Genomic DNA, 60,948 nt, shown 5'->3' with positions numbered 1-60,948 from the left:
GGCTGTTCACGGACATCACATTGCATAACTACTGTAAAGTCTATGGTAACACTATTTTTACACTTTATTTTTGATTGTCATCACCGGAATTGTCACTGCGCCATTGTTTCTTCCTCGACGCTTGTGAGAGGTTTGGTCGTGTGTTTAATCATGAGCGTTTACTCCCCTCAGTGGTCTCAGGTGTGCGTAAGGACGTCAAAGTGTCGTGAAGTGGGCGGGGCCGCACGTACCGGAAATGATGATCCACTATTTAACAATATCCTCAACGCTACTCAACACAAAACACATACACATTATACTGCTATAACCAACAACGAATAGTAGCTAGAAAAGTGAACATTACTGTACCAATGCATGGTCACTTTTGACAACACTATTTGGGAAGGACCACGCAGGCTATTTTCACATAGTATTAATTAGTCTATTATTTGACGCTACGCTAATAAATAATATGTCAAACAGTTATTGGATAGAAGCTATTTCAAAACAAAATAGGTGGTAAAAATGGTATACATTTTTACGATGGCAAATCTACCTTCTTGACTTTTATTTTGATAGATATACTTTAACTTCCGTGTCACCTGTCTGTCGGTTTTCACGTTAAGCAAGGTGAAATGAACTTAGTTTTTTCTCATTTTTGATTCTGACAAAAAATAAATAAATTAAATAAAGACTATGTTTTATAGACACACACAAACACATGTATTTATTTAATTTTATTAATATTAATTTTGTCATGGTGGATGGGTCTAAAATTCTACAAAACCATTGCCATAGAGAAAAAGCCAGTCAAAGGAGCTAACCGACATAGAATTTAAAAGTGAACTACTCTAAGATGCAGATTGTGTTTTCAGCTTTCTTAATGCTGTAAACTTTAGCTGGCTCCTGCCATTAATGGTTCACAGAATTTTAGGCAAAAGGATTGGTTTATTGTCAAAATACACTTTGCAATTCTCTTTTAAAATCAACAGCCAGATCTTTCAAAACTAAAACTTAGCGCTTCTAACATAAAACTGTCTTCATCTGTAATAAAAGCTTTATAATAGTAAATAATAATAATAATAATAATAATAATATTGTGATTATAATCAGTTACATACAGTACTGGTCTGAGACTGAGACATGCTTTGCATCCTCATCTTATCAGTGATTTCAGCTTAGAAGTTGTAGGTTGGTTTCCAGTAGTATGGCTGAAGTTAAAATGATAAAAAGATATGAATCTGAATTGGCCTTTGTTGGACGATAGGTGGCGTAGATGATAGAGGACACGTACGGAAACCAAACACGTCCATGACGGAATCCCGGAAGTGTTACAGGAAGTTGCGCATGTCTACGAGCCAGGTATAATGGCGCCTCTAGATTTGGATAAATATGCGGAGATTGCCAAACAGTGTAAATACCTCCCAGAAAATGACCTCAAGGTAAATGTGACTTTGTAGAAATCTATTTGATTAAGATATGTGGTTAGCTTATAATGCTAACGTTAGCTCACCTCTGTTTTATGTTGCAACGGCGTCAGTTGCTAACGTTAGCTTCAGATAGCCGGCTGATTTCATCTCTTGGCCAGGAAGTCAAAACCGTTAGATAAACAGTTCAATTTACCGTAGTCCAATAAAAGATCAACTATCCTATCAAATGTTACTGAAGCAGAAATCCGGATGAACTGCTTTGGTATGTCATTATTTGCCGATGTTTGAATTACCTTATCCGTCCTCGTGACCTGATGTTGCGGGCAGGTCGTGATGTTTGGTTGACAGCTGACTGTTTACTATCAGTCCTGACTGGAAACTTCCTCTCTGAGGACACACCCGGTGGGCCACAGCAGGGATCATGGTCAAACTTTGTTCACATAACTTTATAACTTTTTCTGTATATAAACGTTTATTATCAAAGCCACATACTTCACACCTCAACGAAGTAGCTCAGACCGCTGTGGGAATAATTTCTCTAAATAGCTGGAAACTACACAGTTAAGATGTGTTTGCTTGTGTTAGGTTTGGCCAGATTTGGAAAAGAGTTTGGCGCCGCGTTTCCTCCATTCAAGAGACAGCATTCGATATTAGACAGTATTATAACAATGAAAGCAATATTAGTACAAATGCACTTCCTTATTTAATATAAGTAGCTTTTAATAAATTAATTACACATGCAGACACTCACAGTACATTCAGCTGGAAGGTTTCAGGCAGTCTTATTACTTATTACTCTGTTGTGAAAATTGCCATATGAAACCATTCAGTGCCTTTGTTAAATGATGGCTGAACCCTTATCACTTATGTCTGTTATATTTTCATCTGCGCAGAGGTTATGTGACTACGTGTGTGACCTCCTGCTGGAGGAGTCCAACGTTCAGCCTGTCTCTACTCCTGTAACAGTATGTGGGGACATACATGGACAGGTAAAAAAAAAACATGTCTCAAAGCAGTAGGCGTAAGGACACTACAAGAAACACCTTGTTTTCCTAAATATTTCTGAGGAACATCTTTTATGTGACAGTTTTTACAGCATGCAAGATCTGAATTTTCTCCCTTTCTGTCTTAGTTTTATGATCTCTGTGAACTCTTCCGAACCGGTGGCCAGGTTCCAGACACAAATTACATATTTATGGTTGGTATATTTAAATTAGTTTGATTTTGAGAAACATCTGTGGTAATGGATTTGTTGGAACTGATTTTTGGCACAGTGTTGGTTATACACCTCTGTCATCGGTAGGGTGACTTTGTTGACCGGGGTTACTACAGTCTGGAGACTTTCACCTACCTGCTGGTGCTGAAAGCCAAATGGCCCGACCGCATCACGCTTCTACGTGGAAACCACGAGAGCAGACAGATCACCCAAGTTTATGGCTTTTATGGTGAGGTGATTCATGGAAGAGCATGATCAATCCCTGGCCCTGTACAGACCTCATTACCATTGATACACACTTTGACTTGAAATAAGTGAGGACTTTTTTTTTTTTTTTGGTCTTACAGATGAATGCCAGACCAAATATGGGAATGCTAATGCTTGGCGTTACTGCACCAAAGTGTTTGATATGTTAACAGTTGCAGCGGTAAGTATTGATGTATTACTCTACTTTATGGTTGTTACTTGTCTCTGTTTGTCTCCCTGGTATTAAAGCTGGATTACATAATATGATTCTACTGTCTGAGCCTCTTTAGCTGTAACAAATGAATGGTCTCTACCTGCTGCTTGGCTATCATTTCTACTTTACTTCTCTCTGGGATGAATATCTTGTTTAGGTTAAATACAGTATGAAGTCACTAATTTTATGACTGTGCCTGTGTAGATAAACCTGTCATACATTTCTGAAAAAGACTCACTGTGGGAGATATTTTTCTTATCTAACATGGTGTCACTCCTCTGATTAACCTAGATCTTAATAATGTGCCACTGTTATCTTACAAACAGTAGCACAACCACCTGAAAGGACTTTTAAGTTATATATTTGTTGTACCTGAGAATATGGTGTCAGTCCAGAACCCATCAGGTCACACTTCCCCAACATTCATCACATTTATAATGGATGTGTGATGTCCTAGCTCTTATGTTATGTTATTTTCTGTCAGCTGATGGACGAGCAGATCCTGTGTGTCCATGGAGGCCTCTCCCCAGACATTAAAACCTTGGATCAAATTCGAACCATTGAGAGGAACCAGGAGATCCCCCACAAAGGAGCATTTTGTGATCTGGTGTGGTCAGACCCTGAAGACGTGGACACCTGGGCCATCAGTCCCAGAGGAGCTGGCTGGCTCTTTGGTGCAAAGGTCACAAATGAGGTCAGTTGCTTTTACTTTTATTCAGTTCAGCTCAGTTTTTTTGACCTCCTTTTGTCCTGCAGTAACATGGGTTCAGCCAATCTTAGGAAAGAGTGTTACTCATGGCAACAGCTAGATGGCAACATGACAACAATGTTGTCAACAATTGTCTTAAATTCAGTTCTTCCGAATAGACTGAAATCCTTGGTGGAGAGAATTCTTTCAATGAATTGTTCCCCTTCCTGCTGATACTTTGCATAAGGTGCAAATTGGAAAAGAACCTTTAATGAGAGCCCTGGGCTGCAGCAGTGGAGTTGTATATTTGACACTGTTAACCCAAAATAAATCCTGTTTCATCTTGGAAGCAGTCTCTTCCACACAGATGACAAGCAACACACTATCTATGTGTCTCAAGTCTGTCCCTGGTTTGCTGAACAGTAAATTGGATTACCGGCACTGATTAGGTTACTGATTAAATGATCAGTCACAGGCAAATGACTGTGTGACTCAAATGACTGAGTCACTAGCTGTGACATGATTCCAACGCAGCACATAACAGTGATAAAGGTGATTATAACACCACACGATATATACAGTGTTTCACCGTAGTTAGGCCATAGAGCCAAAAGGCATGAAAAATGAATAGCATTTATCACTACAGCAGGAAGCTTTGAAAAGGTGGGGCCAGTTCCAGGCACTGACACTTGCCACACCTATAGTACATCACTAATGTGTCACTGTGGGAAAAGCAATAATAAAATGAATGACGCCTGAATAACATTGAGCTGCTTCAGTTTCAGGCTCCTGGTGCTGGACATACTGAGCTGTTATTGTTTCCTGGGACACTTGGAGAAAGCAAAATCATTGTTCATGTTGCTTTTTCTACTATGACAAGTCAAAATGGCAGTATAAAAAAAGGGCCAGTTATCAAAAGTCAAAAGCGACAGTGATGTTCACAACTTTCTGCTGTGAATTCTGGTAATTTCGTTTTAAGGAACTGAACCTTCACTGACACAAATATGGCTTTGGGACAGAGGAAGCAGAGACTGCTTTGAGACAGACCTCAGGAAGTTACCTTTCACAAACTGTTTGTGGCTGCGAAGATAGAAATCTGAAAATATATATATCTGGAGGCCCTATAGTAGCAGTAATGAAAAAGTCTTTGAGGTTTTAAACACATTTTTCTCTCTTCCCTTCTTTCGTATCTCCATCTTCAAAAAACACTGCAGTTTGTTCACATCAACAACCTGAAGCTGATCTGCCGAGCACATCAACTTGTCCATGAAGGCTACAAGTTCATGTTTGACGAGAAGCTGGTCACAGTGTGGTCAGCTCCTAACTACTGCTATCGCTGCGGCAACATCGCCTCCATTATGGTCTTCAAAGATGCGAACACAAGAGAGCCAAAGCTCTTCAGAGCTGTGCCTGACTCTGAGAGAGTCATTCCACCCCGAACAACAACACCTTATTTCCTGTAAGCACATTAAAACGAAAACAACACTGCCATTTGTTCAGGGCTCAGATACTGACAGGGACAGTGGCATCAGCATTTGTGAACCCATTTAAATTCTGTACAGTGCATTTAGAGTATTTACAGTGCATTTCTTGGTGCCAACTGTCAATTGTTATTCCCACTCTGCGCATATAATGCCATTATTCTGCAGCTTAAATCACACTGAGATATTACAGTGAGGTAAGTTGGCTCAGTAGCATCGCTGTGCTGTTCAAATGTTTGAGAGGAAGAATTGACGTGACACAAAAGTCAACTGACACTTGTAAAATGTTTATATTTATAAAATCTCAAATTTACTTTGCATTGCAATAAAAATTTACTCTGCTGAGAAAATAGCAGGTGCAGTGTTATATACAAGGTTTCATTTTATTTTGTTATAGTAATGTATTAAAGCTGGGTGTAAGATAATGAAGCACTGCACAAAAGCAAAAATTGCATCTATTCTGACAAATTTCAGTGGTGTTATCACTGTTGTGTGTGATCATACAACGAAACATGTAAACCTGAGAGTTGATGTGTAAAAATGAACTATACCTGTTTGTTAGAAGATTCAGGATTGTCTAAACCTGTGGTACCTTAAGTTCTCTGTCATTTCCAGATTTTGAATCAGCGCTTGTAATTATTCTTTGTGTGTGTGTGTGTGTGTGTGTGTGTGTGTGTGTGTGTCACCATACTGTTTTTAAATAAAGAAATCCAAAAATTGTAAAAATGATTAACATTTTATGGTTCTGCAATCAGATCGTGTGGCTTGTCCTATGTTCTGAGGGTTTTATCTAAATTCTGCCAGAGATGACTTGACTATCAGGATGTTGTTATATTCAGCGGTCATTACTACACTATTACAATTCAATACTCATGTGACACTTTGTGTCTGTCTCTATAACATCTATCCACAGACAGACACATGGCAAAGTACTCAATACCAACCGATTGTTCCTGAGTGGGTGTTTTCAGCACCACATTTTCACACACCTTGCGAAGTGGACTCGCAAGGTGAAAACAATACCAACCACGCTGTTGCAGCTGGTAATTAGCAAGTAACCTTATAGCAGTAAAACAGGAGGAGACCAAAAAAAGAAAAAACAATCGCTACACTGTCCAGTGCTTCCTGGAGTATTATCAGGTTTATAAAAACTTAAATTTACTTAATTACCACATCAAAGTAGATTTGCATTGCAGTACTGAGTGAAGGTATTTCCCACACAGCATCATCAGAAAACTTTGATATATAGCTAATTGCATCAAAATATTTTTATAAAAATGTATTTGAATATAATAAATCTTGCAAGAGATGGCTGAACTAAAATAAGCTATGGAGTAAGATGAAAAAAAATAAAAGACCCCCTCCACCCCGCTGAAAACAGTCAGGCTATTCAGTCAGGACCCCCTGTCCTTTTTAGACCTGCCCCAATAAATGTCATAGTCCTGCATGAAGATATCTGCACGGTTGAAACTGCTGCTATTACTTTTCTCGCCTATAGGAGGCGCACTCTCACTCCTCTCGTTTGTTGCAACCAGCGGCTCCGCCTCTATTCAGTCTAGAGGTTCTGACCAATGAGCAGAGGCGCAGCCGTGACGTCTCAGTCATCTGTGTTGGGGTGATTACGTGTGTCTCACCAACTAGCCGCAGCTAGCTTGTCAGACAGGATATCACCAGCGAGTTCATATTGAATGTCACAACTATAGCTATTCTCTAAGCGTTTTCAGAGAAAATGGAGCGTACGGTTATTGAGCACCCGGAAACGCCACGGACTGATATATTTCAAAGTTAATATGGTAAGAGAAAGGCGACTTAAGAGAACGAGCGAGCTAACGACAGCTAACATTACCCAGCGGTGGTAACGTTAACTCTCATTGTTATGGCTAGTAGAGTTAGCAGGCTAGCTGCCTGTCAAAACATAATCCGACAGTGTAATTGTACGTTTACTAATGGGTTTAACACTGATAAGACACCATAGAGCCTTTACTTTGCAGCAATTTGTGACCTTAGTTGTCCACATAATTGCCGTGACACTGAGTTAATAGTTGGGATACACTGTTGTCCAGTCATGGAAGCAAATGTAGTTACAAACTCCAAAGAATCTTTTTCAAAATCTGGCTTTGCTTTCCACTGCAGTTATTTTAAATGAACTGCATAATCAGTGTAGTATTAGATTCTATGAGCTGTATGTCAAGCATATATCTTGCACTAATTCAGACATTGCATTACAAAAGGAGCACTCAGAAGGTTCTCATCTGCAATATTTAGCAATGTATTTGACAATCGTGAGATTGCCTAAAACGCAACCTGTCACTGATTTTTTTTCCATCAGTAGAAGACCTCCACATAAGTACTAGATTCTTTCCTAGAAGTGGCCAGTAGAGAAGACAAACTACTACAACCTCAGAATAGTTTGCTATCATGTTTCTGTCATTGATAAATTAAATTAGAGTGCTTATTATTCTGTGTGATGACATCAGTGCAGGGTTTTCCCAAGGTTTCTGGAGGGCTTGAGTGTGTTTTATTTGATGGGGGGCATTATCATTCTTATTCTAATATTAGTTGTGTATAATATATCATTATCATTACAATGTTTATCAAAACCCAACACAGATTGTTGTTTTTCACAGTACATTCAGACATCAGCAAGAAGAAAAGCAGTCTGTGATAGATGTAACTCTTGGCTGTTTGACAGATTTTCTTTCTGGTTCATTTCTTCAGTTAAGAAGTTGCACCAAGATCAAAAAGTGGCTGATGGTGAAACAACCAGTGGATATGGGGCATATTCCTAGTGGTATGCCACTTGTGTTCTTGTGACACCGTTTCCTAACGACAGGTGCAACTTGAAACTGTCACACCACTGCTGCCCCCTGATGACAGTGTTAGGTCAACATAGTACTGTAAATGTGAAGTTTCTCTCATCTGTTCTGTTGATGGGATATGGACAATGGTTTTGAAGTTACCGAAAAGTAATTCCATATATGCTTGCCAATGTGTCCAAAGCTAATATTAGAACTAGGCTTAGCTAACATGGCTGTTGTTAGCCTAGCTACCATAACCAGTTCGACAGAATTTTAGAGCCAAACAAGCAAATAATATGAGCATCATTTTTGGTGTGTTGAATGTAGTAGAACACGATCACGCCTTACATCACATAAAACTCCACGTCACAGAACAACAGCCAGGAATATGCATGGCATCTTAATTATTATTCGCTATAAACACTTTGATGAGTTACTATATGTTATGATCATAGCATGAGCTGTTTTCTACCGGCATAGATAGGATTGGCATACATGTTGTGTATGTTGTCACGGTGATGTTGAGTTAACATTGCTAATAAAGGGAAAAAAAAATCTACATTTATGACAGTGCATGTCGTACGACAGTGTCTGTCGTAAAAATATCCCTCTGGCAGAATTATTCATATTCATATCATATCAGATATTCATCAGGGGACAGTAGTGGTGTGCTGGTTTCTATATGCACCTGCCGTTAGGAAACAGTATGCACTGGTGAGTGGCATACCATTAGGGATCTGCATATGCTGCTGAACCACTAGAGGCATACCGTCCAGGTGCTACTGCATCTCCCGAACATCTTAACTGCAAAAATGAACCAGAAAGAAAGTGTCTCTTGGGAGACACTAAGATTTATTTTCTCCATGGCAGCAAAACCTGTCACACCAGCCTTTAGAATGTCCTGCAGGTTAAACTGGACTAACACAACAGTTGTAAGGCTGATTAACTCTGTTTAAGACTGATTAACTCATTAAAGACAGACTTGAAAACACTCATTAGCTTGGTAACATAATAAGTCTATAAATAACCCATGATGCAACACTTCATAAAAGACTATAGTTACACTGGTGCGCTCTCCATTCAAAAATAAAATATGTACATCTGTAATGACTGAACGTGTAATTGTCTGTTCCTGAAGTATAGGACAACCCCCACTTTTTTAAACCCAAGTTTCAGAAGACAATTGGTCTTGTATTAGAGCCAATACAGTATCCCGTCTCACAGAGAGGTAGAGAACTCTCAGCATAGTTTTGCTGGTCATGTAGTTTAGGTGCTGCACCAAAATGCTTAGGCACTGCAACTAAGTCTTATAGTGGTAGGGAATATTGTAATGCAAGCAAAAAAAAAAGAGTAGGTATTGATCTTGTTGTTGTTCACTGTACCAGTGTGATTGATGCAGACAAATAGCCACTGTTGTCAGTCTTGGCATTTTAAGTGTCTCTCTTCTTTTCCTAGATGTAGCAGAATGGAATTACCAGTACAAACGTCTTTTGAGTGGTACTGCATAAGGACGTGGCTCTGTTTCAGCCGTCAGCACAAGGAACCATAAACTCCATGCATCACGGGAACTCACTAACTCTCCAGAAACTGCAAATTGCACTCAAAAAAAGATACTGAAAGGGCAGACATGTTTGCCAAGTTGAAGAAGAAGATTGCTGAGGAGGCGGCCACAGCACCTCGGAGTGGTGTCCGTATACCCCGCACCATCAGTAAGGAATCCATCACCTCAATGGGGGCAGACTCAGGGGATGACTTTGTAAGTACTCTGCACCAGTCAGTAGCCTAACAGTGGGGGAAAAGGGCTTGGACAATAAACGAAGCAAGTGTGCTTAAGTAGCAGGGGACAAATATTTATTGGTTATTTGAAAACAGCTGAGTAACTAACTGATAACTATTACTCTAGAAGCTTGTAATACTTAGACATGTTTCTGACGAGAGAAGAAACTAGACAACCTTTTTCTTGCTGGCAGAATGTCTTTGTAGTTCACAGCACCACTAACCTCTAAGTGTAGATTTAAACTAGTTACTGAAATATTTTTATACATAGAAAAAAAGTCATTTTATGATGACTCACATGATATTGAGTAAGAATATCCATTTAGAAAGGCCTTTGTGGAGAAGCTGACAGAGCTTGTCTGTGCTCGTTTCCTGTTGTGTTCAAATCAGTAAACAATTGGCAACTATTAGATCATTCTGCATAGACCCACAAGTCTGCACTTATTGGTGTATTTTTTTGTAGTTTTTTTAGAGCAATAATGAAAACATTAGACTCCCTGAGCCTTTAGAAAACAGATGGACATGTAGCAGTGTTTTCTGTCGTTTTTATAGAGCCAGCACACAAAACAGAGAGGGGACTTTTTTGCTCTGACTGGATTCTCACAGGCAAGAACAGGAATTTCTATTAATAGCAAAAGCTGTAGCCAGTCAATGCAACATACCTCTTCTTCTATGAAAATTAAACTGGTCAGAACATGGCAGCAAACACAGCAGCCTCTGTGTCAAACTGTCCTCTGTTATGCTGCTGAAAACAGCTCACTTTTTCAAGGAGGGAATTTCATTACATCAGGCACAAACGTCCACTTGGATTCAAGTATGAACTGATGCCGTAGCTCAAGAATTCATACTCCAATTATGATAATATACACTTAATACCTTTTATTAAATTCCTTCAAAGTCTTTGTTTAAAAAATATATATATATATATATATATAGTATAGTATATAGAGTCTGGACAGACATGGGTGTTAACTGTAACATAACTGATTGGTGGATGCAAACAATTCTATTTTGTCTGTCCTATGACACAGCACTGTGATATTTAGGCCAGTTGTCTAAATGTTAGAGGTTCTGTGTAAGATCCTGTTGATGCTGATGGCCTCGGTCCAGCTGCACTAGTAATCCCCTCTGTGGCCGGACAAGAGCTTTCATGCTGTCTCTCTCCAGTGTAATCGAGCCTAAGGGACCATCTCATTGTGCAGCATCACTGCCAAAAGTATAGATGCTCAGTATTAAATCTCTCCTGACAGAAAAATAAATACCAGCACGATGAGATAAATCATTTCAGCCCAGATTTGATTTCTAAAATCAGAATTAACAAAGAATAAAAACAAAAGCAGTTTAAAATCCAACCAGCTGCATGAAAATCTGAAAGCTGTTTTTTTTTCTCTCTGCAAATTGTTTGTCAGTGCACATGATGAAAATGAAAAGACAGGAAATGTGATTAATTCTGTTGAGAAGGTCATTAAATGTCAGTGTTTTCAGTCATTTTACTCACAGTAATAGATTTTTTTTTCCAAGCTTAGTTCAGGCATTAATTCCATTAGACTGTTTTCAGTTCAGCTGTGATGGAAAATAAATTGAAAAAGAACATTATCATATAATCAGGTGGATTTTGTTGTTATATCATTTGTCCCGTGTTGCCTGTCACTGTGAATTACTTGTGGAAAGTCACAGAAAAGTCCTGGAAACTGAGATCAGTGCTGTGAAAGGAACCATGGTTGTGAATTGAAACCGGTCAGGTAGCTCTAGGTAACAAGGCTTGGGTGTGACTGACGTTACTATAGCATAGTGACGGTGCAGTCTCTTTTGTACTGAGTGCGTGTTGGCTGTGTTCTGTGTTACTAATTCTTAAGACAGACAGAGTAACATATCATTAGTATCAGTATCATTTTCACCTCCTGATTTATTCACTCACTGATGAATTTTCCTTCTTTTTGTTTGTGGCTATTCACTGCTGTTTATGAAGGTTCTGCAGGGCACTCTACGATATTTTTAGGGCTTTGTGGAGCTTTACCCGTATTACTTTCAAGACAAATGCTTGTGTCCCTGTTTGTAAAGGAAATCCATATCTATGGAGCGGCTCTGTTCATTGAAGATAACAAGGACAGTGTAATCTCTCACAGGGGAAGTCAGATTCCTGAGGCTATAGTTCCATCTCAGTTGCACTTGGCTAAATTATTTAGTGAAGTTGCCGAGTAGCAACGCTGCCATCTGATACAGTGGCTTCAGCAAGGATTCAGACCCCTTCACTTTCTGCACACTTTATTATGCTGTAGATTTCACTCAATAACCCATAATGATGAAGTAAAAACATGTTTTTAGAAACTTTTGCAAATTAAAAAGAAAGTATTGAGTCTTCTTGTATTATGTTGTAGATAAAATCTGACTGGATGTTTTCTAGCCGTGACAACAAGTTACCACTGAAATGCTTTCGACTGCCACAACTTGGTGATTTCTGACAGTGGATGTGTACTTAACCCTCTGTCAACCTGTACAATAATAAGTGGCACCTGATGCCGTGTGTGTGTGTGTATCTTTAGGCATCTGATGGCAGCAGCTCCAGGGACGACCTGCCCGCCCAGCTCCTCAGACGGAACGATCAGATCCGGAAGCTGGAGGCCAAGTTATCAGGTAGGAGACGTCAGGCCGAGTTTAAGCAGCTGGCACGATTCAGCCCTTAGCTTTCAGAAGAGATCACTACCTGTTATGAAAGAAATCTGATCCCGATTGCAGCTTGTACCAGTAATACACAGGACTGTAAGCAACCGATCCCATCCTGTTTTATCTGCTGTATAACATAACTCATGGCCAACTCATGATGTGATATCATGAAGGTTGAAGCATTATCCAAAAATGTAACTGCAGTGTTAATAAATTACGTACATTGTATTATTTTACCTGTTAATGATGCAATAAATTTTCACTTAAGGCAACTCCCACAGCCACTCAAATTATATCCCATTAAAAAAAAAAACCTAATGCTTTTATTTTGGCTGCCTGTCTTTTTTTAATCAGCAAACCACTGTCACACCCATAATGAATAAAGGCTCTTTAGTTCACAAGTGCAAGAATATCAGGAAATATAGATAGGATGTTTGAGAGCGCAGGATCAACCATCAGAAACACCCATCTAAACAAACACAAAAGCATCTAGACAAACATTACACACGTAACATGTACAATACTGGATCAAGTACTGGCCTTGGTAGTGAAACCTGAACAGCTCTGGTCAATGGGCCAACAAACTATCTTTGCCAAAGGAAGATGTTTTCTGTCAGGAAACCAGTTTGAAAGCTCACATACATGAATCCTGGGTTCAGTTACATTTCTGTGCTTTAATGTTTGTGTGAGACAAATACAAACACTTGGAGTCTGACTGTTGTGTTCCTTTCAGTTCAGTTCAGTTCAGTTTGTTAAACATGTTGTAGATTTGCCAGAGATCCAGATTCTAAATCTTGAATGAGTCAGTTTTGCAGTGAGATGGTGGCATCTAATTACACACGCCACACTTATTAAACATCAGTATATCAGTGTCAAGTTAACTGTCAAGATACTGACAAAAATGTGATATCGTTTTTCATTTGGCCTTTCACTTCCTCAACCATCCCAATTTACCAGGAAGGAATCTGAGCTTGTGTTTGCTGGGACAGTATCCAGCTGACCAGGCTCTGCATGGTATAAAAAAAAATGCATAGAGCACAGACATTAGCCTTGGTAGGAAATGTTTTTCTTGTTAATGCTGATTATATAAATGTCTGATAATGAAACAATCATTTATTGCTGTCTCTATTTCTAGGTTTAGGGTGTGTGTGTTTTTTTTTTATTTTTTATCCTTTACTCGATATAATAGCTCCTCTTTCCTTTGGGTGGCTTATGTGACTTCGCAACCTGAGAAAAGGTTAAAGGTCGCACATTCTCATGCGACCTTTTAACCAGCATGGTTTTCTTAGATAAGAAAATCATTAGTAGTTTTACCTTCCATTATTTCTCAATCATGTTTTCCCTTTGTTTTCTCCCTCTCCTTTTGTTCACTTTCTCTCCTGCCTCTCTCTTTACCCTCATCTGCCTGTTCCTCCTTGTTTGTGTGGTTGTGTGTGTGCGTGCGTGCGTGTGTGTGTATGTGGTGTTAATATCCCATCCCATCACCCTACTTCCCAACACTAGACTATGCTGAGCAGCTACGAATTATGCAGAAGACCAAGGACAAGCTTGAAATTGCATTAGAAAAGCATCAGGATTGTACGTACCTCTACTCTCCTCCCAATTAGCTTCCTTTCTCTCATCTGTCTGTCGGCTGTAACAACCATCACCTAGTGCATCATCATTTCCTCCCTTTAATGCAGTTTCCTATTCTAAATGCTAATATCATGGGCTTTGGAGGCTTGCTTTGGGGAGTGCTGGATGCTTTTTTCTTTCAATCTAAAAATCCACCCTCAGATCTTTTACTCTGGTTTTTGCTCAGCACATTCATTTCAGAGTTATGGATGCACTTTGTTAGAAAACGCACTTTCCCTCCATTTGGTCCACACTTCTACTTAAGTTAAAGTTTAAAGTTTCCTACATTTCCTAAAGATGTGATGAACACCCATTTCTTTCAGCTGGAACACACAGACTGTGTGATAGCCACACATAGCCGGTATTTAAACATCAACATGCCCGACATTGTTGAGCTTAACTGAATTTAATGTCTTGAAAGTGACCTGACCTGAAAAATGTAGGTCTGCGCACAAGAAATGTCACAGTCTAACCCACAGTGTCCACTGTGCTCAGCTGCTCTGTGTGCTGCTGGCTCAGTTACAACGGCTGGAGTAGATCTGCTGCCATTCCAGTCAGTGTGCCAGTGTCCATGGGACGCACAACTGAATCACTCTGCACAGCTCTTTTCACCACTCTGTTATCCTTACACACAGGATGAGCAAGTCTGAATGCCTGAAACAGAACATCTCGAAACAATATTGGAAATACAGCAGCTGAAGAAGAAACGGTCTGAGGATGCTTGTCCAGTCGACATTGGAGCTGTGACAGAGTGATGGCACAATAACTTGAAAAGCGATGCAGCTGAATCCAGTGGGCATGAGGGGTTATCAGATTACTGATACAATCATGCTCCCCAGAGGATGAATCGTTTTCCCTGCTACCCTGCCAGGATATCATCTTTTCTCTCAAAATACTGGAGAATCTATGAGACCTAAACCTTTTGATTTTAATGGCCCTATTGCTTTTCCCCCCCTAGTGTCCCTCAGAGCTGACTTTAACATTTTAGTTCATGGTAAAGAGCTACTGAGGATCAAGGTTTATCCTTAACTATCAATGCTCTAAGAATAGTAAAAGTGTCAGTTGGTTTTAAGCTTTAGGATTGCGAGGTCTAGGGCCTTTACTTGTTTTATGACTTAAGGGTGGATTTTTTTCCTTCAGTATATTACATATTGTGATGTTGCCTTCAACAAACTGCGTTCTAGTCCTTGTCAGTTGCCATGCATTGCTTGTCTTTGCCTGTCTTTGCTTCTGAGATAAACACACTTCTTAATCTGACTCTAACTTTTCAGAGCTACTAACGGTGCCACTGTCTGTGCTATTTAATATTTCTGTTCTCTTAGGTTGTATACAAACCTCTCTACATGGTTTCCATGTTTCCCTTTCTCTTTCTCTCTTTCACTTTCACTGCTCAGCTTCCATAAAGAAACTTCAAGAGCAGAATGAGTCTCACCAGGCCAGCAGAGCCAAAATGGCAGAGGGGATGGCTTTAGCACTAGAAAAGAAGGATCAGGTAAGTGCCACCGTGTCCACCATATAGCATAGTGCCGATTTGTGGCTTGTGTACTGATCGCTTTCTATCATTTACCTGCAGGAATGGATGGAGAAGATGACCGGTGTGGAAAAGGTGAGTCTTTAAATCTGACTTCCACCAGTATTCTATGTCGTGATGATACTGATGATTTTAAAATTTGACTGTTTTCCACACCAAAAGTGGAAGAATGGAAGACTTCAAAAAGCAGTACAATATTCATATTGGGTGATCTCAGTGCTAACTTGTTTACTATGGTTTAACTGAATGCTAGTGTGTTTGTTTGGTTTGTGTGGTCTGGTTTGAAAGCTGTCTATTGAGGTCTGATGCAGAGTTCAGAGTCTGAGATGTCGCCTGAAAAGGTGTCTGGTTGTTGGTCTGGTTGTCTGTGTGTGTGAAAACAAAGCAGACTAACCACAGGATTTTGTGGTAGTAGTTATGAGATTTTAAAATTAATTCAAAAGTTAAATCGCTGTTAAATATAACTGCTGATTGTGAGCTTATTAAGAAAGGATGTCCTGATCTAGGCTGTAGGTGACTAGAGGTGTGTTGGGTTTGCGTTCTGCTCAGATTTTACTAGTTCTCCGCCAAGAAAGGAATTAGTTCAATGAAGCAACCACGTAGTAAACACATCTGTTTAGTTGCAGTGTAAAGTGTCTGTATCCAGGTGTTTTTGTTTGTAGTAAGCCAAAGTGAACATGAATCACACCAGAGCTAAAAGGAAAAAATCTTGTTCTCCTTGGTCAGAATCAAACAAAGCAAAAAAAAGTTATGTTTACATTCAGTGTTACCCCCCAAAACACATTGTGTGTGTCCTTGAGCCTCCACACGCGTTGGATGCATTTCTTGCCTCATAAAACTTTAAAACTTTGTGTTTTTTTTTTTTTAATCCAGAATTGTTTCAGTCTTTTTCCTCTCTGTCTTTGATGGTGCATTGCTGCATATCTTGGTGTGTTACAGCCACCCGTTGATCAGTGGAATAATGTGAAACCACTGACTATGAATCCTGTAACCTGTGCTCTTGCATGTGCATCCTGGTGTGTGTGTGTGTGTATGAGATAAACAGACCTGGGACTCACTCATAAAGAAACAGCTCCAAAGTGCTACCAGAAGTCAAAAACTCCACAGAGAACCTTAAGATTTGACTTCTTAAAACCTTCACATGTCCTCAAGACGGACCACGCACATGTACAGCGGTGTAACTGTTGTGTTTGTTTAGGAGAAGGCTGCCCTGTCAGCCCGACTAGACGAGATGATGGAGCAAAGCTTAGCGCTCTTCCAGAAAAGAGATGACCTGGATGAACTGGAGGGCTTTCAGCAGCAGGAGCTCGCTAAAGTTAAACACATGGTGCGTACATGTGGCATCATTTGGTTGCATTTAATGCAGTGTGACACCTTCTTTCTGTCATTTTTTTTTTCTTTTTTTTAATTGAGAATTAGAGATGAACCGGGAAGAGGTCTTTTAAAGAGCTATGCTTTGGAGTAAGCACAGTCTGTGAGCCTCAGTGTAGGGAAGAGTAGTCCTTTTGGCACTGTGTGTTTGAAAGCACTTAGTTTGTTGAGGTGTTTTTCGATTTCATCGCAGCATCTTTCTTTAGTGCATGGTATGCCCTTTGATTACAATTTATTTGCCGTTTGTGTTTATCAGTTGCTGAGGAAGGAGGAGCAGCTGAGTCAGGAGGAGAGAGCGCTCCAGCAGAAAGAGGCTGAGGTTCAGTCAGCAAAGCGAGGGCTGTCGGAGGCCCGGGGGAAACTCCAGGTTCTGGAGCAGCAGCATGAGGAGAGCTGCAGGCTCAACACTGAGCTTGAAATAGAGCGGTAAGTGGGCTAAAGCAAAATGAGAAGGTTTATGCTATTATACCATTATTTGGAGTAGAGTAGTAGACGTTTTAGAATTGCAGGTGTTATCATTGCCTTTTTGTTAGAACTTTTGAGTCAACTGTGCTATCAGACAGCTTAGCTTTTACTATGATTTTTAAAATGGAATTCCAAAGAGACGGAGCGTATCTTGTTTGATTTGTGCAGAGAGGAGCTGCTGCTGCTTAGAAAGGAGGCAGACAAGAAGATCAGTGAGCTGGAGGGACGATGCCAGGAGCTGCAGTCAGTCATCCAGCAGGTCTCTGAAGACTTCCAGAAGGTCTGTTTGGGGGCACAAGTCACGCTAAACATTCATACTTCTTCACCAATAATATTTTGTAATGTTCACAAAAAAACACTGTTCACACATTGATCATTTGTCGAGGCATTTTTTTTTTTTTTTTTTTTTGCTCAAGTGAGTTTGTGAAATTTTGTTTTTTAGTCACAGAGTATGGTGTCATCTTTAGAGGAGTCCCTCCATGATCTACAGACTGAACACGATGCCCTGAAGCTGCAGCAACAAAAGGTCAGAACATACAAGCATACTGTCCTCTGTTAATGGTCGACATCTATCTTTGTTCAAAACAAATTCAAAGAATTCACAATGAGAATGAGTATTCCAGGCAGTGAAAAAGTTTTACTAGTAGGTCACATAGAAATACAACACAATATACCTGATTTATTTACTAACTAACTAAGTCTTTAAAGATGATTAAACCTGGACTCTGTATCTGATGTGGACATGTCCTCTCTTGGAATCACCAGGCTGCTGTGACAGAGGAGGACAAGGAGCGCTTGTTGGTGGACCTTCAGAAGAAAGCCACCTCTCTAGAGAGACGACTGCAGGGGAACCTGAGCCAGGATGAGCATCTACAGGAGCTTCTCCAGGAGGTGAAGAACATCTAGACCAGGGCTGAGATTAGGCCAGTGATGCTTCAGAGTCTTTCCATTAGTTTTAGTAATTGACATTTTTATTTACTTTTTTTACAATTAACTCTAACTCTGACTCTTTACAGCAGATTAGTTGGTCGATTATAGAGTGTTTGAAGATACACAGTGGGAGGACACACATCTCTCAAAGATCTCATTTATTATTGGAGGCAGTTTCAGTGGCGTGCAGGTTTTATTGGATCACGGACGTTGCTTTTAAAACTACTAAAACTAATGTCACGTTTACCTTCACATGGATTTCATGAGGACAATTCCCTCTCTGTTGTCTCTGTTGTCAAGATGTGTATATTGTTGGCTTTTCAGAAGTCCAGCCTGGAGCAAAGTCTGGAGGAGACCAGAGCAGAGCTGCTGGCTGTTCGGACAAACCATGCTGATATTGTCAGCTCTCTGGAGGCTCAGGTACCCCACTGCAGTTACTCAATCCTAAACCTTTATCTGTGGTAAAGTCCCTGTATCTGATATTATTATCCTGCGTCCCAAAACATTGTGCTACATTAGCAGACATAAGGTGTCATAGTCATTGGTTTAGAGAGAATATTGTGCTGGAGTGATTAAAAACAAGATCAAAGTGTGTAAGTGGTGTAAACTTTACAAGGTCCTACAGCTTGCTATTCCCAGTTGAGCCGTTCAAGTGAACAAAACAGGTGCATTTTTATCTATTTGTTTTTATTTATATTCCAGTTTCAGTCCCAAAGATTGACTGTGATGATGTTAATTAAAAAATGTTGTTTCCCCAGCTCTCATTACAGATTACACTGTCAAAGATAAAACTATCTTAGGATGGGTAATGAACAGGTACCAGAAATGACCTCCAGCTCAGGGTGTGTCTCTCTCTTGTGTGACCTTAAGGTTTCCAGAATGAGCTGCAGCATTACTGAGCTGCAGACCCTTCTCCGACACAAAGACGACTCATCCAGGGCCTACAGAGAGAGAACAGACGCACAAGTAAGCAGTCACACACACACTCCTGCAAGAACCAGAAACAGAAGTGAGAATGTCTTTCACCATTTGCATTGTTGATGTGCAGCTTCGAGGATGCAAAGCTAAGTGTGGAAAATCATATTACAGTGTTTCCCATTAGTTACCTACACTGTGGGGACTCGCCAGAGTCTAATTAGTCCCACAACAATTTCATAATGAGCCAGAAATATTTTTAGTGTTTCCCACACATTAATTGATTTGTGGCAGCGTGCCACAATTTCATCATTTACCACTACCTATTGATTTTCTATTTTTAATACTATTTCTAATGGGTAAAATCGTATGTTACTGTAGAGCTGTGGAGAGAACATTGATTTTACTCAGCTTCTCCTTGTTTTTACCGTCACTGTCCGTCTCTTTATCGGCCCGCTCTGTGTGGCCTGTCCTTCGGGGTACACATGAGAGCGAGCTGTGTGTGTGTGTGTGTGTGTGTGTGTGTGTGGGGCTGGGAATGGGCTCACTGGCCAATTACGTTATCAATACTCACCGACCAATGAGGGTTATTATTTGTTTGTCATAAGAAATGGAGCTGTACATATTCAGTTATTTGTTTATAACAAAGTTACTTGGCAATTAAAGTATTTGCAGTAGATCACCTGATATACAGTGTTATACAGTGTTAGATATTATATTTAACTTATGAAGACCCTTTAGTCTGTTCTACAGGTTTTACCTTTCATAATGTGACATTGTCTTTGATAATTATGTCTCATGGAACATAAACAGCTCAAGCTTCATGAAACCACATAAATCAACTTCTGGCCAGCAGAGGGCACATCAGATCAAGCTGACAGACACAGCCTCTACATCACAGCCTCATGAAGTTATAATGGTGGTTGTGTTTGCACAAACACATTACACAGAGTCATTTGTTTCATTTAATTCAAAATTAATATTAAAGGTTTTGTTTAACATCTACCCCAGCAGTGAATGCTGCCAGTCTCTAAACATCATATTTGAGATGTTTATTAATGTAGACATTTATTTCAGCTATAGCACTGTAACCCTTTAAATTACTCTGATAAATTACTTGCTGCTTTCTAAGCATTGTTCATGAAACAAATGAAATGATGTTGGGGACTAAGGAAGCATACAGTTGAGACTGAATGAAGACAGCTGACAGCATTGAGAAATCAGGCAGTGTACGGGGCATCCTGAGGACCAGCTTCAGTACGTCTGGTTGTTCTAACCCTAACCCTTCATTTAAAAGTATTTCTCACAGTGGGGACGTCTGGTCACAGTCTGTTGTACTGTTTTGTGTTTCAGGTTGCTGACCTGGAGCAGCAAGTCCTAGAGAGTAGTGAGGGACTGAAGAGTGCAGAGCAGCAGATCACAGAGAAGCAGCAGCACATGGATAAACTGGTGAGGACCACAGCAGTCAGAGCAAAAAAAAAAATTAATTTGAATTATTATAAAAAGCACCATGTCCGGTAAGTAACAGAACCAAAAGCAATATTACTACATGAAATGGATTCCTATTGAATAACATCAACTCAAATTCAAGTGTGCATTCATAATCATTCATGAATACAACAAGCTATTCATCCATAATCTGTATCTTCAAAATAGAGAGCAATTAAAGAAAAGGGTTGTGCTATTACAACCCTTTAAAACCTGTGCTGTGCATGCATATGTTTAATTATGCATTTTTATGTGTGTGTTTTTCACAGCAAGGAGTGTGGAATGCAGAGAAAGCCTTTCTGGATCAGCAGGTTAGTTTGTTACAGCAGCAGAGCCAGGAGAGGGCCAGCCGACTGGAAGAAAGCATGAGCTCTTTAGAGACAGATAAACAGACGCTGCAGGACAGGCTGGTAAGTTGTATTTCTTTTGTTACATTTTAGATTCATCAAAGATTTATGTGTAAGCTATAACACTATGCAGTCATGCTGTTCAGCCCAGGAGAATGTTTTTTGTCTTAATCAGCTGTAGGATAATTGTTCATATAAATGTACTTATTGCAGTGAGGGAGCACGACCTTGAACTTTTGAGCGTGAGAATAATTTGTCCTGTGTCATGTTTTAAGTCATATTTTCCGTTCTGGTTTTTGTGTGGTAGGCTGATCTGGAGAAGCAGAGAGATGACATGAACTCCACGCTGAGGCAGCAGACAGAAGAAATGGAGCAGTGCAGGGTAAGAACAGCTTCAGTGCACTAGATGTATTTTTTTTTTAAATGCACTTGTACATGTTGGATTGACATTTAAACTCATACTCTTTGCTCATATTCACCATTTTTAAATCCGGACAAAAACTCCATCTGTTTCAACTTTTCAGTGTTAAAGCACAAAAATCTGTGGCTCAGACCCCAAACACATGACCTTACACACTTTGTTGTACATAGTTTGTAGTTGTAGTCATGCTCTGTTATGTATTTGTAGTCCTCACTCCTCATTCCTATGTGTTCCCTCAGATGGAGCTGAACAGCCGGCAGACACTGAGCACAGAAATCGCCAAAGCTCTGGAAGAAACCAGGCGACAGAAGGAGGAGCTGCAAACACAGGTCTGTGCATAAACACACACCATACACTATTGACAATAATAGAAAAGCTGCAGTAAATGTGGTCCCCCACTAATGATGGAGCAGCCTCTTTCTGGACTGGTCATGTATATACACATGTATGTCCATGGGACTGCACATTGATCATTCACAGGCTATAAGACAGTGTGGAAGAACTTCATTCTATGTGGGACTGTGAAAGAACGCACTGTTTAATAATGCGTTTCCCTGTACATGATGTCAGGTTGGAGAGCTGACCTCGTCTCTTCAGGCCTCACAGCAGGAAGTGTTGACTGTCACTGAGAAGTTAGCACTAAGAGAGGAAGACATCAGAACTCTTCAGAATGGTACATAAACACACACACACACACTAAATCCTTAAACATACTGCCCAGACTCATGAACAGCCTGGAAACAGTACAGAGATTTTCCCTTTTCTGAGCGAGCCTCGTCCTTCTAACCAGTCAGAGAAAGGCAAAGACAGGGATCCCATTCATTTGAATAGGAAAGTGGTCTCACATTAAAAAAAAATAAAAACTTAAAAGTTTAAAAACGTTAAGGTTACCAAAACTTAAAAATTATGTCAAGTTCATAGAAAGCAGCCTTTTTTTGGAAAACTGTACTTAATGGTTACTGAATGCTCAGGCGTTGATGGATGGAAAAACAATGATACTGAAAATCTGATCTAAGAATACTGATCTAATATCTACTGTATATCCTGCGCAGAGGTGCAGAGTCGGCAGGCTTCAGTGGTCCAGCTGCAGGACGAGGTTGAGCGGCTGCGAGCCCAGCTGGACCAGATGGAGCAGGATAGGGACTCCCAGCTGACGAGCCTGAGGAAGGAGCTGCTCAGCCAGACAGAGCAGCTGGACAGCTGCCAGGCGCGGGTCAGCACTGACACACACAAGTCAAAAAGCTGGAACATAAAGTGTTTCTCCAAAACAAGAGATGGAATCAAACATTGAAATTCATTCTCATGGACCTTGTAGATTATATATACTGTGTAGAAGGACTGCTGGTCACTTAACATGAACACCTTTGCATAAGATATTACTGTGCTGGTAAACTGAGCTAATGCAGCAGACAACGTTAATAACTTGCTTGAAATTTTATTGTGAAAATCTAATACGCTGAGGTCTGCATTCTCTCCGCTGTAGCTGATCATAGACCTGTCAATCATTCTGGGCAGACCAGTATTCCATATTTGAAGTTCTCCACTTGGGAATTGGGTTGAAATGGCAATTCTACAAAATGAATTCAAAACGTTGCATCAATTAAAGTTAATGAGCCTCACACTGAAGTGCAAATCTAAAATACAGGTTACTATTTACACACTCTGACATGCTTGTTCCAGCTAAGCTTCCATTTGTTATGTACCAACACCACATATTGAGCTGCTATTCCTTAAGACAACAGTTTGGCTTTAGAAACTGCTACTTTCACATCATGTATATATACAGGTGGCTGAAATTTCAGCTCATGCCACATGAATTGAGGGTCGGTTTGGTCATTGGTCTGGTGTGTGTTGTTCAGATCCTGTACCTGGAGGTGGAGGTGGAAACCCTGACAGAACAGCTTCAGAGCCCTGCTGTGTGTGAGGAGGATCAGAACGGCAGCGTGACGGTGGATGATCTGGATCACATTCAGAAAGTCAACAGAGAGCTGGAGCAGCAGCTCAGCGACAAGAACAGGGTCAGCCATCTTTACCGTCCCCATTCTGCTGTTCCTCAAGCTTTTGGTACACTCTGTTGATACATACATAGAGGTTCGTCAGAGTGATGGCGGTGGTTGTTGTCTTGCAGACCATCAAGCAGCTACAGCAGAGACTGGCAGAGCTGAAGAGGACGCTGCAGAAAGAACTGGTAAGACAAAACAAATCAAAGGTAGAAAAGATCATTCGGAGCCTTCCTGTGTCTTTACATTCAAATTTCTGATGAGGACAATTCAGACGAGGAATCAACAGGTGATCTCTGTCGCACCATGGGCACCAAAACCATCTGCTAAGCTCACTCACTGCTCTCTCTCAAAATGCTCCTGCTGTAAATCCCTGTCTATTGGACTGGATTGTACTCTGTTGCACGGGGGGGGTTTCATATTTTTCTGCTCACTTAGTGTAAATATAAATGGATATTGTTTGTGCATTTCCTCTTCTCTGTGCTCTGTAGAAGCTAAAGCCTGAGCCAGAAGCTGAAGGGAAGGAGAAGCTGCCAGAAAGCCGAGCAGAAAAACAAGAGAGGGTTTGTCCTGAGCCTCCTCCAGCTTCTGTCCCAAGCCCCCCAAACTCCAACACCACCGTGACCAACACATCGGACCTCAACGACTCTCGGGAAATAAACTTTGAGTATCTCAAACACGTCGTCCTCAAGTTTATGTCGTCCAGAGACGCTGAGGTGAGTCCTTGGTGCTCACTGTGTCCCTTCTATTCAGCACTTATCAGATGTTGTGTGTATAACAGGTCTGCCTGGTATGTAAAGTCTAAAACGACTTTATATGATACAAAGCTCGTCTGAAGCTGTGTTGTGTCTCTTACTCAGGCATATCAGCTAATACGAGCTGTATCTGTGCTGCTGAACTTCACCCGTGAGGAAGAGGACATGTTGAAGCAGACTCTGGAGTACAAGGTTTGTGTTTCAGTTTCTGCTTTCAGTCCTCAGCTTCCAACACTTCATTTCAAAAGCAGACCCCTGCCCTGTGTGTGGCTACTAAAAAAAAAAAACTACTAATATCAAGATATTTTGAACTTTCTTTAACACCATTACTTATTTGAGACTCAGGCAAGAACCACAAACTTGACGCATTCACCAGTTTTCTTGAGCTAGTTCTCTTTTAGCCTAACCCGGTGACTGGTTTGTTATATGTTCCAGATGTCCTGGTTTGGATCCAAGCCTTCTCCGAAAGGTATCATCCGGCCTTCGATCTCAGGCGCTTCAACTCACTGGAGTTGATGAGCAGCAGAAAGAACCGAAGCAAAGGAGAGAAAGGAACTAAAGGACCACCTCCAGGAGGAAAAGGTCCTTCCTGTGTGGCTACCATCACTGAGCAGGATTCTAGCTTTAAAACTTTAAAACAGCCTTGCACAGTTTTCTCTGAGACTGTGTGGGAGGGACTGTTGTTTTCTGCTCTGTGGGGACAGAGAAGGGCTTCACAGTTTAAGGGATAAAGACCTATTCATAATCAGCTGTTGATTTTAAAATGACATGATTTTCTTGTCGGTGGTTGAGGCAGACAGGCTTTTTTGACCAAATGTTAGAGAGAGTAAACTGACAAACACATCATTCACACTTGAGTTTAAAGTGTCTTCAGTCTCATTTCTTCTCCCCAGATCTGATGTTTACTACTCAGCAAAAAAAAAAAGCAAAATGTGAATTAACATGCAAGCGAATGAGTCCCAGCATCAGAAAGAAATAACCGCCTCATTTCTACGTGGAGTCAAATTTTATTTTTTGTTGTTGGAACAAAGCACAGCCTGACTTGATGTGTTTTAACTGGACAGACAGTACAGCCTCTGGTTGCTGAAGGACCTTTGAGTCTGTCACTTGTTTATGAATCACAGAGGGCCTTAATGAAACAGTTTAATTTGAATTCTGATGCCAATTGGGCTTCAGTATCAGTGTATTTAATCAGTGTATCAGTGTATTTAATGTCAAAGGACCCAAATCGTCTAAATAGTCATAGTGTCAAAGTTCCTTTAACAATCAAGCAAATCCAGGCTGGGATTATTGTCCAGAAGCACCATCAAAACCCAGAGAAATTACAATGCTGACATTTCACCACGTCTGACTGTTGGTTTATGATCAGTCGTGATTAACGGAGTTGAATTTCAAATCATCAATCATATCCTCAACAGTGAAATGCAGCCGCTCTCATTTTCCTTTATAAAAAATATTTCCATCTTTTTGCTTCCCACTGTATCATTGAGTCCAGCTCAGACTATCTTGATAGTCTGAGCCGGAGCCTGACTGATCTACATTTTTAGGCCAAACATTGATACTGACATTTTAGAGTTTAAAAAAAAAAAACAAAAAACCTGATGATATTCTCTTTTTATTTATTCTTTTACCATAACAAAGAAACTTGACTAACAAAGAATTGAGTTTGTGTGTGTGTTGAACAAGACATTTTACAGTTGGAATATGAAGTTGTCAGTTCCACTTTGTTAGACAAACTGTGAAATGCAACACTTCACAAATTACCTTTCATGTTTGTTCATTTCTCTACTGCAGTCTCCTCTCACATTTCAGCTGATGTATGTGCTGATATATCTGCTAAGCCAGAATTGACCAGGTTCTTTAACCAGGCTCTCTCTCTCTTTTTTTTTTTTTTTTTTTTTAAATAACTGAAAATTTATGACTAATGGGTATCAAAACTGCTAGGCCCCTGGACTGTTATTACTATGACTTGAGCCTCCCGGCAGACTTTTGTCTCAGATCCCTCCTCTGTCACACGTGTTCTAACCATGGCTATGTAATCTAACCATGGCTCAAGCCTAAACCACCTATAAGCTAAAACGTTTGACGGGGAGAGCTCGTTGAGGAATCATGCACACGGTAGTTTCGGAGGTACTGCCTGCGAGGTTCAGTTCAGGGTAAACAAAAAAACAAAAGTCTCTCCTCTTTACTGATACTGGAGAAGAAGCTGTGCCACAGCTGATACAGTCTGTTCATTCAGACTGTTTTAGGTCCTTTAACACCAAGATTAATGATGTGGACTATATTTGAACAATAATGATGATGTGATTAAAATAAGTGAACGCTATGTAAATGATGACTGGAGGACATGCTCTACCTTTACCTGCCTTTGCTAATGTAAATGAAAATACATTCCACATGTCTATTTATATATATAGAGAGAAATCTGTACATACAGTATGCATTGAGAACTTTATAAATCAGTGGATGTAAATGGTTTGATGTGACCAGTTTGCAGTATTTATCATAATAGACCGTATCCCATACATGTTCCTCCCACAGCTTGTCACTCAGTCCCACTGCTCATCACTGTCCTCACTCCTCAGTGGGATGTCGGTCACAACAGGATGATATTTATTTTTACATCAGTGGGAAGCCCAGGGAATCTGCATGCCTGCTGTTAAACTGAATCTTTTGAATCCCTAAAACAGCCTGGTCAGTCTTTTTACAATTCCCTTCATTTTCAAAGGCCAGAATATTCTGAATTTGTATTCATTCCAGTAATATACATATAATGTGAAGCAGAGACACATCAGGGTGTTGTCTGTGGAAAATTACCAGTCACAGAAAACTGTCGCTGATACTTTTATTCATTTGAAGATGTATCAGTTGGAATCATTCTTTTTTTATGCTAAGATGCAGGTGCACATCTGTGAATGCAGAACTGTCATCACCCTGTTAGCTTACCAACGAGAGGTAGCCGACTTGTGTAGTCACCATAGGTTGTCACCCAGACACTGCTGGGTAAATATACTGTCTCCATGAGAATCAAAAGAAACTATGAATGCACTTTTTAACCTGATTGATTCTGCTGTGCTAAACCCTGAAACACAACTGTACAATCACTACAGCTTTTTTTTTTTTGTCTTTTGCTTTTTATGATTTGACAATTGCTGCCAGGTTCCTTTTTCCCACATTTATTAATAATAAATCCGAAATGATAAAAAATCACATCTTCCGGCTCCAGATCATGAATATTCAGTGACAAAATCAGTTGTCAAATATTTCAACTTTTGTTTGTTGCCTTTTTTTTTTCTTTTTGTGGTTGGAAACCACAAAATTGCTAAATGAAATGAATTGCAAAATGAATTTACGCAGGGACTGTAACATTTTACGCTCGTTTGATTTCCACTTTGTTCCGCCTTCCGTGTTTGGGTCCTACATCATGGTTGAGTTGCTGCTCACACGCCTCCCCCGCCGGTGGCGCTGTTTGCGTGTTGACTATGTGAAATCTAAACGGAAGAAGAAATTCTCCGGAAGCTACTTTTTCTGAGCACGCGGTGCGTCCGGCCTTTCCAACAGGGCAGCGAGAAGGAACATGGTGAGGAGCCGATACTCTTCTGTTAATTACGGATTTTTTCACGTTTATCTCAACTAAGCCGCATCAAATGTGTCTTATACATACATATAAGATTCTCGGATAGTTGCTTCTGAAAGCGTTGATAAGTAGGCTGCTGCCAAAAGGCTGCAAAATGGTTATATTATAGATCGCTGGTAACGATCGATGCCGCTAGGCTGAGTTGCTAACCGTTAGCTAATGAAGAAATGGCAAGCTACATGTAGTCAGTCTGCTAAAAGCGCTGTTTAATATTAACAGGAAACACGTATAATAGGTGTTTTTGTAAATACTTATAGCAGGTAGTTATGAATAATTATATGTAATGGTCTAATTAAGCTGTGTCCGGTCAGGCTCGAGAATAATGTAGGAAAGCCGTAATCTGTCTGCTAACCTAACCTTAGCGGGCTGTATTTGGCTCGTGTCGTGAGCAGCAGCTCTGTACGGAGCTGAGCTTTCTTTTTCTACCGATACCGCCTGAGACTGTTTTGTGATTAGTGTGGTGCTGTTATCAACAAATGTTTAATTATTCTGACATGGTCCAGGCCAAGATCAAGGCACGAGATCTGCGGGGCAAGAAGAAGGAGGAGCTGCTCAAGCAGCTGGACGATCTGAAAAATGAACTGTCCCAGCTCCGTGTGGCCAAGGTTACCGGTGGAGCTGCTTCCAAGCTCTCCAAGATGTACGTACTGAAAATGACTGAACAGCACTTTCACACTTATGCTAGTGGTCCAGATATGACCTGACTGTCCTGACTCTAAGCTTACAGCAGGTACAGGTGCTGACTTCTGTATAGATTGAGAGTCTAGCGCTGTGGTAGTGTGGGATTTTAGCTTTCTGCCTGTGATCTGTACACTCTGCACTGGTTAAGACATCTACATTTGTGTCAAGTTTACTAAGACAATGTATCTTCAAGGTTTAGATTCTCCAAACTCCACACTGCCACCACGGTACAAGGAGGAAGTTTAGATGGCATTAATGTGACGTTTGTTAGTCTTTTGAGTTGAATATCTTCAGATTAACCACACAGTGTACAGCAGCTGTCACTGTAGTTGGGAACTGATTTAACATGAATTGTCAAGAGCTAAATTTTCCGAAGCTTGATTTGTCTCAAAACCATGATCTGGGATGCAAAAAAAAAAAACCCAAAACAAAACAGTGTCTGACTTTGCTGATCTTCTACAGTCGTGTTGTCCGCAAGTCCATCGCCAGAGTCCTGACTGTAATCAACCAGACACAGAAGGAGAACCTGAGGAAGTTCTATAAGGTGAGAGCACCCAGCAGCCTTGGATTTTTACTAATGCAGCCCCTCGTTCAGAATCACACGGACGTGCATGCCGAGTGAGCTTTTCCTCTGGTTATCTGGTCGAAGATGATATTTGTTGAGCTGATGTTTTGCTGATGCATTCACAACTGCTTACCAAAAGACTGAGACTTGAGATGACCCGAATGTTCCGCATAATCAGTGACTGTGTTTACATTGATCGCACGGCTTCTAATCAAAATATTATTTTTGGTTTGGGTGTTAACTGGGGATGAAGATTAAATAGTTTCTATCGCCACACTGTCGATAAAGGGTCCGTTTAATGATTAATGATGCCTCATTCATATGATGCACCTTTAGCTTCCCTGCAACATCAAGCACAACTGTCACATTGCTGGTGATGGTGCATGAAGATGGTTCCCTGAGAAAACATGGCACCATTCACAAAATGGCTGCATGGTAACATTTCTGTACTTACTCTTCTCACATTGGAAGACTGCAGTCAGTGTAAACACAGTGAACATGATAGTGTGATGTCCCCTCATCATGACGTAGCACATGCTGTGTGTGTTGACATGAATGAAGTGTCAGGCCTTGCTTTGTTCTCACTGCTCGGGGGGGGCAAAATGCACGAAAGCACCAAAACCCATTGTTATTTTTCAGCCAAGTGTCAAACCTTTCTAGATTTTGAGTTACAGATGAACCCTTTTCCTGACCTGAAGTTTAGTTTTCATTCCGAAAAATTAGATTGTCAGCTCTACTGAACGACTGTTTAATTTCTTCCAGGGCAAGAAGTACAAGCCCCTGGATCTGAGACCCAAGAAGACCAGAGCTCTGCGCCGCCGGCTCAACAAACACGAAGAGAGTCTGCGGACCAAGAAACAGCAGAGGAAAGACCTCCTCTACTCCATCCGCAAATTTGCAGTTAAAGCTTAGATGCTTTTTCTATTGATTAAATAAAATCTGTGTAAAAGACAAGAATCATCTGTGGTGTAGTGTTTCATCTACAAACATCTGTGTGCTGACACGTGGGGCAGACTTAAACCAGTCATTCATTTCCACTCTAGAAAATGTGATGAATACATGAAGTTTCCTCCAGATCAACAGGTTTGACCTCTTGGACAGAGAGGAGTCTCCGTGGCACCTTCAGGAATTTGTAGGTGAAATAAAAATTTGCCTCTTCAGTAAAGCTAGTTTTCTTTATTATAAACAAGGGAGGAGGAGGAGCAGCATCTGCTCTGGTGTCTGAACTGTACATTTTCTCAGAAAGACAGTGGAAAGCTCATGAATCAATCAGGTCATGTGACTTAAACCTTCAGCTGTTGCTTGTCTTGATTAGTGTGGATGTGGGGAAACTGGCTGCTGATCTTACATGTTGAGGTAAATGCAGTTTGTGTGGCTGTTTACAATTCAACAGTAAGAGTCTGTTCAAGCTGCTGACCACAGGAGGGCGGCACATAAATACAGTCTGCACGTGACAGACAAGTCAGAGCTGGCAGACTGTCTCACCAGAGTGTCTCTGTAGATAAGGCAGGGGGATATATGTGATATGTGATATTATCAAGTATTATCCTGTAACTAGAACTGGAAACCAGCTCTTCATGAGCTGCCTGCAATTCAGGGACACTATGCATGTCTGACACTGATCTGAGCACAGGGGGCCTTAGGAATGCCTGGAATGGCAATCACCTTTATTCTAATTACTTTCCTACTGTCACCATGCTGCCAGCTGCTCTTTAGTTACCTAACAACACACCACTCGTCACTATTCCCTGCACCGCTGCACCATGAGCCTTCAAACTGTCTTCCTCACACTATCCGTTTGTTTTAGCCTGTTTTCCTCGTCTCTCTCGCCTCATCCAAGCTCCTCTGAGAAGTCGGGCTGCTTCAAAGTCAATAACTGCAAATGCATCATGAAGGACGGGAGCGGGGTGATTAACCTGAACTCCATGGGGGATGCGGGTGGCTTCCTGGGGTATTTGAAGCCTGTGACAGGAGACAACATGCCGGTCAGTGCTGAGACCCTCCTGTCCTTCAGCCCCTGTCTGCCCTTCTCACAGCCTGCGGACCTGATAGGAGCTGACTGCACCAACATCGCTGCAAGCATCACTGTCAGGTACAAAAGCCTCAGTGCTCAGATCCACAGTATACGACTGTACAGTTAGATGAACTTTACAGCTGCCTTCATTCATTCACACTCCTTCATTTCTCTCTCTCTGTGACTGTTCAGTCATTGTGACCGTCACTCTCCCACTTCTCACTAACAAAGGTTCTTCCACAGCTCTGTTCACTGCACAAGGCTTTGAACCCACATGAATCATTTGTATCAATCTGCATGGATACACTGTTGTAGTCAAGGTTTTTTCCTCTCTGGGTAACAAGGGAATCTGTTTATTAGATGTAGGTGAAGGTGAAAGCAGGATGCCCACACCTTTTATCCTCTCTTTAAAACTCAGATTCCCAGCAGCTGTAATTTACACTTAAAAACCAAATGAAGTTAGCAGTAATTTGTGTTAAAGTTGAGTGATAATTCTTTTCTGGATTTCTAAGGTTGAATTTGAAGTGATCAGATTCACGTAGCCTGTATCCTTCCCTCTGTTTGAGACAGTGGTGGAAGTGTCCATGAACTTTACTGAAGTACCAGTACCACTCTGTAAAAATACTCAAAAGTAAAAGTATTGCATTTATAACTTATATCTGTGCTCAGTCTAATCAGACTTAGTGAATAATGTATTTAATGTGATGTTAAACTGCGTAAGCTAAGATCTTTGATTCTGTGTAATCTGTGTTTATTTCAGTCTTCTTTAAAACTCAGCAGCTGTTGAGGGGCCACCAGGGGGCCCTCCAAACACACAAACCCAACATGTGAAGACTTCTGTGCTGCTGCCATAAATCTCAGCTTTGTTTAGTATCTGTTCTTTCCATGATAAAGATCCAGGTTTTTATTATTTTCATGAGCTTTGATTGATTGCACTGCACATTTAGCACACTGCAAAGCTGACGACTGATTAGGAAAAGGTGTGTGAACAGTTGGTGTGTCTGTGTGAACCAGATGTTAAGGTGGGAGAGAGAACTTCTTAACCTCCTTAACTCAATATACATGTTTGGGGATACGACCACTGATGATACAGTCTGTTGTGTGATGTTTATGTGTACAGGTATCACAAGTTCAACACATACATTAGCCGCTGTATGAGCTATGGAAGACACGAAGGGAATGAATTCCACTACAACGACTCCCTGAAGATGCTGACTGTCTCATACTTTGGTGAGCGAACGCCCCGTATGATTCACGTCACTGACCAGTATCACCGCAGTACCGCTTCTTCTTCTTCTTCTTCTTCTGTCCCAGATCATGAGGAGCCGCCTCTGACAGTAGTACATTACCACTGTAATCCAAATCAGTCCACTTCTTTCATCCGGGACCAGAGGCTCAGCACCGAGGAGCCCCTGCAGATCTGGGTGGAGAGCCCCTGTGCTTGTCCAAATGCCTGCACCATGGGAGATCTGGGTTCAGGCACCATCTTCCTCATCATCCTCTCCCTCAGTGCAGCTGCATACTTTATCCTCGGTAAGGCTCTGACAATTTGGATGATACAGTATGTGCAGGTGGAACTATTGATCCTGTGGCATGTGGGGAAAGGTCATGGGGTCACTGCAATCATTCTTATTCATCCTCTGGGGACCAGGCTGTGAACCTTCACAAGCTAACTGTCTGTCAAAAACCCCTCCTGTGGCCCTGTTCCCACACTAACCTGTCTCCTGGCTGTAGATTCATATTTACCACACAGACACGAGGAAGGTATTCATCTTCTCATCCAACTCTCAGCAAAAACAATTCTATTTATCTATTTATTTTTATTCTTTTATTATTTCATTTATTTCTCGTGGAGTACGTACAGGTGTGTCTCCTGAATGAGCTAAAACAAAAAATAAAAAACCCAAAGCAAACAAAACAATAAGCTGTAGTACATTTTCATTCCAGTCCGACTCTCACCCCCATCTCATCCCCGTCCTCCGTCCCTCCGACAGGCTCCTGTGCACTGAGGCCTTTCCGGAGCAGCAGCGGAGTCCAGATCTCTCCAGAGCACAGTGTATGGTGTATGATCTGCTACCTCTGCACTGAGAGAAGACCAGCAAGGAGACACCGCACAGGCGGGACTCACTGTGAACAATAAGCAGCTGCAGGACACCTCAGCATGTCCAGGTGTTTGACCTGAGGGTGTCATGTTCCACTGAGGGCCAGGAGTCAGCACGGTGCCGTTTTTGCATCACGCTGACAGCGGCGGGCTTGAACTCTGTCATTTTTACATGTTGTCTTCATCTGTAACTGATGTCCATCTGTTCTGGTCAGAATATTGGACTTGACCATGGGAGACAGCTGTTCATTTCCCATTCCAAACCGACAGCCAACATTTATTTTAACCACAGTCACGATTGCTCTGTAACCTTAACCACATATTTATTATTGTAACCATGACAACGAAGACCCTCTAACCTTAATGAAGTACTTATTTTAACCCAAATCATAATCTTTCCCTGAACCTAACGATGTTTTTGTGCCTAGACCTAAACGGGGGGGGGGGGGGGGGGGGGGGGCCTCTAAGGTGCCTGCACAAAGAAGAAAACACCCAAGTTTGCTCAAAGGCTCCTAGTTAGGGCTGAACATGGCATTTATGTTCTGCCTAGTTTCAGCTCTTTATCTGTTTGCTCCTCTCCTCCTCTCTGTGCTCACAAATATAGTCATTTAATTAAGATGAATTCACAGTACTGTTTGTGTTTCTCTGAAACGTGGCCCATTAAGATCCATGTTGACCAGATTCACCACACACACACACACACAAGTTAAAGACAACGGCTGTGCTGTGATTTCAGCCGGATTCACCTGTAAAATGATCAGTCAGAGAGAAAGTTCGAGGATCATTCATGTCTATGTCAGCTGCTGTGAGGTCAGTTGAATGAGACACATAGAGAGGTGTGTCTGTGGAGGGAAAGCCTGACCTCGTGCTCGCAGGACAGTACTGGAGACTGTCTTCTACAGACAGTAGCTAAGGTTTGTCCAGAAAGTTGCCAGATTTGTCTCCAGAAAACACTGTGAAGAACCCTTCCAGTCAAGAGGTGGTTTCCTTATATTCTGAATCACCCTATAAAATCTTTGGTGATGTGTCCTTTAACTAAACATACATGGTTGCTACCTGTTGTTAGGGGCCCGTTGAATACATCAGGTGCCTTTTATAGTTTTTCACCCCTGTCCCTCAGACAGTCTGAGTCCACAGCTCAGACACAGGGACATACAACTTGAATGGAGGACTTAACTTTAAATACTGAGGATGTGACCTGTTGGATTTTGGTTCAATTTTCAACATTTAGTTCTTTACTAATCTTTTTTTTTTTTTAATTTATTCACATTCTCTCTGTATGTCACAGTCTTTCTCTTTACTTCTAATGTTGCTATCTAGTATGTTCCTCTCCTGTGTGGCCCCATCTTGTTTCTGCAGTTGTCCTCCTTCCCAGTTTTATTTTGAAACAAACACACCGTTGTATCAGTTGTATTCAGACATCTCGTTACTTCTTCTTTGGAGCCTCCATCTTTGAACAGCTGCAGGCCTCATTAGCACAGGCCTGTTGTCTCATCACATCACTCTTTTCTGTCCTGTCTGTGTGTGTGTGGAGGCTCTTTAATGTGCTGTTCAGCTCAGCTGTTCAGAGTCCTCTGGTGTGATGTCATCACAAGGTGACCGTGGTCTGCTGTGGAGTACCGGGCGCTGGGTCTGGAAATGCTGGAGAACCTGCGTTATTTGTTTCCACACCAGCTGCTTGACCACTCGTCCTCCCTGCTGAAGGCCTGAAACCACAGAAGGATCACAGGCAGAGCTGCAGTCATCAGGTTTTGTACTATCAAATCAAATATGGACCTCACTCTGTGCTGGACACACACTGATGGCACTGGCATGAGTTCACTCCAACACACTGGATGCTGAACTTTGTGTCACTGCTGACAAAGGTCTGATAAAATACTTTATAAATATATATGCAATCTGGGGACAGACCTTTCACTGTTTGTGCACCTAAAAGCATGAAACATTGTACCTGCTGAACTGAGGTTTGCACCAACACCATGCTCTTTTAAAATGAGCCTGAGGCATTTCTATTTAAGTCAAATTGACAAACTTATTATTATTATTTTTTTTTTTTGTCATGTCACAGTAGGAAAAAAAAGAAAATCTTAGAAACTGAACTTTTGGCTTTTTTTTTTTTTTTTGCTTGAAAAATGAAATGAATAATCCGCAGTAATGGCTGGATTCAATTTAGCTGCTTCAGTTTCAGGGCTGTGGTGTTATTCATGCTGGCTCACTGTCATGACTTACTGGAGCACTTGAACAGAACAGAGCCATCGTTAATGTTATTAGCAGCTTTTGTGTTTTTCCTACTATCATCCAGAATAACTACTGTTTTGATTCCCGTGTCTTTACTACTGCAGGATTTAAAAAAAAAAAAAACTTGTTGTGGATGTAGAACAAGCTCTACACGGGATGATGATTCCAAATGATTGTGGGAGCCTCTGACCCTTGATTTGCCTGATCACACTTGTACACAAACCCATCTCATTATATAACGTTCATGCTCCCCAGGGGATGAACCACAGGAACTTCTTCTATGGCCTCTCCTGGAGCAAATCTCAATAATGAAAAGATGCTAAATTGTCAGGATATTCTTCTTCTCTCATGTCCTGAGAGTCAGGATAAAGTCAAATCTTTCTTGTTTCCAAGTCCAGTTCCTGTCTTTGGTTAACATGTTAATGTTTAAAGTGATTTCTATGCATGATCATAAACTCCACAGCTTTTATTGGGTTTACCCTCCTGCACAACATCCCTGCCCTCGTCCATCTCTGCACTGATGTTTCACAGAACATCCTGTAACTTCATCCTCTTTGGGTTTTTTTTTTTTTTTTTTGTTGCACGGAACGATTCTGTGGATATTACAGATCCCATTTAGACACAGTGGGCATGCCTTCGCATGCACCACAGTTGTTCTAATTGCTTGGGAAAATATTTTCTGCTTCCCCACCCTCCAACTGACATCACCTCTGAGACCTGTTTTGGAGCTCTGCTCCAGTTTCTGGACACAATGGTGAAAACCACAGATGTGACGTGAAAGATATTACCCAAGGAACAGTTCATTACACTGATGCAGATGTCTGCTCTCCTATGATTCGCAACGGCGTCCACGCCCACGAACGCCGCCGCTGAGAACTTGTACCTCATCTCCTCTGTCTCAGAGTCCTGGTCCTGGTCCTCACAGACTGACGAAGGCAGATACAGATGCAGTTCTGAAACCTGAGTGGCGCCAGCCTGTCCCTGGACAGCCTGTCCCTGAACAGCCTGTCTCTCATTGTTGCAGGGGGTTGCAGGAGTTTCTGGGTGGAGAAGAGTCACAGTCAGAGAGGCAGCTTTGAATTCAGTCACATCCACGCTGCAGATGTCGTTTACTGCTTGAAAACAGTTCAATCACCACAGTCTTGGACCGGGTGATAGATGGATAGATCTGAACCACTGAGTATACTTCAGTATCACCAGAGGATATCCAAAAGGCAATTACTCAAACTGCAGCAAAAACACACACTGCCCTCAATCCAAACAATAGAGAAGGAACGCAAAACAGAGACTTTCATGTCAATTGGCAATGAAATTGGATTATTTGTTTGAGTTACCACAAATAAGCGCAGCTGTTCCTGCCCAGAGCTGTAAGCAGAATTCATAGAGTATATGCATGTTGTCTGGATATAATTATGGAGATTTGCACGCAGATGGAAGCTGTTGTGTTTGTGTGTGAGCGGATAAAAAGGCTTTTCAAGTGGTTGGCAGTGTGAACAAACAGCAGCTTTAATTCCCATTATGAAAAGTAAGAGTGTGTATTAGAACCAGGCCAGAGTTAGACAATAGACATGACACGGTCAAGAATCCAACCAGGTTTTTTTGGTTTGATCGATTGGAACCGTTTCATTTATCATTAAAAGTGAATGATCGATGTCCATGCTGTACATTCACCTGCTGTTTCACTGGCTCTGTCTCTGTGCCGGCTCACGGTGGTGCCTCCACCTTGTGGGGTCATCACAGGTCTGTTTCCAGTCCTGGTCCCTGACTCTGGTTTTGCTCTGTTCTCCAGACTTCCCTTGAGACTGCTCAGCAGGATCAGCCTCCCATCTCCTCCCCCTCTGCTCTGTGGTGTCACCCTGCCACTGCTGGGCCTCTGCTGGAGGGGACAGCAAAACCCCTGCACTGTGACAGAAACAACAATGATTACACAACAACATTAAAATTCTCAACAGGACACCAACATAACATGGCATGGCATGAAGTGACAGAGTAACATGGGCCCACACTGATGTGGAATCAGACTGACAGTGACAGATGGCATGAAGTCACCTTGCAGACCCAGAGGCTCAGAGCCTCTGGAGGACAGCTGCGTGTCTCTGTAGGACCGTGGTCTGGGTGGAAGCAGAGAGAAGGCTGCGCTCTCATGAAAGGGTCTGGACTGAAGGTTCCTCCTCTGCTTGCTGTGGACGTACATGCTTTCATCTGCACCACGATTTGATGTTTCCTCCTGTCGTTCATCACTCATCCAACATGTTTAACTGCAAAGACAAACGGTCCACAGTCAGTGCACGGCCAGAGAGCTACACCGCGTGACTCACATACACACTTTTAATTAGCTCTTTTCTTATTGTTGAGTTGAAAGGCAATGAGTTTTTTTTAAGACTGGATGTGGATTTCAAAGCTTCATAATGTTTCATATTTTTTTAATGATGGGTGTTCCCTGTGCTTTTGGGAGTATGGAATAAATGTATTACATAAAGAAAAATACATTAAAGTATCTTGGCAGCATCTGCGTTGAATTTATAGCTGTGGAGCTGAAACATTCCTAAAGCAAAAAAAAAAAAAAAAAATGGCCCTGTTGTTTGCATCCACTAAGTGAAACCAGGATTTACATTGGACTCAATATGTTCACATAATGTGTCAGCCACATGGCCTGGCCTGACTGGATGGTTTTCATCTGTAGATCTTCCACATACAGATCAGTGATAAAGGATTAAAGGAACTCATTTGGTGTATCGATGATGATGATGATGATGATGGGGAGGAGTGCTGATAAACATGTGGCTAAAAGATATTTTATAAGTGTTTAGTTGGGTTGTTTGGGGTGAGTTGGACAGCTGTAAAGGCCTTAGCCTGAAACACTATCAATAAGGCAAATGAGTTTAGCTGATGATCAGTTATTTCTTGTATTACTTGTTCTTCTACTAAATGAAATAGAAATGCCCAACATATGTTCTAAATAATTCATTTAGAAAAGAAATATTTCAAAAAAGAAAGACGGACTCAAGCGTCTGAGTAAACGAATGTCACCCCACGGGCCTCTGAGTGCTGTGAAAACAGCACTGATGGAGGAGTCCAGGGGTACACATGACTGTGGACTGGACACAAAGACCGAAAGACATTTGCAGCATGTAGCCTGCTGTGTGTTGTCATTCTGTGAAACCTGGTTTTACTCGTGAATTATTGCTTGAAGTGGCATTTGTGAACATTTTCAACTACACAAATTTCTAACTGGCATATTGTAACAGACGTCATTCACTCTGGTCAGTTATATGCATATTCACTTCTGCAGCTTGACACCCAGGTGAACACATGATAAGATAAAATAGCAGATTAAAGAAAGGTCAAGAGATTGATAAAAACAAATAAGAATAGCTGAAGTGCGATTAAAGATGTTTTTAAAGAAGATAATGTTTGCAGATATTGACTGACAGTGATTTGTTTTTACATCAGCTGTTAAAAGCTGAGAGCTGAGTGTGTGCCCACCATCATCACAGACTTCCCACAGAAATCTGCTCAGATGCCAACAGTGAGAGAGAAGCCCACAGAGTGACTTACTGGTAAAACCCACCAAACCAGTTCAGTTACACTGTCAGTACAGCACTGAGCTGACTGACTGATTGACTGATTGGGGGGATCATCTGTGTATGATCCAAGAGGATATGGCAGATATTTCTTTCTATCCTGGGACAATCCTGCACAACACTTCACACAGCCAGCACATTTTTTTTTTTTTTACAAGGCCATTTTAACAGCCTGACACATTTTAAAGAAAAACAGAAGGCATACCCCTCTGGAACTGATTTGACCGTTTAGTTTCAGTGACTTGGACGAGCAAATGTTATCAACAGCGTTTTAACAGAAAGCATGTGTGTGGTTAGGGTTAGGGTTACAGTTCATTACACCGCCTTTCAACAAATCTCCCACAAAGAGAAAAGTTCTGCCAAAGCTCTTACCTGCTCTGATTCAGACATTCAAGTCTTTCAACACGTCTTCCCTGTGGACTCGTACAGTGTGGAGCTGAATGAAATCCCTTTCTGTAATTTCCCCCCCGAACATGGATCCACACCCAAATACTGATTTTACCAGCACGGCTGTTTCTGTAGATCCACTCAGCTGTTGCTAAGGGACCGTGAGCTCACTCTCTGGGTTTGTTTGTGGTAGATAAGGTGGGGGGGTGGGGTGGGGTGTGGAGTGGGTGGGTGGGGGTAGGGTGGTTGTCATAGTTCTCTACTGTCATAGTTACAAGCCTTGGTTTGTTTGACAGAGTGGCCTTATGGTTAACAATTTAACAGGGCTTTCAAGGGATTGAAGCAGCTGATGAGGATCCACAGTTACAGCTCAACAGTGGCCTAGAAACAGCTGATGGAGCTGATGGAGTCAGTCACTGTGCATTCACACCCTGCTGAGGTGGTTTATTTGACCTCTGTTGTTTTTCCTCCTATTTCACGGGTCATTAGGTGGGAACGGTGCCGCTGGATCGTGCTAACAGGAAATAAACACATTGTGATGCCTGTCAGTCTTCTGCCAGCAGAGCTGTGGCACAGGCTGTTAAAGAAAGAGAACATATTCCAAACCAAATGCAGTAAAAGACCCTCGAATGCAAGGTTTTATGGGTAGTGAGGAGAGGGATGCAGTTACTCCAACAAGCCAAGCTTCATGTGTTCTCATGGGAGCACCAGAGAAGAAGAGTTATTACAGAGCTGGAGCCAGATCAGCTTTGTCCATAATGTAATTCTATATCATCTCTGCAATAGACCATCCATAGCCCATGAATTCCTATATCTTACAAATGTAATGGCTCTCTATCATTAAACCACAGTCTCCAAGCCTGAGCTGAGATAACCCTAGTTACATCACTGTAACCCTGACAACATGGTTTGGGTTATTGTGTGAAGCCTGTTGAAGGAGGGGTACTATATACTACATGTACTATTCACCTGACGACACTAACCGGAGGCTGTCTCATGAATCCCGGTCGTTTTCAGACTTGAGCATTAATAAAAAAATTTTTAAAAAAGCGAGCAGCTCAAAGAGAAGGTCACGCCTGAGTTAGCTTAACTTCACTCAGTTGATTTGGGGCTCCTCTGTGGTGCTTTTATCACCGCTTCATTCTGATTTAACTTAAAAGAAGACAGGTACTGAAGGAATTTATACAGCCTGCACTGTCTCTGTCTTCACTTTCACCTTCACTTGGGACTGGATCCAGCAGAAGAGGCTCTGTGGCTTTCCCAGGCTGTTGTCTGTTTTCATTTACACGCCGCCAACATCAGCAGCGTGTAGCTGGCAGTGTGATGGTATCCAGGTGAACACAGAAGCTGAGCACAGCCACCACCATGAGTTTTTCATCTCTTCTCTCTGTCAGTCCAGGGGCCACTGATTGAGCAGGAGCCTGCACATGCTCATCTCACTGTAGGAGCTGCTTTCTGTTGGTCCATTTTCTTTTCAGTTTTTTGTCTCACCAGAGACATAAGGGTCATAAGGTGATGATGTCTGTTGTTTGGCCGTCTGTCCATCCATCCAACACCTCCGCCCCCAAGATATCTCAACTGGACGCTACTACTAGGCACAGCTGTGCTTTGAGCTAAATATTAACATCAACAGCAACATGCTGATGTTATGATGAGGTGTGATGTTTACCATTTTCATTATGTTAGATTAGTTAGCATGCTGACATTTTCCAATCAGCTGTACAGCTGAGGCTGATGGGAATGTCATTGTTTTGGAAATATTTGGGAATAAACCAAAGTGTTGGACGAATTCAAAATTTGGCCTGATGGTGGAAAATCTCACAGGATCAACAAGTCAGGTCAGTTTTATTTATATAGCAGCAGATCATAGCAGACATTTTGTCTGGGACACTTTTCATACACAGCAGGTTCAGATTTTACTCTTTATAACAGTGGGTGAGATCCACATGATCATTCATTCATTCATTTTCCACTGCTTAATCCTTCAGGGTCGCGGGGGAGCTGGAGCCTATTCCTGCTGACTATGGGCGAGAGGCGGGATACACCCTGGACTGGTCGCCAGTCAATCGCAGGGCTTTAACACAAAGACAGACAACCACACACCCACACACTCACACCTACGGGCAGTTTAGAGCAGCCAATTAACCTAACCCTGGCATGTTTTTGTGGGAGGAAGCCGGAGTACCCGGAGAACCCATGCAGGCACAGGGAGACCATGCAAACTCCACACAGAAGAGCCCAGACTGGGGACATGATCATTGGTTCAAAAGATAAAGGAGGGCCACTGAACTCAGTTTCCCAGGATCCTTCACCTTCCCACACCTGGGTGTGGAGACTGTAGACCCAAAAGCCAGGTACGTGTGTGCACACACACACACACACACACACACACACACACAAACACTGAGTAGATACTGTATGTTTTCAGGTTACTTATCGATTGAATAAATGCTTTGCAACTTACCTGCTGATCTATTTAGAGTTGATCTGGTCATTTTGCTTGAAGGTGTTAAGTGATTTACTAAGCAGAGCTTCAAAACTGATAAGCTGTCACACCTACAGAATCTCTGCAGTTATTCTAATTCATCCTGAGGGGAACAAGAATGTCTGTAACAAACTGTTATGATCATCCCTTCCTTGGTGACTGTGACTTTGGACTCTTGTTATGATTTCTTTGGTTTCTGTTTAATGTTTCCTTGTGTAACTGGTCCTGGTTTACTTCTGGGCTTTGTCTTTTTTTTTTCTGCCCTTGTTGATTGTCTGTCCCGCCCTAATGTGTGCCACCTGTGCCAATTACCTCCTGTGTATTTAACTCTTGCTGCTCCCCTTGTCTCTGTGTCAGTTTATCTGTGTTGGTCCTTGTGTCATCTTCCTCTGTCTGTTCCCAGGTTTGCTCTGGTGTTCTCTGCTCTGTGTTACTTTAAAGTTTACATTTTTTTTCTCTCTGTGTGGACACTTCTGGGTTTCTGAGCTATGTTTCCTGGTGTCGACTTTGAAACCTGTAATTTTTTCGTTATTAAAAGATATCATGATTCATTTTGAAGTCTGCATGTGAGCATGCAGAGTCTGCATTTGCTACCCCCCACCCATTCAAACAAAACTGTTTGAATGCAGACTTTTAATTGTAACAGAGTATTTTACATAGTGTTATTTGTAGCTCTAGCGTAACTTTAAATTTGCAGTTCCATGACCGATGGCTCTGAGAACAGTAAAAGTATCAGTAATGTCCTCTTTTGTACTGTGGTGTGCAATAAACCCAGTAGCCTCATGGTGGTGTTGGCTGGTCTTTAGACTTTAATCATATTTTACATGTGGAAACAATGCAGGAAGTTTTGGAACAGATTCAGTGAGAATGTTTATGTTTGGTTTATTAGAAAATCAGCCTCATCCACAGGATTATAACACAAAGCGTATGTGTGTGTGTGTGAATGTGTGTGTGTGTGCTTTTCACAGGCCTTTGGGGACAATGTTTCACATGACCTCTCATCACTGCTGCCACAAGCTGAAAGCTCTGCAGTGTTTGGTACCTGCTGCTAAGTAGCTGAGGCAGTTAGCTGTGTGTGGGTCAGCTGTTAGCTGTGATGAACGCTCTGAGTGAGGGATGAGATGGCATCACAAACTGATATTGCGACCATCAATCTTGTGCTTATCTCTGTAAACCACAATTTTATCTCATACTATGAGCAAAAACTTTCATTATCCCTGAGGGAAACTTGGGTTGCTGCAGTTATGATCACCAAATAGTTTTCCTTCATTCCTCTCCCTCCCTCACTTTCACCCCACCAGCCTCCATTCAACCCCTCCACCCATCAACCCTCCTTTTTATACACTTAATGGATCCCCATTTATTATTATATTATCCTGTTAAAGTTCCTCTCTCCTCTCTTTCACAGCTGTGGTTTCCTTTCAGGTGTTTTCAAAGAATGTCTCAGTTACATCTAAAATCTGTCCACATTCGGTGTCTGTTGACCAAAGAATTAAAACATTCAGCCCTTAGGTTCATCACCTTCAGGAGAGCTGATACAGTAGGCCTGTATACTATGTTGATGGGAATCACAAAAGAAGGATTTGTGAGATAACTGTTTGAAAAGTTTACGTTTCAGTATCTAAAAATGAAAAAATAAAATAAAATGAGTCACAACGCTTTATGAAGATGCCAGGAAGACTATAGGAGGAAAGAGATCTCAGCCTGGTGACTTTAACTTTCTCTGGGGCTCTTGGTTGGTGGTACTGTCAGCAGTCAGATTGGATTCACTCTGAAGCAGGAGTGAATCCAATTTGATTTTCTGGAAAATCAAAGAAAAAGTGTGAAGACACAAGAACAAAGTGAGAGTATGGGTATGCAGAAAAAAATAGACCAAACTTACCCCGTGCTGCACACTCTCTGTCATAAACAGTAATGTCAAGTGTTCACACCCTGACTGTTAATGTGGGTGGATGCGTAGTGAGGGGAAAGGAAAAGTCTCTTTCCACTGTCAGCACAGAGAAGCGAAGCCCCTTCGTTTCCATTCGTATTCTGGAATAAAGGTTCCTGGCAGTAACAGAGTGGAATATACTGGACATCCACCCTCTGTCAGTGGGAGTGAGCTGGTTTGCTCACATGGATGGACACACTGTGAAGCTGAAAACATGACTTATTGTTGACATGTTTTTCTGTTGTTAAAAACACAGGACATCTGGGAACACTTAGCTTTAGATAATGATTATAGGACAGTATCAATACACTGGGAGCATGTGACAGCTGATCTGAGTACCTTATTAGAGCAGTGGTGCTCTAAATGCACCACTGTGGATAAAGTCTACCATAGCATGCTAATATGCTCACAATATCAGTGTCAAGGGGATTGCCATTTTAAGCCTTAACATAAGCTAACCTTTATAGCCAAACAGAGAGTGCAGCAGAAGAAATGGGAATCTTTAGTTTTGCAGGTATTTATATATATATATATATATTGTCCATCAAAATGTAGGTGAAAATACCACAATCCTCAGGTGTGGATGTACCTAAATCTCATCTTCTAATCAGCTCATTGCAGAGAGAAATTCACGTGTACAACTAAGTTGCATAAAATATGTAATTGTAAATCTGGAGTTGCTGAATTGCCAAACAAACAGTTGTGTCCTTAGCGAGTATTCATTTAGCCTGTTGGTGGACAGGTAGGAGTAATCAGTGGAAGACCATGAATGTCACCTCTCCCCCAGTATTTGTCTAGAGTTTGGAAATGTCACTACACTTCCCACTGACACAAAGATGCTTGGCAACAAAATCCTCTCCAAAACAGATCTGTGATGCAATGACCTTTCAAAACTCTGTGTCATTTGCAATCCTGGGAACATTTCCAGTTTTTTTTTTTTTTTTTTTTTTGTTTTGTTTTGTTTTTGAGCTATTTTGAATTTGAGTTATATTGGATTTGATCTTTTTAGTACTTTATGTGATCAGTATTCTTGAGTGACTGCATTTGTGGAACAGATTAGTTCAGTAAAATCCAAGTGAATCCTCACTTATCTCATTTGTTGTGTGCCAGCCACCCCCACTCCTTGTGAAAGGAGTCGCTGATGAGTGTAAATGTGGAAATATTTCACCACACTGCTGCCCTTGTCTAAAGGATCTTCACACTATGTTCCTCTCAACATATTTCGGGGGGGTTTTCCTGGTCTGAACCATGATATCATTGTGGTTTTCTCCGACTCAGCATGTTGGACATATTGTTCTCTGTGGGACTGGGGTAATGAAGCTTCACTGGGTCAAGACCCCCACCCATCCCTCTTGGATCTCCACATTGTTGATGAGGTGTTTCATTACACCTCTTGTGTGAGCTTGTGTGACTTCAGCTACAGGAAACATTAGATTGTTTCACCCTTTCAGCTGCTGCAGGTTTTTGGGATGTTGAAGCTGCAGCTTTGCAGCACCGTGAAATGTGCTGTTAGCCTGAAGCAGAGAGCGGTTAAACATGGTGCAAACTGAAGGCAGGACAGGGCAGATGAAAGACGCATGATCTAATGCAGGCATGGAGGACTTTTTTACTGTGTGCCAAGCAGTGAAGGAAATAAAATGGGCACCATTGTGTTGTAAAGTGTTACACATAAAGCGAATTTCGCTCACATGCTATATGGACTTACAACACATGATGATAAAGCAGGATACAGTTAAAAGGCTTTGGTAATATGTTACATGGTTCACTGTAAATATGTGATTGAATCAATGTGTCAGTAAAAGTGCAAAAGGAGTTATTAACAGCTGTTCCACAAACACTCCAACTCCCCGTCATCACAGGCTGACAAAGGTGATTAGGCAGACAACTGATACCGACCTGAGATGACAGATTACAGAGCAATTTGAACCTTTACCTGCTGCTGCTGCTGCCTCTTCATACTTAGAAAGAAAAGACAAGTCATTTTCTGATCTACAGTTTCCACATGCGTCTGCTCATGTGTGGAATAATGTGTGAAGTATCATAACTGAGCTCGGTAACGGTGGAAGCTGAGTCAAGGACAGGGTAGCTAGCTACAGTTAGTCACCCGTCAAAGATCCCAGGATTATCCACAATGTGCAAACGTCTATAATATGCTGCTCTGACAACGGACATCATAAACATCATGCTACTGTGCTAGTTAGGGCAGAAGTAACACTTTGTGTAACAGGATCATCATGGTCTGGTAAGATTTAGCATGATACGGTGTATTATACAAGATTACAATATTGTACAATATTGTAAGACAGAAAACAAACCCGTGAATCAACGTCACGTAAAGATAAAATCAACAGTAATCTGCAAACCAAATAACCAGAAAAACAACATTGCTGGTTTAATTACATGCAGTAACTTTGCTCCTTAACTCCTCTCATTACCCCATGTGCATAACACTTTAGGTAACTTTTAACTATGTGTCATAAATATCCCGCAAGAAAGGTTTTACGAGCATAAATCCTGGAGTTAGACTTAAAGTAAATGTTTGGTTTCGTAATCAGCATCTTACGTGAAGGCTGGGGTGAGTTTTGGCTTTGTTACTTGGCCAGGAGAGCTCTAAGCTCCAGGGAGGAGGAGTGATGACAGAAGCTGTGGGAATGTGAGACTGTTTAGGCCTGTTGGTGTTACCTGTTCTCACTGAGGACAGATTGAAGTTTTTATCAGTGGAGAAGACATGTCTCCTGGGAGGAGAGTAACAGGCAGAGACCTCCATAGGTTCTGGCCAGAGTGAACAGTATCTCACGAATGCTATAAAACCCCTCATGTGTCTCTGACCCCAGAAATAAATCCTACATAAAAAGCGTGTTTCCATGTTTTGCTTTTCAAAGAGGAAGCAACGCTTTTGCATGATGATGCATGAGCTCTGAGAACATAACCTTTTGCTCAGTGAGGTCCAGCGGTCCAAATCCAGTTCTCCAGAGTCTTGATTTATTTCTCATTGTAAGGCCAGTCCTGCAGGGAGAATAGGGGTCGGGATTTCTGACAACGAGCCAAACAAGAGTTGGTGATGGACACAGCAGAGGAATGTGTGTGTGTGTGTTTGTGTCTGAAACTGCACTGGAATCCAAAGCAAGCTGCTCATGTCCCATTGAACTCCAACATCAGGCTCCAGCAGCAGCAGCAGCAGCAGGTGAGTCTACAAATGACATTTGTATGGATGGTGGGTGTACAAAACACATGTTCAGATGTCAAGACAGAAAACAAATATGTCTGTGAACATGAGAGGTTCAATATCAATATAATGTGACCTGCCAAATATGCACTGTAAATTATCTGTAAATTTCCTGTTTAGAGGAAATTGTTAATAAGAAACATCATCTGCTTGCAGTTGCATTTCATACAAAATACCTTTGCTGTTGCAGTTTTCAGGAGCAGGCAGCTGGTTTTTGTAATAAACCCATTGGGAGCAACCCACCCAGCACCAGAGGGCACAGACTGATATTTCCCTCTGGAGCTGGAGGAGACCAGAGCAGAGCTAAAAGAAAAGTGAGATCAAACTGTTCTTGCATTGTGATATATTGGAACAGCGGGAGCTGGAGTTCCTCTGTGGTTTCCTGGTAACCTCACATCTCATGACTCCTGCTGCACAGTCAACTGTGTACGTTGTTACATTCACTGTAGAGCTGAGAGCAGGACGTCATGTCGTCCTCACTGTCAGCAGTCTCCACTGGCATCAGAGACGTCTAAGACAAAACACAAGCTGTCCAAGCTGACCAGTTGTCATTTTCTTTATTAGACAGTGTACAGTGGAGAGCTGACAGGAAGTAAGATAATAGCTGGGGGCTGACATGCAACACAGGTACCGGGCCAGACTCGAAACAGAGACCATGTGATTACATCATCAGCACCTTAAACCCCTGGGCCACCACAGCCTCCTGGATCCTGTTCCTCTGTGTTTATACCTCTGTACTGAGACAATACAAGGCAGACAAACAACAGCTGACCCTGAAAGTGGCCAACAGCTTCACAGCAGCTACTGGAAGCCTATATGGTGTCATGTTTCCAATGGAAACACACAAACAATACACAAGCACGGCCAAACATGAAGGGATTGCTTATAAATTCGATTGATATGATAATGAAGTCGTTGTCACGAGCCGGTGGTGGTGGAGCTGGGTTTGTCTGGCCTGCACTGATCGTTTCACACAAACAGGAAATGAACCTTTAGTCACTTTAAGATGAAAATCAGCTGAAAATCACTGTGTGGCTGCTTTGAGGGCATTTCCAGCAAAACAGATCTGTTTACAGAGATCATCTGGCCTCTTCCTATCCCACTGTTGACTCATGTACTGTGTTACTAGCATAGTGTTTAGAGTTATTTAACATGGAAAGTCAAAATACTCCAAAACACATGTCCTCAACAGCCGTTAGACTCTAATTCCTGTGAACCTATCCAGTCTGAAGTTCTCTGGGAAAAGCACAGTGTGTGTGTCTGTGTCTGTGTGTGTCTGTGTGTGGTGACTCTAAAAGCTGAAAGTAGAGTAATCAAGCATGGGTTTCAACACCATGTGATTAACAAAAGGTTCTACAGAACATTACAAAACAAACAAGTACAGCTCCAGCTCTGTATCTGTCTGTTTACTGTCTGCTGTATAACCTGCAGAGAGAAAGAAGTGGGGAAGTCAGCAGTAAATCATCCTCATGTTTGACATTTCATCATTGATCAGTGCTGTTTCTCTCATAATAAAAGTTTTAATCTAACACTGATGAATTATTTAGTTCCAAGGAAAATGTACCAACATTTTTTTTTTTGAAAATTTCCCCATCGTGATGACAGCTTGGTGTTGTACTGTGTTTTGGTGTCCGTAGCAGAGGAGACAGGAGGTGCAGGTCTAGGTCCTCATTAAAACCATCTCAACATGTTTCAGTACTCCAGATGTGTGTAACAAGTCATTCAATCCAATTCAGGCTATGTGACAGTTGTGAGAAATGTTGGTATATCTGTTAGTCTTCTGTTGTCATGTGAAAGTTCTGTATCTGCAGTTTGGTCATTGCCTGATTTGGCAGTCTTGAACTGTGTCATATTTCCATCAGAGAAGACAAAAAATGACAATACAAAGAAACATTTACACTTACAGTATTAAGTAAAAAGAAAAGTATGTTAACTATAGTATTAAGCAAACATATGAGAGGAAATGTTTATTGCTTGACCAACAGGCTGATGTCAGGAAATCTTGGTATTTCTCATCCTGACATTAATAATGTATGATGAAATGCAAAATAACAACAACATGACTTTTAATGGGAGAACTAAGTGCTGGGTGTGGACACCCTCAACTGAAAAGCATAGAAAATGTGTCAGAATTGGCACAAGTATTGAGACACTTGATAGTATCAGCTGACTCGCGCTGAAGAAACCACAAGGGACTTTGAAACTACAATTTCTTTTTTCCCTTGATGCTTTTAAAGCATTCTTAAAAGCAACACTTTTAAAGCGTTATTTGTGTGTTCAGGTCTGTCCTAAAAATAGACTTCTACCTCAGTTACTCAAATAACTAAAGAAAGAAGCAGTAGGAATAAGTCTAAGACAGAGATGTCATTTTACAGCATAGAACACCCATGATAGTCCTTTACATTAGAGTTTATTTCACTGACTCTTTTTCATATACGTGGTGACTTCGCTTGTCTCTGTTGCAGACTGATATCTTTATCTTAGAGCAGTCCCTGAACACATCACGGATGGAAGCTTTTTCATTTCATTTGTTTTGGGTTTTTTTTCTTCTGCTTGCAGAGTGAAACATTTTAGATTTATAAAACCACCATGTGACAACTTGGCACCATAGAAGGTCACATCTGGCAACTGTTTTGTTGTTGTTGTTGTTGTTGTTGCTATTGTGCTTTCAGTGACATTAAATAATTTCCAAGTGTGTGCTGGAATGTGCAGTTTTTGGAGCATCAAGAAACACGCAGAGCTGGTGAAAAGTAAGTAGAAAAAGAAAAAGCTGAATAAATGAGTAGAGAAACTGAGTAACTGTAAAGTTAATGCTACACAAGTTCGTCCTCTGGAGACTGTGAATGATCGGAAATAGAAATCCAGACACTGATGTTTGACAAACATCATCATCAAATAAAGAATGAAGCAGCGTTTTGAAAGGAACCAGCGTTACCACGCACTGAACGACACAAATATTTTCCTTTAGTAAAAAAAGCGTTAACATAATGTAGAAATACTATGTCACATTATTTTATTAGTATCACCTCATAGGGTCATAATAATTGATGCATTAATGTGTGCATCACTTATAGTTGGAGCTGGTAAAGGTGGGGATCATTTCATCCCCTGGGAAAAAGAAACATATTCTCAGAAGAAAAATACTGGTTCAATACACTCCAAAAAAAAAAAAAAAAACATCACTTCCTGTGAACCTTCCTTCCTGTGAAGCATAAATCAGATATCTGACATAAGCTGACGACAGTTTGAAGAGCTGTTTGCTTTTCTGTATGACCTGCAGTGTTTAGTAGGTAACGTGAAAGAGTCCCAGATTGTTTCTTTAACTTTGTGTCTGTGCGTCACACAAATCTTTTATTTTTAGGTTTTCAGAATTCCGTCCTCTGCAGACACCTCGGTCTCCGGTCCTGCAGTCATTTCCTTCATAAGACAACTCAGACAATTCCCCTAGAAAGAATGTCCTGGAATTATTCACGCTTTCATGCTCACTCTGCTCTCCTCTCTGTTTTACAAGTGAAATAAAGTGTGCTCTGCCAACATCTGGCAGTAAATCTACTTTCATATTTGACTCTTTATCATTCAGCGTGCTGGGATCCGCCACATGATCCCTGTCTCTGAGGACGGCAGGATACAGAAACTGGATTCCTCTCATTGATATGCTTGGCACAGCCAACCTGATGGGTGAAATCACTGCGGAAGTCTGGGCGTCTCTGTTCTCGTCCCTCTCGTCTCTGGAGGAAGAATTACCGCTCACTTTTTCTCCAAAGCACTGGAGTTTGGCGTGTGCGCTGACAACTAGAATATTTGCTGTGGCGTGTAAACTGTGAGGATGCTTTCAGGCTTCTACATGAGGATGACCACAGGCTGCTTCCTTTGTTCTGAATGCCTGTTCTCTGAGGTCAGTCCACAAGGCCACCTGTAAAGGACAGAGACAGCCCTTTTGTTTCTCACAACGCTCCATATGTGTGTGCAGGGTGTCAGATACATTCCTCACTAATTCTATTAACCACATCTTGAGCACAGATGATGTCAAATATAAACAGTGTATCATTTTGGAGCATGATGGCAGACGAACTGTGAGATACATCAGTCTACATCATCCATTAAACAAAGCGTGAATCATTACGAGGGTATGACGCTCCTCACCTCATGGTCACAACAGGGTCATTTGCCTGAGCTGTCTTTTGTCAGCTGCACAGTTTGAGTGCTGGTAATCTGACATGTGTGAGACGCAGCGTTAGGTGCTGAATATTTGAAAAGTCCCTGAGGATCTGGAGGCATTAAGTGCATTAAAAATGTCAAACCTCCGCAGGGGCCAGTGGTGAAACTGATCTGCACCGCTGGATCGTTGTCAGTGTGAACCGGACGGGGATTACACAGGGTCCCCCCCCCCCTCCTGACACCAGGGTGAAACTGATTTAAGCAGCAGTTGGTCTCAATGCATCACATTCACTGTCAAGAGTGTGACCGTGCTCTCACGGAGCACCGTGGCACTCTTAAAATGTGGGTCAGTTTCAAGATTCTCAGAGTGACACCGTGACTGGCTGTACAAGAATGTTTGAGAATGGATTTTCAACTTTACTGTGAATGTTGTTTTAAAAGGTCGATGACTTGATCGAGTATGAAGGAAATTGAAGATTATTATCAATTTACTGCATGTCTAATGATTTCTTGGTCGGCAAGCTTTGATCTTAAAAATGAAGGGGCAGCAGACACATGACTCCCATCATGCTGTTCCCTCTCTGATGACACACACGATAACAGCTTCCTTCCCACGATAAAAAGCAGAAATGTGGAACTAGATCACCAGTCCAGACTCATATCAGACCACAGCAGGCTGAGGCCAGAGGATGCTCCTGGAGAACACCTGGCTGTTGCAGCGCTGCAGCTTTCTGTTGTTCGGATGTTTTGCTGAAGTAAGGCCGTGGGCGTGGACAGAACACCCGCTGAGCATGAAACACTTTGAAGGAAGACTCTTTTATCTTCAGAGATTTCTCGTCATCTCTATTAATGATTCAAAAGCTGCCCAGATCCCTTCCAGACGTCCCCTCCAGTATTGTCTTATGAATAAACCCTGTGTGACTGTGTGAAGGCTGGAGAAATACACAATGTGTCATACCCTTTAGCCTCCAGACAGCGGCTGTCTGTGGTGCATGCAGCGGTGCTGCTGGACAGAAAAAGAAGATCTGATCATCACTACAATGGTCACATTCTTTATTAGCCTAGATTCAGGCTGCTGTCACCCAGCCAGCATTCCTCAAGGCCAGGGGAAAAAAAAAACTGGCTTTGTGCTGAATGTCAAGTATGTCTGGGACTGCATGGAAGCATCAACAAAAGCCTTGATCAAAGCTTGCGCCAAATGGCACTCACTTTCTGCACAGTTCAATTAACACAAAAGTCAGAGGAAACCTTTTCCCAAAAGAGGTGCTGAAAGTCCTGACTCAAGAGGGTCTCCACAGAATCACAGGATGGTTTATCACCATAATATGAAGCCAGAGGTATAATACGTCATTAAAGTGTGTTGTAAACCAGCATCCAGCATTAGAGAGCTCCATGTGTAAATGTGTACAATGGAAGCAGCAGCTGTTGTGCCAGCTTCTACTACTATGCTGCTTTTGCAGCTTCCCTTCGTTGACATTGCTACAGCTGCCTCAACCTTCACTATGATACTACTGTTGTCGCCACGTACCGTTAACTATGCTAACTGTGACTATGTAACTTCAGGCAGCAGTAGTGGCAGCAGCTTTGGATGTTTTGAAGTAGCAGTAAAAGGAGCCATAGCAGCAGCAGCACTAGTAGTAGTAGTGGAAGCTGTAGTAGTTGTTGTGGTTGTTGTGTTAATATTACATGCTGTTTTAATGATCTGCAGAAGTTGTAAACTTACAACAGAGCCTGCTTCTTTAATGCCATAGTAAATGCACATTGTTGGGATGAGCAAAAATAGCAGCTTGAGCAAAAATATTCTGTATTTTAAGTCAACTTTACTTTTTATGATAAAATCCTCAGCTCGGGGACTCAGCTGGGGTTCTCATCTTCTGACCAGACTGAAACAGGTGCTTTCTCTAAAGTTCCACCACAGCAGTCACTCATCACACTAAACTATCGGTCATAAGTCTACAAGAATACGCTAACAGTTGTTTTAAATTGAGAATAATTCAACATAATTGAAAATAGGGGGTATTATGTATTTCCAGCTTTTGAATGTTGTTGTAAAAAAAAAAATACACAGGGATTAATGGCAGTTTGCAGTTTGTAGCTGGGCAACAACATCCAACACCATGTAATCACATTATGTCAAAAAGTGAACGCAAGCGTTTCTTCTTTCCTGATGGCATCAGGCATCTGTAGTGTCAGAGAGGACATGACTGAAGTTGTTGTAACTTTTTGCCGGTAAAGTCATCTCTGATCCTGATTCCTTCTCATACCTGGCTTGTACACAAAAGGCCTTTCTCTTTATTTTCTGATGAATACACACATGTTTATCTATAACACAACACAAAACATTCTCTCTAGTTTGGTTTTTGGTGATGATATTTTTCCACAAGCTGTAGCTGTGAACCCCACAGAGACCCTTGAAATCTCCTCTGTGGATGAATTTGATCTGTGTCTCTTAGTTTTGTGCTGTAGCTGTTCATGTTAACTGAAGCCAGGCTTTCCACAATAAGCCCAGCTTTAATTGTTTCTGAGATACCCCCCTCCCCCCAGCTTGTTCGACAGCTGTGAAGAATTTTCTGACATTTAGAACAAATCAGTCCTGTTTCCGATGAGGCAACACCTTAGAACTCCTTCACCCCCCCCAACAGCTGCAACATGGTGTTGATGTTTGGCCTCATTGGAGCTGGCATCTGGTGCTGGGTGGGACAGTGTGAAGGATGGCAGGGCTGACTGAGGCTGAGGTTGCTCAAGTGCTGTAGTTCCATAAGTGCCCATCAAAGGTATAGCTGTTAGGAGTATGAGAGCTGCATTAGGCCTTCTGGTGGCTGGTGTGTCCATGAACCCTGAAACATTGTTGTTGGCCTCAAACCAAGACCAGGACACCACCATCAGGTTTCTCATCCTGACACACTGTGGTTCTCTGTCCTCTAGAAAAACATGTATAGACATCTTTCTATATATTTGTTGTTTTGTTTCTCAAAATTAAGGATAGAAGAAGCTGCCAATGTAAATTTTTTTTAGGGGATTTCTCTCCAGCAAACTCCATGTTTCTGTCTCTATCAGGGCCTGGCTTGTACAAGACTCACTACTGTAGTTACTGTGGACAGAAAAGTCCTGATAGAGTCCGATGACTTGATTAGACTGATGGAAATCCATTTATTTGACTCTGAGCATAATGTGTGTGTGGGTGTGTTCTATGCTGCATATAATGGTCGTGTAAACAGCATCTTCAACATTTTCTCTCATTTATTTCATCATTATAGAAATGAAATAAAAAACCCCACCAGATTACCATCAGACAGTACAATCTGAATGAACCGAGCTGTTTGGCATCACTGTGATTGGCTCAGCTATTTCAGAGCAATGAGACCAGTGAATTTACTAAACATCACACTAAATATATTCACCTTCATCTAACCCTTTTGCACTTTGAGCTGCTGCACCTCCATGAACCAAAGTAGGTGAGTTTGCAGATGCTGTTGGCTTGATGTTGTGATTGCACAGTTAAAGTAAGGGCTTTAGCTTTGTTATCACAGTTTAGGATAGATTTACCACACCTGGAGTCTGACTTTGATCTATCACAGTGTGAACTGAAATGTATACTACACATCTCATAAACTACATATGCAAACAAATTAACAACTTAATCTTAACCCAAGTGGGCTTTTAACCACATCTTACAGTCATCATTAATAGACTGAGCAAACTCAATCCACTGATGAAGACTGTGACATGGTTGGTCAAGTCATTAACTTTGACATTCAACTAAATAATATCTATTAATAATATAAGAATAAAAAGAAAACTAATTCATGGAAACAAAACAGAACATAACAGACAAGAGCCACAACGTTTCAGTGACGGAAAAATCTGGAGGACACATGCCTCACCTCCCCACTGGTAAGTACACCGACTGCGGTTCCAGCCTGGTTTGAATAGATGGCACTATATTAATGTGATTGCAAGTGATTGTTTCATATTTAGTTTTCTTTCCCATTTATGGAACAATCTAACAATTGCATCTTTATGAGACAAAGCACCATAGAGTACATCCAGATGTAGCATTGCTCCTGTTTGTGGACAGATTTATTTTCCTGTCCCCATAGGCAACAGATGGTGCTCCCTTTCTCGCCAAAACACTAAAGAGATGTCTTTTATCTATTTTGGAAAGACACATTAAATTCAATTGGTGTTTTATTTACATTTGCCAGACTACCTGTTATCTCATCATCTAATCTGAAAGATTCTATTGTCTTCAGATCAAGTGGGGGCAAGAGTTCATCACTTCGTTAAGATGACTTATGGATGTATTTGGAAGAATATTTCACCTCCATGAATAATCTTTGTTGAGAATTGTTTAAGCCCTGCAGCATTTTCCCTCCACCACATTCCAAAATCTGTAGGTGTTTTGGGAGATCTTTGTCTGTGCCTCTGCTACATTATGTTGATGTGAGGTCCTGACACAACCACTCCTCCTCCATAATCTCCAAAGGCCTCCATTGTATCTCATACAATGGCCTTCTCTGGTGCGCTCCTCGGGCCACTAGCCTAAACCTCAGGAAAGCCCCCTCTGGAAAGAACATGAGACATTATTGAGTGTGTGCCAGCTCCCATAGACGAGCTCAGTGAATAGTAATTCATAATTGGATTGTTATTGAGTATTAGACCCTCAGGCCTTTTTTTTAACAAAAGAGATTTTAGAAAGCTCAGGAGATTGACAGAAGGCTGACCAAGCATAAGTTTCCATGCAGCTTTAAAAAGGATGGGGCTGCATGTTTGCTGTCTTTGCTCTGCTCTTACATCCTGTTCAGCCAACTCTGTCTTTGACTGTTACAGGAAATAGCCCAAAGTGTCTTAATTAAAGTCACGTTGAAGTCCTCCAGTTTCTGTTCAGCAGAATGACTCGAGCTGTCACGAGTCCTATTTCCGTTAACACATACTTCATTGTGAGCACTAATATGTTTGCAATATGCTATTGAGGATCACTCCAAATATAAAACTTACAGCATCCTGCTTATGTTTTTTTTTTTTTTTTGGCCTGAGTAAAAATATTTGAAGCAGAGAGAGCTGCAGTATGATTGGCAGCAGATCAAAAATCTATGCCATTTCAAACCATCATGTTGCTTCTTGTTCTATGTTTCAGCTCTTAAACAGTCAGGAATAGGTGCATCATTGTTTTACAAGTCACAAATAAATTTGAAATCTGGGCCATGAAGTCAAGTCCTGAGTCCTAAACATTCAACAGCTCCTCCAACTTGCACATCTCTTGTCCTTACCCTCTGACATGACCCATAGGAGCGTCTCCTGAAATAGAGCCCCTAATGTGGCCGGTGTGGTGTAAATCCTTCACTGCATGTGTGGGCTTCTGCTTGATTTTTATAAACAGACTAATACACAGAGGTCCTGATGAATTATTGCCGTGCTGGGTGTGTATCGGTAAATGTGGGTGGATCATCCAGTGGAAGGTCCCCACAGTGGGAGAAAATAAGCTCAGAATAGCAAAGACCTGTGTAGGGGTCTAGGATGAGAGCATGTTCCTACATTAACCCAATTACTTCTGACACAGTGGGATGTAACATGGGGACAAAGGCTTTACATCCTGGGCTCTGAGAGAGACATGATGGTATATGATGAGTGGTGTGATGGTGATGAACAGGAGGCCCTGCTGATGTGAACAGGATCAAGTCGAGTCCTGATTTAGCAACAGGAGAGCCTTTGTGTACACCGTGAGGCGCTGGGACTGAAGCAGCATAGGTCATGTGAATTGTCAGTGTTCATCACCACGGCTAGCGTGGACATGATTGTTCCATTACAACAACATGTCAGCATTTCGTGACAGAGTTCATGATTGGACACACCATTAGTGCTGCGCTCATCAAACCCACAGCCTTGTCTTTCACTCATTAATGAACTTCATTATCTGTGTGTAAAAGAAAAAAAAAAAAAGTCCACAGTGCACCGAGATCCTCTTTAAATAGAAATGGGGATTTGATTTTCTTAAATGAGACCCACATGCATGGACCTACCACACCCATGGTTCAGCTCTTGATTTATTTCGGTGTCTCCCACCGGAATTGCATGACTTGGAGCTGAAGCCGAAGATTTTCAAATCCCCAGCCAAGAAATCAGGCAGCCATGCCCATATTACCATGACCCAGAGCTGCTTCTCTCGGTGTATTTTGGGACTGAGATCAAGCAAAGCATGGTGACCTCTACCCCAGAACTAAACACAACTCATGAGAGCTGTTACCAAGAAATCAGAAGAACTGAGTCACTGGTCATCATCCCTTCAATAGGATTTGGACAAAGCAAATCCTGCTGTCCCGTGGCATTTACTGGGTTCCTGCAGATTGATTTATAAGTCTGACAGCAAGACTTTTATTATGGAAATTTTATTTCATAGCACAGACACACGCACAGCTGGTTTCAAGTGTTGTGTTACAATTCATGACATTATTAAGTGTAAAGACTTTGCACTTGAACAAAACACTTTATTGCAATCAGCATGTCTTTTATGAATAAACTTAACAAAACACTGAATTAATTCAAGAACAGGCAAAATAATGTGGCTGTGAATCATGAATAGTGTACAAAACCAAAATAACTGACGTGTTATGATAGGTGTGTGTGTCTATGTGCCTCACACAGTACTGTCTGTCAATGTCAGAAATAAAAACATTCATGGTTTAATGGTGTCCATTACTGAAGATGGAACAGGTAATGGTACGGTGCACCTTCTGTATTAGCATGACTGATCGCGGTTCTTAATTTTGCGCTGAGGTGAAAATGTTCAAATACACAATAATTACAACAAATGTAGTGGTTATGCAATTGTTATTAACAATGACAAAAGCTGCATACTTTTATACAACAACACAGAAATTTAACAAGATGCATGGAACTTTGACAAAAAGTTGTATGATATTAATTGTCAATTTATTCATGTAAATATAAAAATCTTACGCTTAAGAACTTGTGTACAGTTTTGTTTTTTTGTTTTTTTTTGGAGTTCATACTATGTTCAACACATCCCTCAAAACAATATCTATGGTAAAGAGACAGGAAGCATCATGAGGCCGGAATAATAAACAAATCAGATTCATAGTCAAAGTGCTTGGTGACAGGATGGAGTAGATGGGCAAGTGAAACATAGCTAATAGTTTACTTTTACAAACATTTCTCGGAAGCAGAACATCTCTCGAGGCAGAAATAATCTCCGTGGTTGAGTTAAATGTCAGGGGGCGGAGCCAAATAACACTCGTGTAAAAGCTGTTTGAAGCCCAAAGTTAAAAGAAGAGAGCTCTAAGATTAAGTAACCTAACGTAACATTGCTAAATCTAGCAATGGACAAGGACATTTTATGGCTTGAAAGTCACAATCATCACTAAAGGGACTCTTGTCTGAGAACTGTCTGTTCTGTGAGGCAGTTTTCCTTTTCCTGCGAAGGAGGATTGAATACTATGGTGAAACACAGCTAATGAGTTTTCATCTTCTTCTATTTTGGACTTTCTTGTCCTGAAAGGTCAGCACTGTCAAAGATGCTTTGCTATCACTGACGTTACTAGTATTTAACATTCATGCATGTCTTCATTCTGAGAAGAATTAGTTCTGCCATTAGAGTCCTCGTTACTTTTCGGTTTCTTTAAGAGCTCCCTCGAAGAGCAGAGCCTTTTCTGCCAAATCAAGCACATTTGTCACAAATGGATAATTTCTTGACATACTGTAGGTGTCTCTGACAGAAGTCCCCTCTTTTCTCTTTCCACAGGATAACATCTGCGGCAAAATCTTGGCAGAAATCTTAAGAAAAAATATTAAGTAGCTTCTTAGTATTAAAGAGTTGTTTGTCGCTGTAATCATTCCTCCTGTTTATAGTGGTTGTGAAGAAACTGGGTGCAACATCTGCAGACATTCTTCTGTGCAAGAATGCATTCTAAAGTTCAGCCGAAGCTAGCAGGACTTACATAAAACAAGTGGAATTTCCTGCCATCTTTTACACTGTAGTTGCATTAGGAGGGGATCACCTCATGGTCAGTATTAACCATTAGTATTAGCCATTTATGTAGTATAATGAGATAAATATATCTGAAGCAATCCATTGAAATTATATTAACATTTGCGTGTTTCTGCTGGATTAACATAACCCTACCTCACTGAGCCACTGCACAAGCCTCTGCCTAAATTTGGATTTTCAGTTCAGCGTAGTAACTACCAACATGTACTATGACATCGAGTGATAAATCCAAAATGCAGACCTCAGAAGTGTCCCTTCAGAAACCAACAGATGTTGTTACAAATGCTATGTCTATTTTAAACTCACCATTTACTGCAAACTGTCTCTTTGCTCATTAGCCAGCCTGCTGACATTTTATAAATGAAAATATAAAGAAATCTCTATGATGCCACCTGATGAGCTTTAACTCAACCTGTTTGATTATTTCCACTCTTTGCTGTCCCATTCTATTGACATCTTGTACTAACACATCCCAATACATATTTTGAGGCAAGTATGTTTGGTACACTGTTACCCCTTTTCCACCAAGGCAGTTTGAGAGCCGGTTTGGAGTCAGTGCCTAATCTCAAACCAGTACTTTGCATTTCTATGACCACAGAACTGGCTCTCGCCAAGAGTTTCGAGTGTGAGCAACACTTTGCTGCTGGTCTAGAACCAGGAACCACTTATGGCAGGGGCTGAGGGTGGGACTAACAGGACCAACTAAAACTTTGTGAAACCAGTTTTCAAAGACTTGGGAATGTTCAAATTCAACATCCTAATGTTTAGATACCAGTGAAGGCTCACAAACCCAGAAGCAACACTTGTAAACAGACAGTGTAGTCTGCCATTGTGGTTGTTGTGCTTGGCACTAATGTTGTGCTGGAGCAGCAGAGATGTATACAAACCAACTCCGAACCGGCACTAGCACCAACCCAGAACTAGCATCTAGTTTTGCGTTGGTGGAAAGGGGTGATGTGAGGTCAGATGTTTGAATAGCATGCATTGGTACTGGAAGGCTGGTGTAGATTCATCCTTTGTCCTGTTTAGTCCAAAATGCCTGCATCTAAGCTGTCAAATACTGAGCATCTTCTTTCTATATAGGTGCCGTACTGGCAGGCCTACTGTGAGCTTATCTGTAGCACAAACTAGCTGCGCTCACTGGTCGACAAAGGTTACCCGATATATCAGCTGATGGCCATTGTCCCAGGCATACAAAACCTTCTCCTTGGGGTTGTAGTCAATCTGGGTGGTGAAGGAGTACTCATTGGTGAAGGGCAGGCGTGGGATGGCTTCACTGTTGGTGTGGGTGTCGTAAGCATAGTTCACCTCACCTTCTTTCTGGTTGTACACATTGACAGCATATAAGACACCACAGATGATGAAGCAGTTCCCATAAGAGTTCCGCTTGAGACCTGTCCTCCAAGTTGTTTCCTTTTTCAAGGACAGGTCTCCCGGATCCAGCTTACTGATGACAATCATCTCTTGCTGGTTGTAGTCATAGTCCATGGAAGGGTAGATCACCCACAGGCCGCTCTCATCCACTGCAAAGTCAATGTCTGAGTGACCCCTCCATTTCCAGGGGGTGGTGTCCTCATAAACCACGTCATGCAGCAGTGTCCAGGCGGC

General features: G+C 41.5%; 4 protein-coding genes across 6 annotated transcripts in view; 3 read left to right on the top strand and 1 right to left on the bottom strand.

The window, feature by feature from the left end:
• Nucleotides 1-1,300: 1,300 nt before the first annotated feature.
• On the top strand, nt 1,301-6,053 carry LOC121184261 (serine/threonine-protein phosphatase 6 catalytic subunit). Its single transcript, XM_041041828.1, has 7 exons — nt 1,301-1,421; nt 2,303-2,398; nt 2,542-2,607; nt 2,713-2,854; nt 2,973-3,052; nt 3,570-3,779; nt 4,988-6,053. Exons 1-7 carry the CDS (start codon nt 1,347-1,349, stop codon nt 5,234-5,236), a joined length of 918 nt encoding a protein of 305 aa, XP_040897762.1. The 5' UTR covers nt 1,301-1,346; the 3' UTR covers nt 5,237-6,053.
• Nucleotides 6,054-6,891: 838 nt separating this feature from the next.
• golga1 (golgin A1) lies at nt 6,892-27,539 on the top strand. Of its 3 annotated transcripts, XM_041042182.1 has the most exons (24): nt 6,892-7,047; nt 9,508-9,808; nt 12,372-12,462; nt 13,996-14,070; nt 15,501-15,598; nt 15,680-15,712; nt 16,836-16,964; nt 17,265-17,434; nt 17,642-17,753; nt 17,916-17,999; nt 18,239-18,364; nt 18,728-18,823; nt 19,274-19,369; nt 20,672-20,767; nt 21,076-21,216; nt 21,461-21,535; nt 21,814-21,903; nt 22,145-22,247; nt 22,627-22,787; nt 23,434-23,592; nt 23,703-23,762; nt 24,066-24,290; nt 24,435-24,521; nt 24,765-27,539. In XM_041042182.1, exons 2-24 carry the CDS (start codon nt 9,680-9,682, stop codon nt 24,843-24,845), a joined length of 2,517 nt encoding a protein of 838 aa, XP_040898116.1. In that variant the 5' UTR covers nt 6,892-7,047; nt 9,508-9,679; the 3' UTR covers nt 24,846-27,539. The 3 variants fall into 3 exon arrangements, with proteins under 3 accessions (XP_040898116.1, XP_040898117.1, XP_040898118.1); XM_041042183.1 differs by lacking the exon at nt 13,996-14,070; XM_041042184.1 differs by lacking the exon at nt 16,836-16,964.
• A 295-nt stretch (nt 27,540-27,834) lies between these two features.
• rpl35 (ribosomal protein L35) lies at nt 27,835-30,166 on the top strand. Its single transcript, XM_041042185.1, has 4 exons — nt 27,835-27,909; nt 28,470-28,606; nt 29,110-29,191; nt 29,975-30,166. Exons 1-4 carry the CDS (start codon nt 27,907-27,909, stop codon nt 30,122-30,124), a joined length of 372 nt encoding a protein of 123 aa, XP_040898119.1. The 5' UTR covers nt 27,835-27,906; the 3' UTR covers nt 30,125-30,166.
• Nucleotides 30,167-58,287: 28,121 nt separating this feature from the next.
• Nucleotides 58,288-60,948, bottom strand: part of LOC121184994 (olfactomedin-like protein 2A) — a 21,845-nt gene continuing 19,184 nt past the window's right edge. Inside the window, exon 8 of the mRNA XM_041042935.1 lies at nt 58,288-60,948. This exon is cut by the window's right edge and continues 134 nt beyond it. Coding sequence (XP_040898869.1) covers nt 60,478-60,948 — 471 coding nt within the window. The 3' untranslated portion in view covers nt 58,288-60,477.

This window comes from Toxotes jaculatrix, chromosome 7 (assembly GCF_017976425.1).
Source record: "Toxotes jaculatrix isolate fToxJac2 chromosome 7, fToxJac2.pri, whole genome shotgun sequence".
Classification (NCBI taxonomy): Eukaryota; Metazoa; Chordata; class Actinopteri; family Toxotidae; genus Toxotes; species Toxotes jaculatrix.
The sequence above is the reverse complement of the archived record's forward strand: the minus strand, read 5'-3'. Positions and strand labels throughout refer to the sequence as shown.

Bases quoted from the DNA above. Each gene is read 5' to 3' on its own strand.
- LOC121184261 (XM_041041828.1), top strand. From the start codon at position 1,347: ATGGCGCCTCTAGATTTGGATAAATATGCGGAGATTGCCAAACAGTGT. The intron at 2,399-2,541 runs GTAAAAAAAAAA...TTTCTGTCTTAG, and splicing joins GTGGGGACATACATGGACAG to TTTTATGATCTCTGTGAACT. The intron at 2,608-2,712 runs GTTGGTATATTT...TGTCATCGGTAG, and splicing joins ACACAAATTACATATTTATG to GGTGACTTTGTTGACCGGGG.
- golga1 (XM_041042182.1), top strand. From the start codon at position 9,680: ATGTTTGCCAAGTTGAAGAAGAAGATTGCTGAGGAGGCGGCCACAGCA. The intron at 17,435-17,641 runs GTAAGTGGGCTA...TGATTTGTGCAG, and splicing joins ACTGAGCTTGAAATAGAGCG to AGAGGAGCTGCTGCTGCTTA. The intron at 23,593-23,702 runs GTCAGCCATCTT...GTTGTCTTGCAG, and splicing joins AGCTCAGCGACAAGAACAGG to ACCATCAAGCAGCTACAGCA.
- rpl35 (XM_041042185.1), top strand. The intron at 28,607-29,109 runs GTACGTACTGAA...GATCTTCTACAG, and splicing joins GCTTCCAAGCTCTCCAAGAT to TCGTGTTGTCCGCAAGTCCA. The intron at 29,192-29,974 runs GTGAGAGCACCC...AATTTCTTCCAG, and splicing joins ACCTGAGGAAGTTCTATAAG to GGCAAGAAGTACAAGCCCCT.